The sequence below is a fragment of the Anas acuta genome, chromosome 3 (genome assembly GCF_963932015.1).
Source record: "Anas acuta chromosome 3, bAnaAcu1.1, whole genome shotgun sequence".
In the NCBI taxonomy this organism is placed as follows: Eukaryota; Metazoa; Chordata; class Aves; order Anseriformes; family Anatidae; genus Anas; species Anas acuta.
Window position 1 is genome coordinate 42,373,242 of NC_088981.1, and position 55,076 is coordinate 42,428,317.

General features: G+C 43.5%; 2 protein-coding genes and 1 long non-coding RNA gene across 5 annotated transcripts; 2 read left to right on the forward strand and 1 right to left on the reverse strand.

The window, feature by feature from the left end:
* The first annotated feature begins 9,669 nt into the window (after positions 1-9,669).
* On the forward strand, positions 9,670-14,740 carry LOC137853930 (uncharacterized). Its single transcript, XR_011094839.1, has 3 exons — positions 9,670-9,902; positions 10,004-10,069; positions 13,372-14,740. It is a non-coding gene; the product is annotated as an uncharacterized lncRNA (long non-coding RNA).
* A 4,255-nt stretch (positions 14,741-18,995) lies between these two features.
* Positions 18,996-38,244, forward strand: RAB4A (RAB4A, member RAS oncogene family). Its single transcript, XM_068676800.1, has 8 exons — positions 18,996-19,147; positions 26,972-27,052; positions 27,675-27,789; positions 28,689-28,751; positions 30,241-30,395; positions 31,345-31,440; positions 33,778-33,938; positions 34,904-38,244. The coding sequence occupies exons 1-7, from the start codon at positions 19,117-19,119 to the stop codon at positions 33,891-33,893; spliced, it is 657 nt and encodes a 218-aa protein (XP_068532901.1). The 5' UTR covers positions 18,996-19,116; the 3' UTR covers positions 33,894-33,938; positions 34,904-38,244.
* A 1,285-nt stretch (positions 38,245-39,529) lies between these two features.
* On the reverse strand, positions 39,530-53,317 carry CCSAP (centriole, cilia and spindle associated protein). 3 transcript variants are annotated; one of them, XM_068676796.1, is made up of 4 exons: positions 52,941-53,317; positions 45,847-46,130; positions 43,362-43,551; positions 39,530-41,352 (listed from the first exon to the last, which is right to left on the reverse strand). In XM_068676796.1, the coding sequence occupies exons 1-3, from the start codon at positions 53,233-53,235 to the stop codon at positions 43,378-43,380; spliced, it is 753 nt and encodes a 250-aa protein (XP_068532897.1). In that variant the 5' UTR covers positions 53,236-53,317; the 3' UTR covers positions 39,530-41,352; positions 43,362-43,377. The 3 variants fall into 3 exon arrangements, with proteins under 3 accessions (XP_068532897.1, XP_068532898.1, XP_068532896.1); XM_068676797.1 differs by having other exon boundaries at positions 39,530-43,551; positions 45,847-46,124; positions 52,941-53,316; XM_068676795.1 differs by having other exon boundaries at positions 39,530-43,551; positions 52,941-53,316.
* Positions 53,318-55,076: the final 1,759 nt, after the last annotated feature.

Here is a 55,076-nt window from a genome sequence, read left to right on the forward strand (position 1 = left end):
TGGTAAGTGTGGGTTTATACTAACACATATCCAAATCCAAATGCTTTTACCCAGGCAGAACTCCCAGGGGCCAAATTCTCATATACAAAAAAACCCTCTTTATACCAATCCAGCAGTTGGAAGAGACCCTGCAGTGGCAGCAGATATCTAAAGGGCACTTCCAGTGAAGGCTGTGAAGGGGCTGTGGTACACATCTTTTCCCTGTAATCCTCCAGGGGTGATTTTTGGTATGCAGGAAAGCATCGCCGGCATCTAGCTGGACCCTGGGATTTCAGGAACCACAGTTTCCCCAGCGGTCAAAAATCACCCTTCCCAGCAGGGGGGGAAGATAGTGGAGGTGCAGGGCTCTTGCTGCTGGCACACAGCACAGCCAGATGGGTAAACTGTATGGGAGTGCTTGTGTGTGCACACATTAACAGCATGCCTTCTCCAAGAGAAGGAAATATCCTTTCATTAACCACTGACCAAATCAAGCACAATTATTCTCTCTTTACCCTCCTCTTAAACATGTTTATGAGAAAACCTTTGCTGGAATTGAATTTTATAAAGGCTACTAACAACTTCTAACTGCAGTTTCCTGCAAAGTCCTGCTTATGCACTGGAGAGCAGCAGGGACTCAGGAACTTAAACCTTCAGTGACACAGCTCTAGGGGAATAAATAAATCTGATATGGTTTGTACTGTCAGCAAGGTCTGACATGACATAATATATTTAAGGTCTAGTCAAATCTAATGAATTAGGACATTAATTGGTCATGTGCAGGTGATGAGGCACACAGGTAGCAGTGTTTCATTAGATACACAACTTTTAAGGGAGCGTAAATGAGTGAAGAGGACTGCTGTTTTTTTACAGCACCATCCACTGTCCGTTCCTGGAGGCAGAAAATGAGAGGTGATGAGCCAGGAATCTGATCTGGGGTGGCAGATCCATCTTTGCCGTGGGAAAAACAGATACTTCTCTATGAAATGACATCATCTTTAATAGCGTGGGACCTGTCACAGGCTGTTCTGAGCACAGACTGATTTACAAGCCAAGCAGCCTTCTCAGGCAGCAATAGTGGTTCACACTTGTGATCCCAGACCTTTGTAGAAGAGATCTTCAAGGACCCTGACTCTAATATAAGTTGTCCTTTAGAGTTACATGGCAAGAATTTCTCCAGACTCAGCTCACCTGTCACCCTCTCACTTGTTAACTTTTATTTTTACAAGAGTTACTTGAGAAAATCTTCCTGATGCTTGGATGTTTAAAATGAAGGATCACATGCAGGTTGGGGCTAGTTTTGCAGCACCATTTCATGTCTTGCCATATGTAGGACTCTAGCATGCCCCTGTAAAACACTGTGACTAATTCTGGACTCTGAGCACAACTCCATGGGGCTGGGGCATGGCTCATACACTCACAGCCCTGCAACACACCTGGTCTCCCACTGAAGGGCTTCCCCTGTCAGGCTGTGCTGAGCATCCTCTGTCATTTGCCAACCCCTGATCTCCCTCACATATGGTCACAAAAGTGGAGAGAGACAGAGCTGCTGCCTTGCAATTGCAAGGGCAGGTAACCCCACAAGATTGCTGGGGGCAACCTGGATCCCTCGTCCTTTGAACTGGAGATTTCTGATGTATCCTCCTCCATGACACCCAGTACAGTGCTATCCCAAGAGCATATACAGCAGTGCTTGAGGCAAATGTGTTATAATTTATCTCTGCAAGTGTGTTTGTGTGCAGCTGTGAGAAAATTGTCACCATAAGACAAGTTACCCGTTGCGTCAATGCTTTATAGAGCCTTCCAGCTGAATGATTTTAACAGTTGAAGAGAGGCTTTATGTGGTTTAGCTTAAGTTACAAATTTAACAAAAGATAAAACGGCATAGGCCTTCTCATATTAAAACAGCTTACATTACTAGACTGGTATAAACTTATACCTGAAATTATAGCAAAAATGTTCATGTGCCAGTATCTTACTTCCAAACAGGACAGTTGCTCTTGAAAGAGAGACTCAAAATCATCTGTAAATTTTAGAGGCTGTTCCTGTAAGAGAACTAAATAAGTCCTTTACTAAATAAGCCCTAAGGACAAAGAAGCAGCAGGTGACCCTTTATGGGGTTACTGATGATCATACCCTGTTAGGAGTAAGATGGGAGAAAGTTTATATGCAATGCAGAACTGTAGTTGATTTTTGAAACACCACCACCCGATGTCAGCTAACAAGGCTCAGCCCACCCCGGCCTCCTAGGGCTCTCTGTGGCAGTTCCTCTGGTTTTTGCCTTGCAGCAAGCATATGGCACAGCAGCCTTGCTCCCAGAGGCATTGTTGTCCACATTATTGTTGTTATTTTTTAATTGGAAATCATTAATCATGTACATACTGCTTTGCAAGCACAGAATCAGTGCACACTCTCCCTTTGCAGGTTAAGCATCCAGAAAAAGCAAACTATAAAGCCTGATAGTGGTATTTGCTATTTCACATTGGTATCTACAGTACGTTAGACACATCATATTGCATTGGCATCTCCTGAGACATCAGAGTCTCATTCCTTCTCCTTTCTGATGCTGCAGAAAGGCTTCAGTGGAAAACAGGACATTGACAGGCACTGCCAGGGCCTGAGGCTGTGCTCCAAAGGAGATCCTCCCTCTGAGGATGTGTTTTCGTCAAGGAAGGGACATGGTGCAGGATCCCCTTTCAGGTAGACCCAGCTGTCTGTCTGGACAGCCACAGACAGACGGATGGACCCATTCTGCCAGGACAGTGCTGTTCCTGGGAGGCTGGTCAATGGGTCTGAGGCTCAAGACTCCATTTTCACAGCCTGCAACAGGGCTGGGATTGCCTTATTTTCCACTACTGAGCAGGACCTGAAGCACTCCAGGCTGCAACAAATTGGCACTGAGGGTCCTCACCTCAGAGAACAGGGCTGGGGCTGGGCTGAGTACCCTCTTTTTACATGATCCTGGCTGAAAACAAGAGTCCTCGTGCTCTTCGGACACTTAGCCTGCAGTCTGCAGCCAGACTTTCTGAGCCAGCTCACAGCACAATCGCTCTCATGACAACACTTTTTCCATCATCCGATACGGGTGGTACAATAAGCTCTCTGTTGTTTCTGTTTTGTTTTGTTTTCTTGTTTGCTGCCACTACTGTTTTTCTGTTTTCTTTAGATGAAGTACAAGCCCCAGTACTTCTACTTATTTTGGCATGGCAGCCAACAGAGTGAAAGTAAGATATCTAAGTGGTCCCTCTGCACAAGGAGAGGCTGCGGGTGCCAGCTGGGTCTGCCCTGTGGGTGGAGGATGGTGCACTGCCATGCAAGTGGACTGCAAGTGGGCTGGATGAGGAGGGCCTATGGAAAGGGCTAGAGCCCCCCAGCACCCTCTCCTGCCATCCTCTGGATGATTTGTTTCTGCTCAGTTATTTCTACGTGCATGTGTCTTACTCACATGCACAGGGGATGCAGAGTCGGCCCCTATTTAGATGTGGTGAGGTGCCCAGTTCTGCAAATCACGTAGATGTGTTTAACTTTATGCTCTCAACCCTAGGAGCAAAGCCAGCGTGTGCTCACTTCAGGAGGCACAACCCCCTCTTCACCCGCAGCAGTCACCTGCTCCATCCCCTCATCGAGACAGCCCGGCACCACGCAGGCCGTGCAGCGCGTGCCAGGCCTCAGCGTGCTCCTCGCCTCCTGCCAGCTCTTGGCAGGGACAACAAAGGAGGAGGGGAATACTAAGTGAAACAGTGCAAGAGTGGGCAAACACAGCTTGGAGGAGCCGTGAGGTGGCACTGGGGATGGCACAGCACACCGCGGAGCAGGCAGGATGGGGACTGAGCTGAAACAAACCCAGCCCCAGCAGGCCCAGTGAGGCATCGAGCCCAGGTTCAGGGTGTATATAAACAGGCTTGAAAGTTTTGTCAGCATCTGGAGGTGAAGATTAAACCTGAAGGCAAGGGCGAAGCAGCATCTCTGTGCTGAATAAAGAGTCATGCATCTGCCTTGAGTCATGAAGGTGCCTGCAGGCTTCCCAAGGCAGGGGCCAGGGGCAGTCCCATCTCCCAGCAGGTTGTGGTGTCCAGCTGCCACTCACCCTCATCAGAGGATCCTGGTGGTCAAATTTTGCTTACTTTCCATTCAACAGAGTCCTGCTTGTAAAGGTAGGAAAGGTTGAAGATGGGAGTCCATCACAGCCCTCCCCCAGGCCAGCTTAAGATGTCTAGGAGCCACATCCTCCTGTAGCAAATGTTTCAGTGCCAAGGACAAGAAATTCTGCCAAGGAAAGCTGAAGAATAATCTGCCCATCTACTCACAGGGAAAGTCTTTTCCAAGCCTTAATCTGTTACTACCTTCCTTAGGTCATGTTGCATGATGATTTATATCCCATGACCCTATCAAATGTATCATTTTTCATTATCTACTAAAATGGTTAATCCTTCTTGACATCAAGCCTGTATTGTGGGACAGATCCTGGCATGTTCCAGCTGCTTTGGGCCATTTTGTTAGTCTCCAATAACCAGAAATCTGGATTATCCTGCTAGATGCGGAATTTCCAGGTGGCATAGGTGCAACTGCCCTTCCCTGCATGCTAGCACTGTTTGTGCCCTCTGTACAGCCTTCAGGGATTTCTGCAAGAAATGAACTTGTCTGATGTCGTCATCCTCTGCTGCCTTTTTGACAGTAAGATGTCACAGAGAAAGTAGAACAGAAATGAAGGCTTAACTTCAAGAATGGTGTTTTTCAGATATCCATGCTTGAATTCATATGGCTTCATATGTATGTGTGGTTAACACCTTTGCCTGAACAGGCAGGCCACCCCCTGCAATGAGACAAGCCTCTCATGTGGGTATCTAAAAAGTTCCTTTTACACAGTGGAAACACCTGGTGGTAAGTGGATTAAATACGCCAGAAATTGAGCTGGTAGGAGTGGAAGAAGACAAGGATACGAAGGAAGCAAAGCCAGCAGTTAGGTGCAGAGACCTGTTTCTGTGGAAGCTGAAGAGGGAGGGGTGTGTGAAGTGTTTGTTTGGGTTGTCATGAAGACGAGAAAATAGAAGCCATGGCAAAGGGGGGAGAACAATAAATTTACATCAGTTCAAGTACTCTTTGAACCTACATAAGAGATTTGAGATTGAAAAAGTTCACTGATCTGATCAGGCTTTCTCTATCAACTCATCACAGTACCATCCTATTTTCCGAAGACAGAAGGGGAGCAATGATCCCCCTTTAAGGCAAGATGAGCCCTGGCACCACAGAGCCTCCCCAGCACAAACATGTGTACACACACGCACACACACGCATGCACACACATAATATGGACATGTGCACGGAGCAAGAGGAAAATGTTCAGAATTGCATTTAGCATCTCAGGAAACCTAGGGTTTTCAATGAACTGTGAAAATAAGTCTGTTCAGACTGCACTGGTATTGAAAATCTATGCCCAGCAGCCACTCGGTAGCCACCTGTCCTTGCCACTGAATACCAAGCAGGAGCACTCCACATATGCTCCCCCGATTTGCAATTCTGCTCACCTTGAGTTTGGAAGAAGCAGCAAACACCATCAGAATGACAAGCTGACAGGAACAATACTGCAACAATATGGTCTGGCAGCGGGAAAAAGAGAGAAAGGAAGGACAGCTCCAAATGAGATCAAGGCATGATGCTGATATTATCACACCCCAGGGAGGTGGCTGAACCATCCAGTTTATTTCATTTCAAATCTTTGGTTCATTCGGATTTCCATTCCCAAAGGTGAGCAGCCAATTTCCTTTCTCCATGAATAATTTATCCTTGCCGTGTATTTACTATTTCAGATGTCATCTCCATCTTAGCACACAACAGTTCATTTTGTACAATATGTCCTCAGTGTTCTGGAAAATATCTTTCATTTTCCTATTACAAAGCATTCACAAATTTCTTCAGTTTCTAGATCAAAGCTATTGGAGTCAGTCCAGGAAAAGTGGTGGGCTTTTTTTAGCCTGTGGCTGCATGTCTATCAGCAGGTCACCAGAGGTTTCAGGATCAAATGTTAACACTGCTTGGAAAGACATACATAAGTTACTGAACATTTCAGCACAGGAAAGAGGAAGCAAGGAGTGACTCAAATCAAATCCAGGATTTCTTGTTTTCGGTAAGACAGAATCAAATCTCTTCATAACTTTGCCAAAAACCATGATTGAAGGCACATGGAAACACATGCCATGGCTTAATGTAGCTGTTCCTGAAGTCCACGAAGACATCCCTGTAAGGTTTTTGTGGTCTTTGGCTTGGACACAAGATATACACAAAGTGCTGATCAGGAAAAGGACCATGTAGAACTCAGTGGAGAAATGAAATTGTATCAGGGCAGACTGAAAGGTTAGTTTTAGAGACCAAGCAAAGCTGGGTGTGAATTTCTCCAAAAGACAAGTTGGAGGAAAGTTTCCTATTCCAAGAGAAAAAGGCTCTGAAAATTATGGATCCAGGTCCAAATTAACTCAAAATTTGGGAGACATTTGGGTTTGGCATTTTGTACAACCCAAGTATAAAAAAGGGGAGCAGCAATAGAAGGTGCCCTCCCTGTAACCTAGTCACTGATGCTGAGCGTAAGCTAAAACAAACTGGAAATCTGAACCAGATCCCAAACTTTGTGCTCAAGCTTGAAATTAAATTTCTCCCTCTCTAAGTTCTAGCTCATCTGAGTGTGAAATAAACCACATCAACTGAGCCAAGAAGATAAAAGGCAGACACTGTTCTCATGCCAGGCTGGTGCTGATGGGATGAGAAACTGCTTGCACAGGGCGAGCTTGCTTTATGCTCTGTGCAAATAATAAAATAAAGGCCGAGCTATATTGGCATTTTAGGTGATAATGGAAGTATAATTAGCAAAGCTCTATTCTCAGGGTGTCTCTTTCTCTCTTCTCATACCATTACAATTACAGCCTTACAGAACTGAGCTGAAACTTGTCTGAACCTCCATCTACGGCCTGGACCAAAGTGCTTTCCCCCCACACCCAGTTCATAGAAGTTCAGATAAGGATCTGCTATTCCTGTCCGTAAACCTAGGGCTGACTGCCGTCAGTCTCATCAAATGTGCAACATGCTCGAGAGCTTGTCCAAGGCAAAATGTGGCCAGAGGGCAAAATTTGGCCAGTGCTATAAAAGCTCTAGATATCCAGGGTGGGGAAAAGCAGGCCTTGCAGTGAGGCATCCCTGAAAACAATAATAAAAAGGTAATCTTCCTTCCTTCCCATAAAGCAACAAATGGGATTTGCAGTGCTGACAGAACTTGCTGAGGCTGGGATATACCCACTGACTGCTCATCTGCTGCACATATCAGAGTAAAGGTCAATGCAGTATTTGTGCTACCCCTAAAATACACAGGAGTGTGTCAGCATATGGATGGTGGTTCGGTGTAGTGATCCTGCTTCGTGTTTTAGGGGCCCTCAGTCCTGGCACCCCAGAAGCAAGCATTCCTTGTTTTGATGTCTGGAGGGGTAAAGAACAGAGGTCAGGAGACACCAGGACACCCAGAGGGAGCTCCCAGGCACTGTCACAGGAAAAGGGCTGTTGGCCAACCAACGACCATGTCAGTACAGCATGCAAATACCCAGAAAGTACATTGTAAGAATCTATGGTTTCATAGTTGGGGAATGTCAGAAAGCAAACACAGAAACCCCCTCCACATAGTTTACCCAAATATGTGGCCCAGCATAGCCTGGGAGGGGAAAGGCAAGGGAAAGGAGGAGTTTGACGTGACTGGAAGAACTTTTTTCAGTGCAAGGCCATACTAAATATGAGAAACATGAATAAGAGCCATGGGAGAATGTGAAGAAATCCCTCTGGAGCAGCAAGAGGTCAGATCCTGTTTCCTTGGACATGGATCCAAATGCAGGGTATGCGCTAGTGGACCTGAGTGCGGACATGGTCCGGGGGCTCTGCACTGACCAGGATGGCCGTGGCTGGGCACCAATGCCAGTGCATCACTCGTGCCATTCTGAGAGAGTCCTCCTGGGCTCCTATGACGCATGGGTTATTTCTTCCTCACGTCACAGCAAAATCTTCCTGAGAATCACAACATTGAGCAGGACACTGAAACGAGCCTTTGTATTTATTTGATAACTGCCATAGTGCTCTGAGACCCCAGCTGCAGTTGTAGCACCACCATGCAAGGCTTCACACCACATGGAAAGAGCACCATTCCTGGCTTTTGGCAATGCTCCTTCCCCCGGGAACAGTCACCCTCAGGGGATGCTCCACAGTCCAGCACTCCCCCAGCTCAGGGTGAGAGCCTTCAGGTGGGCTCAGGACTCCAGCAGAAGCTCTGCTCCAGGAGCCATGTCTGTGAGCCTACCATCTGGCTTTGCCTCGCCTCTGTTCAGCATCTATGACTTCCCAGGCCAGGAGGTTGGAATGGGTGCATCCCACTGTTCTACCTCAGTAACACCTCTTGCAGGCACACATGACAGCACGGTATCGCCTGGAGCAGGAGGCAGTCCCTCCTGGAGCTCTGCCACAAACAGGTCCCTCATACAGCAGTGCAGAAAACAAGCCCCTAGAAAATCACGGCTTCTGCTTTTACCAATTGACACTTCTGGATTTAGCGGCTCCAAGACAATTGCTGAGTTATCTGTGGAGTCTTTTTTCCTCCTCCACTGTGACAGCTGTTACTTCTTTGCTTTTTCCAAGGCTGATTTCTGGCCACTGCTCGGCAGCCAGCTAGCTGGGAGGGGGGCAATGCTGTCAGAGTGTGTTACAGGCATTTTCCCACAGCCTGAGTTCTGGGGAATTACGAACAGTGACTACATACAAATGCACTGTGAATTTGACAGTCAGGTTGGGTATATGCTTTCACAAAGCTGGCTCCTGTGAGTTTTTCTCTTAACTAGTAAAGTTGCATGAAATAAGAGTTGGGTTTCATTTCAAACTTATTCTTTATTTGTGCATGAAGATATAATTTATTAGGTATAACCAAAATATCTTTAAAGCTGGTAAGTTTCTATAAGCTTTCAGAAAACAAGAGGTGGTAAATCTGTGAAGGACTTCCTGTTTGAGGCATTTATGTTTAGTAAGAAAGAGGTGCAGCAGCATTTTTGTTTTTAATAAATGTAATGTTATTAGAGGTCTTTCCGTTTACTAGGGTATTAGCGAGGGTTTATTTGAATGATAATATATTTACAATTCATATATTTGACAATCAGTTTGGAAAATGAAGTGTTGGTTAGAAAAGATGTATAATTATGTGCTGGGAGATCTGTATGTGTAAAACATGGATGAAGCCAGCCTTCCCTTTGAAAGAGCATCTAGCCCTAGCCAGGCCATAGTTAGAACCAAAGTTTGTGAGCATTTTTAGGAGCATTTTGGGAATCTTCCTTTAGGGGTGATGATTCCTGATTCCAGCCATAGCAGCCAGATGTCTGTAACTGCAGGAAGCCCGGTTTAAATTACCTGTTTTCTATGAGCTTCATTTTTTGGAAGGATGGATCAAATTAATCATATTATTAAAACAATGGCGAGGAAACCGATGGCTGCAAGCACAGGGCATTGGTCCAGGGAGAATTAGATAATTAATTGCAGTTGCTGTAAACTAACTTGGGCACACCTGCTAAACTGGGGAAGCCAAAGCAATATTTGCTTTGACACATTTTTGTGGGAGAATGCTTGGAAAACAGAGGATATAGTAATGTTACTAGTTGATGTAGCTTTAAGTCTGAATTGTCCACAAATGGATTGAATTTCCCTGAGCTGTTAATACACGAGACTTATGTGTATCCAATTAGGGCTATTAAAAGCAAGAACGTTGCGGATAATATTTCCAAAGTTAATTAATTGACATAGTATCACTTGGAGAATGCCTCCCCAGAAGCACTCTCAACTAGCCCCTACCAGCTATGATTTATAGCAACTTGGCCTGCTGGTGTGGAAATTTAAAAAAAAAATGAACTGCTGCTGTAAGCTTATTCTTTAGCAGTGAAATTAGACTATAATTCTACACAATTTGCTAGGAATGAAGTAACGAAATATTTCTCTTTAAATAATGGTGTTGTTTTAGACTCTTGTAAGGATTTTCAAGTCAAAGCCCAAAGGATGTCTGCGATGATTACTCAAATCACAAGCAGTGAGTAGCCTCTCTCAGCGTATTAATTTCAATGGTTACTGGGAAGAAATAAAAAGTCACAAAGAAAAAAAAAAAAGGCTCACAAATCTGCAATGTTTTTCAGCATGAAGGGGGTGAGGGTAGGGATCCTGTGCATCGTAAAATACCAAGAACATGTACTAAGAGACCATATATTGGGAAATACTTGAAAAAGCCTGAATCAGGAATGGTTGCTCATTATAGTGTGGTGGGGTGAGGAACAAGGCTCTTTTTAACCCAACAAGAGGCCTGAGAGAAAGCCACCAAGATATCCAGGGGGTGTTCTGACCAGCAATGAGAACTTTACTCGTAGTTACAGCTTTGCGCTGTAAGATTTGCTTATTTTTAAAGATTTTTATGTAGCAGAACCTGTTGTATGCATTTATTTGGTTAAGAAGGACCTTTGCAGAATGTGCAGATGAAAACTATTAGGCAAAATAGAACCTGGTCTAGTGGGAGGTGTCCCTGCCCGTGGCAGGGGGTTGGAACTAGATGACCTTCTATCAGTTCTATGATCTTTAAGGTCCCTTCCAACCCAAGCTGCTCCGTAATTCTATGAAAGCTCTGTGTGTAAAATGTATCAGCCACAAAAGACAGGCTTGTAATGGGTTCTGTACATAATATGTCATCTGAGTAATAAAGGGGATTAGAATACTTATTCAGACAAGTATAAAATGAAGAGGGAAATAAATCATTTACATAGTTGGTAGTAGCTGAGACAGCATGCTAAAGTTTTACAACTTCAGAACAGAAGATCACATCTACATTTATTACTCATTAAAATAATTCTAAAATGATTATAATCACACCATTCTATTATTTACCATGGTGTTGCAGTAGATAATTTACGTACTCTTAGCATTTTGGCAGCCCTCGTGCTTCATCCAAGCACAGTGACCAGCATCCACTAGACTGAGAATTAATTCAAGGCCTGCCTTTAAGCGTGTAGCAGGAAGATACAGACAGGGTTACACAGCTTCACTTTGTGCATAGCTGGGCTGGGTTTAGAGTGACAACTAAGAGGTGAGCAGGGTGAGCCAAGAGAAAAACAATCCTCAGAAAAATTAATTAGAAAAATTCCGGTCAGCTGTGTGTGTTACCTCATAAAACTGGCAAAGAAAAACACACAAGTAAAGGTGTAACTAACACAGTTATTTATTGTTTACAATACAACAAAGGCATGAACAGAAAGGTTCAGCAATTACTTTCATCTTTCATTAAAAAATTTAGTAAGCCCTAAGTGTATTCTAGGTGTATAGGTTATGATTTAATTTGCATTAACTACTGATTGAATAGAGACAATTTAACTAATAGAAATTAATCGTGATGTGACATTAACAAAATCTGACAACTGTTACAGGACCAAAGTTGTTACCAACAGAATTGAACACTGGAGTTGTAGTAAGTTTTCCTTCAAAGAAAGGTTGCTTATCGGTGCATAATATCGCTGCCAGCCCAGTAAGGAGGGTTTCTCCCAACCCTGATGGATGCAGAAATTCAGGTTGGTAATATTTAGAGGTGGGATGTTTGCCTAATGTCAGAGATATTCATTGTAAGAGGGTACATGTGTTACCCAGAAAGGCTATAGGAAAACTTCTTCCTGGATAGGAAGGAAAATGGAAATGTGCTGGTTTTGTAAGCTCACTGGAATTACTTTTATCTAGTCTTGAAGACAAGGTAACATGAAAAGATAGGGGTGTTATAGGTTTTGTGGAAAACATTTCTAGAGCAACAAGACATTAGTTGCTTTGACAAAGAGTTAATTACAAAGGGAAGAGGCAAAATAGAGACAGCAAGACCTAAATAGCATGCTTAGGAGGACGGTTCTTTTAAACCCTCCTAAGGGTGACACTTCCAGACTGCCCACCACAGCACTGCTGCCTGGCTGCGTTGGGGTAACCCAAGTAAAAAACTGCTTAGCTTATAGCAATAAAGAAAATTACCCCCATATTTCAGTTTTAATTACCCCCATGTTTCTGTCATGATTTTTACATGATGGGTCAAAAACAAAGCTGGCAAAGGCACGAGGTGTTAATTGGCCCCTGTTTTATCTATGCATCTACTAAAAGAAGGTCACAACTGGAAGCCCTAGCCCGAGAGCTTAAATCTGGTTACTAGTCTCCTAACACAATTTTAGTGTTGACAGTCTGTAGGAAGATCTCCAAAAAATCTCATTTTACAACCTCAGAAAGAGGTGCACGGTATGGTATGCCTGCACCCTAGTGACACTTCTGTTACTACTAGCAAAAACGTTCTTTGTGCAGAGGGCACACATACAAACACACACAAGGTGTGGAAGCAGGAAGGAGGTCAAAGTGTAAAGGATCCTGGGGAGTTTTGTCCCATGAGAAACAAGAGCAGGCTTGCACTATGTACCCTCAGAGCACGATGAAGGCTGTTCTTGAGTGCCTGCAGCAGAAACTACCTGGAAGATCTTCCAAAGCAACCTTGTACGTAACCACTCCTCCCAAGAAGGGAGTGGAAGCAGTCTTCTTCTGTCTTAGTGTGAATCTCATCGATGTATAAGGTACTTAATCATGGCTGCAAAAGGTGTGTTAAACATCTAACACAGAATTAAGCATGCTGTATCGATCATAGCTTCTGCACAAATAACTCTTGCTACTGCTTCAGGAAGTAAATCCACTGGATTTACACTTTTATAGGATTCCCATTAAGTCCTGTGCTGTTTACATTGGCTTTATATTTAAGGACCTTATGTAGGCCTAAATCAGATTTCTGGAATTTAGAGAGGGATTGCATGTCTCCGCTGTAGTGAAATTTAACCCTGAGCCAAAACTTTGAGTGCTGTCAGTGATCAGTGGAGCATGGGCTTCACCCCATTAGCTAAGTGGTGTCAGAAAATTGCCCCTGCCCTTCTCCCAGAAGAAGCTGTCCAAGCTGCTTCTGTTGCATTGAATTGCTTTAATTGATTTTGCTCATCTAGACAATGTTGGAATCAACACACACGCACGGCTTTCATGGTTTAATTGGCAAAAGCCTGAGAATACGTCTGTAGTGTTTTAATGATTATGAGTTGTTCCTGTAGAGAATCAATTGCATCCGATATTTTCAGCTGTGACTAGGATGCTCAGTTCCATTTCTTTTTCACTTTACTTCCCAGCAGAGAAAATCTTTTCTGCTCTTTTGTTTAGACAGAAGAGCATCCTACCTTCTCTGTCAATACTTCATCCGCTCAGCAAGGGAAGTGCTAAATTTGCGCTTTCAGCTCAGCAGGCTTTTCTACTTTAAAAAAAAAATAAATCATTTTCTTCTTATTTCCACAGACTGACATTGTCATGACCTTAGATGCAGCAGCCCAAGATCTTTGCTGGTGTACTCTACCTGGTACGTAAAACAAGAAGAGATGTGAGAGCATCCAAGCTGCCTGCGCAGGACAAGCCCTGCATCTGGCAAACACTCCTGAGTCCTCATTCCTCCTTTGCTTCAGCTGAGGCCAACAAGTGCGTTCAAGGTTAAAAAAAATAAAAAGCTGTTTGAGAACATATGTGCCCGCTGCGTGGGGAGGCCACCATGCCGTCAGGAGGTGACTCGCCAGGTTACAGAGGTCAGCTACCAAACACCACGCCTGGCACAGCACCAGTGCCCGGGAGGGGGATCCGACCGGCCCGGGCACGGTGCCACCCTAACAGATGGGCACGTGTGCAAGTATCCGAGCAGTTGAAGGCAGGGTACCTGTTTGGGGATGCAGCTGCAGGAAAGCTATGAGCTGAATTCTGCACTCTCATTTATGCCTGCTTTGGGGACGCTTGCAATGTCAGAGTTCTCCAAAAATGCTTCCTCTGCACAAGGCCTTCCCATGGGAGAGGACTGCAGGACAGCAAGAGCCAGGAAACCAGATAAGACCATCAAACATACTTTATATAAGCCATCGATAACAATATTCTGTCACTAATAACCAAAGCCAGATTCATGCTCATTCATTTCAATCACCATGTCACTTTGATGATGCAAAGTTTTCTTCTTTGGCTGTAATTAAAAAAGAAAAAAAAAAAAAAAAAAGAAAAAAAGAAAAAAAAAAAAAGGAAGGAAGCTTCTTCATAAACCAGAAGTATTTTCAAACTTTTTCTTTTCCAAACAATATTATGGAAAAGAATAACTAGAAGGTGAAAATAGCTCCAGGGTTATCTACAAGTGAAAGCAAAACAGGCAGGAACACAGACAGTAAAAATGATGTGCATGGCCACAGACAGAATTGCGTTTTGGGAATTGAGACTCACATGCTACACAGATATTATCATATTTAGGTTTGGGTTCTTCCTTCAGACACTCTTGAACAGTTTCCTATGAAGTGCAAAGACTATGCTTGTGTTTGTATCTGTGGGTAAAAATAAGATGTGACTTGATCCTTAAGTTTATCATCATAGACTTTTCTTACTTTAAACTCACTTTCAAAAATCTGCATATGCAGCTTCATCACCTGGCAAAAAGGATGTGATCTTAAATCTGTGTATCATCAGCATAGGCTCATGCAAGTGGCTTACCAGCTGGCTGGGTCTGCCCATCAGTTGTAGAGAATGTCTAGCCTTCTTTACAGCACACGGGCATCATGTGGAGCAGCTCAATCCCCTCCATCCCAGGAAACTTCAAGGTGAATGCATTTTATAGCAAAAATATTGTCTATAAAAAGCCACTTTAGACCTCAGATGTTCTGATTTTCAAGAGTGTCTAAATATGATAAGATCCAAAGTCTGATCCCTTAATATAGGTAATCAGTTACTAAGAGATTTTCTGTCACAAAATGCTTCACAAGGTGAAAAATTCTAGCCTTGTGGCTTTTAAGACAGAAATATTCTGTGGCTTCAGGGAAATGTAGCACATCCTTAGCAGTTAAAGGCTTAACACTGCACTGCAGACCAGTCTTCTCAAACCAGCTTGGCACAGATCCCATCTCCAGGTTCATGCAAAGCCATAGCAAGAAATTAGCACTAGAGACAGCCCCGTGCACAGATGTCTTCTCTTCTCCCAGGCCTCCTCCAGCTGCTGAGATGTCCTTGCTGCCACGACAGATGTGCAGCGTGCCCTTCTTTGGCCTCTTTACTTACCCAGCTTCCACCACTGCATGATACCACCACGTTCAGAGGGACAGCAATACTGGGAAAGAGTTAAATGCAGTTGCAGCTGCTTGTAGCAACACTGCAGCTGAAAACTGCAGCACCTCATGACCAGAGGGCTCCTCAGCAGGTCAGGGAGCCTCCTCACTGAGCACAGCTTGCTGATACCAGCCTGTGTCCCACCAGGTACCCCCCAGCCACATCCAACACACAACAGAACAAACATAAGCCGGGAGCTTCACGGCCTTGTTGGATTACCAAATGAAAGCAGCTTTCCGAGGCACGGTTATCATTGCAGAATGGATGTTTCAAGGTGCATAACAGCTTAGAGAGGAAGAGAGCACAGCAAAATGTGCCTTTAGGTATCCAGAAGTTAGTTTTTCCAAGTGTAAATTGTGCTCCCTCTGTAACAGAATGCAGAGAAGATGATCCTTTCGGTCCTCAGATGGCTGATGAAGATGCCTGTGCTGAGACACTCTCTGGAGGTGTCTCTCAATGTGCACTCATGATGAATGGTCCCAACTGACTGGTGTGTGCTTAGGCTGCATCTGAAGAGAGGAGTGGGAGCACCTCCATGGACCAGGGTCCAGCTCCACAGCTACTTGCAGCAGGTGCGGGCATCGTGGTACATTTTGGACAGGTCCCTGACGCAGCTGGCTGGGAGACGAGGAGTCCGCGAGCATGAGATCATGCACCCATAACTTGGTTATCTGTAACATGGGACATGGCAAATTCCTCCTCAAGCATGCAGCTCACACTGACCTAGACTTGCTAAGCCATCCAGGTGAACCATGCAGGTGACAGATCACACCCGTGTCCAAAATCAGCCTCGATGGCTTCCTGGTGCTTCATTCAAAGCACCTGAGGCTGCATAATGGAATCAAGACTGTTGTACTGCATCTTTGAGGACATCCCCCTGAGAACCAGGACCCAAATAAGCAACCTTTACACTTCAAGTGAGTTCTCCCAAGCACACAGTACCCCTTTGGGCTGGAGAGGTGGAATACTTGGGTGGCCTCAAGTCCTCCTGAGCAATCTCTTAACAAACCTTCTGCTTCAAGTACGTGATGTTAAAAATATCAAGCCCCTCAGCAAGTTCCTCTTGTTAAAAGTGGACAAATGCGGCCAGTTACATCCCATTGTACGGAATCCCCACCGTGTTTCACCAACAGAGCAGTTGACTAGTGACACCTTCAGGCTGACCATAAAATAGTTGAGTTTCGCACAAAACTGTGCTCTAGACGCTTTAAACACATAATGCATTTCAATAAAATGTCCCAAACTTCTGTTGTCTTCATTTTACCATGTCTCTGTTGAATTCTTAAAGTATTTAAGACTTGAATACTTTTTTATTATTATTAAATTAAATTAAATACTTGAAGAGTCTTGCAAAATTAAATCACAAACTGTTTTTGAAATCCATCATCTAGATCCTGATTTCATTTTTTTTCCCCTCTCTACTGTGCATTTCTCTTTTTAATACAGGGCTTCTATGTGCCTTTATGCTAGTGAAAGTACATTAGTATGTTTCTCTATACAAAACACCTAAAAATGTTTTACAGGTCTCTGCCAGACAAAATGATACTCAATCCCCCATTAGGGCATATTTGAACTTAATATATATGCATTATAGCATATATATTAATCTGAAATTGAGCTTATCCCAGCTTCTGGGGATTGTTCATGAATCCCAAATCTCCCTAGGCTGCTCCATGTGGCTCCAGTGGTGATAAGAGCCCAATAAAAGGAAAAAGATAGTGGCTAGCATACAGCGTGCTGGACTCCAACTTCACCAGCTGCTAGTTCAGTGGTATAGCTTGAGGGCATCATATTTGGTCTGGGGAAGGTCCAAATGGGACAGTCCATGGGCCAAGATAAAGGTATTTGATCACAGCACCAGCCTACCTTCACAGTCACCTTTTTTTTTTACCACCTCCCACTGCCCCTGGTTAACAGCTGAGGGGCTGGCCCATGACTTTAGAAGCACTCAGCCCATAAATTTCCATGACTGACTGCAATTACATTATTAATTGACAAACACGTTCATAGGTTGAGGGCGGCTTCTGTGGAAGCTGAAGATGACAGCATTTAGATGATGTCAGTTGCTTTCAGATGAAGTCAGCTGGCCAGCAACACTGACTACAAGGAGGTCACGCAAATCTCAGAGGTTTCTCAGTGCATCAATCTTTGTATTTCATTTCGGTTGCTGGAGCCAAATTCACTGCTGTTTCATGTCCAGCTGAAGCCTGCAGCTTCCCCAAGCACTGGGATGTTTTCCATACCCAGCACACAAGGAGCAGAACAGCGAGGCAGAGCGCCCTGTTCCCCATTTTACCTGAACCTCTCAGGTGGGACCGCATGCTGTGCAGCCCCAAATGACGGAGAAAACACACATGCAGCGTCACGTTACTGCAGTGCCTTTCTCAGATGGCCTTGTAGTGCCACCTTCAGACTAAACCAAGACACATCCTATCACTCTCACAACTAACAGTCCGTCCCACCTCTGGCTGCACTCCAGGCCCAACCAGCAGCCCTCAGCCTGCAGTGAAGGGGAAACCAAAACGCAGCTTAGCTTCAGATCCAGACTGAAATTTGTTTGGACAGGGCAAAAAGAAAAAGGGGAGGATCTGGCCAATTTCAATATTAGGTCATTAAAGCCCTGTCTAAATCCACAAAATCCCAGAAGTCAGGTTGTTTTCATTTGGAAGAAGGAGCTTTTGCAGAATCCTCCATCCGGAGTCTGCCTCTGAGGAGACCTTGTGGTCTTTCTCCATTCCTAAGGTATCAGACACTGATATTGTAGGAATCTGGTTTGTAAAAACTAGTAAAACAAATGAGATTAGCATTTTTAGAGAAACCTCAGCATGACCTTTACGACCATAACCAAGTATATAGGTACAATAACTGTGGTGAAACTAATTTGAGGAACAAATGATAGTATTTAAATGTCTGATCTGCAGACACAGTTTGACATGACACATCCGCTTTTTATGTGAGAAGGAACTTTCTAGCAGGTGTAAGCAACAGAAACCATAAACCAGAAGACAAATTAAACATTTGGCTTTTGGTTTTCTTCACCCTTATACTACAGATGGACAACAGTGAGGTCACTTCTTGCTATTTACTTTTTGCTTACTCAAAAACAATGTTTTAATTGAAATACAGTAGCCTATATTTGCAAATTGTGGAGATATCAGCATTGTATTTTCCAACCTAGTTCACGCTTTCTTCGTTATTTCTGAATATTACTTTGTTTTCATTTCCTCATCAAAACAGAAATACTGAAACACCTGATCCTATTTGTGTTTCCCTTTTTTTTTTTTCCCCCAATCTTTCTTTTTCTGTCCATCCACCCCCCGTCTTTCTCTTCAATACTACTAAAAGGTTTTATAGAAAGCTTTCAATTTTTCATGTATTTTACGGGCATGTGCACATTAACTAATTGGGAGTGGCTGGAGGCAGAGGAGCATGGCATTAGTACAACATTTACCAAACATCACCTCCATAGAGGCAAGCTCAGTTTGATCAGACAAGACCGGTCTAAGGTCTTTGATCAGACAAGACTGAAGTAAGGTCTTTTAACCTCAAATCCTGTTTGTACAGAGCAAGGTGTCCAGACCCCCCTGTTCCCATACTGACATAGCATGACTTTTTTAGCAATTAACAAATTCTGTTTATTTCGGTAATCATTAGGGGTTTGTGGACGGCGTGAGATTAAGCACCCCAAAAGGGGAGAGGCTGTGGGGGGGCTGAGGTGTTTGGGTTCTCATCACTGAGGCGGCGCCCGCCCGCCATGGCGCGGGGCTGAGGGCGCGTGCGCAGCGGGGCCGTTGCGGCCGTTGCGGGCGGAGCTGAGGCGAGGCGGGGCGAGGCGGGGCGCGGCGGGGCCCGGCCGCGTCCCTCCCGGCCCGGCGGCAGCGCCCTGCCCGGGCCCGGCGGGGGACGGGGCGCTCCGGCATGTCGCAGGCCGCCATGTCCGAGACCTACGGTAGGAGCCGGGGGGGATGCGAGGGGGCTGCGGGCCGCCGGGGCCCGAGCCTAGCGGTGGGTAGGGCAGGGGCAGGGGCACGGTCAGGAACCGGTGGGCTCGGTGGGAGCCGTGTGGGGCTCGGCCAGCTGTGAGGGGCAGCAGGAGGGCTCGTTAGGGGGGCACCGGCCCCGTTGTCCCTGCTGTGTGCTTTCAGGGGCCGGTGGTTTCTGTGTTTTCAGAAACCAGAGCAGCGAGTTGTGCCTCGCTGGTTTAGGTAAAGAGTTGGAACCGGTTGTTGGTGGTCTGAACTGTGAGCAGGAACTGGGATCGCTCCTGTGCTCTTCTGGTGGTCTCTGAACAGGCAGATGGGCGGGCAGCCAGAGAGGACAGAGAGCCAGCAGTGCTCCTCTTCAGCCTGCCTGCTTTGCAAGCCCATATTTTCACCCTGTATCTTAACAAGTACATTTCAACACTTTTTGTATTGTTCCAGTGATGCAAAATAGCAATTGTAAGCCCGCTGTGACTCTTGGTGCTTTCCCATTGTTTTGGTGTTCTAGAAAATGCGACCTTAAACTTGAAGGTCTGCAGCTGTTGTGGGTTGTTTATTTCATTTATTACTTTTTTTGTGTGTGTGTTTTTTTCTTCTGAGTTTCAGTGTTTGTTCTGTGTGTACATAAATAAGCTACAGACATTCAGAACTAGAATATGTGAGTGCCAAGATTTAGAGCAGATGGAGTAGTAAAAACTAAGTTATGGCATAACATAGAACTTACCAGTGCCTATGCTATGATAGTAACTAGATAGTTAGATAGTAACTAGACCATGATAGTAACTAGTATCTATTTTTGCAGTGTCCTGTTGATGCTTTGAAAAGAGGCTAAGAGCAGGGCAAGTACATGTGATCATTTCCCTGATGTTCTCCAGCTATTTTCAACTTGAAATTTCCACGAGCTGAGTATGGTTTCTGTTGAGAAGCCCTCGGTGGCTCTTTCTTCAATGAACTTGCGCAGTCTTTTCTTGAACTCCGGCAAATTTGCATTCACAGCATCCTTTGGCAGGGAGCTCCCCACATAGGCCATCTGTTCTGCAGAAGGCTCTCTCCTTGTCTTCTGAGGAGTTCTGCTTGATGGCCGGTTTTATTTGATGACCCTCATCCCTTCTGATGGGATGGAGTGTAATGTTTATCTCTGTCTCCCCTCTTAATGATTTCACTCGTCATTTCCTAGACCTGAACAAAGGAAAGGTAAATCAGGTTTGTGTAAAACAACAGTTTAAATTGCCTTCATTCTTACATTAAAAGGTCTAGAAGCTTTTAAAGGCTAGTTGCCACATCTCGACTAAGGGTCAGTTTTAGTTTTAACAGCTTTGGTTGGGTTGCCATTATTTTGGGGACTGTGCGTTGTCTGTTCAGCATCATGAGAGAGTGCGGTCCGTGTGCTAACTACATGTAAATGTTGTATTTCCCCTTTCTTTTTTGTAATTCTCCGGAACAGTTGGGATAGTTTACTGCAGAATAGCTATATATAGCACTTCATAATTAGAAGAATCTAAGTAAATGTTTTGGCTTGCTGAGAAAGCAGTACAGACGGTATTTTTCCAAAAGTTATTTAGAAGAAATTTGCTTAACCCTCTTCCTTTCCAGGATATATCGGGTATCAGAATCATTTGGCAAGCCTCTGAGGTTGCTCAGAATTACTCTTGAAATTCTAATTTTACAGTGGTTGTTTTTTCCCAAAGATTTTTTTTTTCCTGCCTAATAAAACTGCTTTACATAGCCAATTCTGTTGTTTTACTCTCAGCTTTGATTTGAAAACTGTAATTGCTTTGCTCAATTCCATTGCTTCTGGAAGATCTTTGCAGGACTTCTGCTTTAATATCAGTATTGTAAATTACCTGCGATTGAAGTACCAGCAGTTGAAGCAATGGTCCCACAATTAACGATGCTTCTTCTTTCTTACTGTTGCTAGTTGCCTTTAAGAGACAGCCTTCTCCATATCAATTTCACCATTTTATTTCATTAATCTCTTTCTGAGCCTTTGGACGTGATGCTGTCCAGGCTCCTTGGACTGTCTTCATGAATGCAAATGATCTTTAAGCATACGCTCAGGGTATTGGGGGTGGTGGAAACAAACCTTGCATGGCAGCGGACCTGTTGCCCGCGAATTGTCATGTTAGTAGCAGTGGGGAATGAAGAGTTGTAACTGAATTAAATTTGAGAGTGAATTTAATACTGTCTGCAACGCTTTGCTAGCTTGATATCACTACCTGTGGGGCCCTGAAGGCTGGAGACCTGTAGAACTTGAGTGCCAGGTTCTGGAACAGATTGTGAAATAGACAGATACTGCTTATCTGCTTATGATTTTTTGAATCTTTTGCTTGCATGTTTCTTCTACTGGGAGAAAGTAGACTTTATGGTACTTCTAAGTCAAATAAGGTTTAATTGGACAAACATCCAACTGTGGTTTATTGCAAATATATCACCAAAATAGAGCTCTCTCACCTTTCTATGGTGTTTTAGCATGGGAATATAATGGCTCGAAGTTTGCTCTGGGAAGCAGAGTACAATAAAATGAATAATTAATAAAGATTATATTTGAGATTTTGCTCTTTCAGTGTGTGCTGTTCCATCCTCCCCCAGCTTTCAGCTCTGTTTGGAGTGGTAAAAGGAGACTGGCAGGATACTCGGTTGAGGTATATATTGGAACAAGTTGGGATTTCCTTCCACTGCTGTAGTATGATCCTACACAATCAATTTCTTTCCCTTACAAGGTGCCAGGAACAAAACCAAAGTAATTGTGAAGAGAAAACTCCATGAATTTTGAGACTAAATTTAGGAAGAACTTTTTACTGCTTCTTTTGGGAGAGGAGGGTCACTGTAAAATGTGCGTCTGCTGTAACAGTGGAAACAAATCTCTTATGAACATAATTTTCCTTTGAATAACTCATGCTTTCTGAGATGCAGTGGCCTCTGCACAGATAGTAACTATGAACGCATGCAGGCTTCCTCCTGCTTCCCAGCGCAAAACTTAAGCGTTTTCACATGGTGATAAATATGGACTGATTTTTAAATGGCTTATCCTTCACAGGTAAATAAAAGGGACCCTTGGATTTTAAATGGTAGAGGGCTAGAGGAAAAGTTGTACTACCTTTGAGAGAATGTGTTGTGTTAGATTCCACTCAAATCTCTTCAGTTCCTACTTCCTTCTGTTTTCTCCATGAATATCTACAGCTGCCAGTCTGGTCATGAGTTTTTCAATCTGTCACTGTCAGAGATGTTTCTGTTCATCCAAAAGTGTTTCTTCTTGGTCTAGGCAACTTGATTCATGCTTTTCTCCTTGTCCTCCCTCCCTTCCCTTTCCACACACACTTCTCAGATGGTCTTTGCATTTGTCACCATGGTCTTCAGTTTATTTCAAAGCTTATTTTTTATTGCTCAGGTCACAAAGCAAAGCTGCCCTCTTCCAAGCAGTCTCTGTGCCAACTGGAACAGAGCCAAGTATATCGGTTCTACCTGTTTATCTTGGAAATCCTTACTGCTGGAGAAAAGGGTCAGCAGGGAGAATAGTTCCTCTTTCCCCTCGTGTGGAGAGAACAGCATATGCTAGTAGGAGCGCTTCAGAGCACTCTTTCCTTATGCAGACTGATGCAAAATCAAAGGTGTCTAACTATCAGGAAACTTTTTTAATTGGTGTGAATGTGAGTTTCCAAAGGGTCAGCATTAATGAATGTATGTTCTAGTCTTTCTCAGGCAGTTGGTAGAAGCCTGAGCTGTGACTGAAGATGTAAGTTGGTCTTTTTTCCCCTCCTATATTAGGAAGAGTATAGAAAACAATTCATTTCACATTACATTTTAAAGACTAGGCTGCAGTAGTTCAGAAGCAGCTCAATTATTCCTTCTGCTGGAGTAAGCTTCAGATGGAGAAGGAGGTTGGATGGCCTGGGGTGGTTTCCACATCGGCCTTCTGGTTTTGATCTGCCGTGGTGGTTGGGTCAAAGCCCACCATTGTCTCCCTTCTCCTTCCCCTGGCGTACAGCAGTTGGGCTGCTGGCGCTGCTTTGGGGTGGAGCCGTGGTTTTACTCAGTCCTTTTCACCTGTGCTAGGAAGCCAGGATCCGTCCAGCTGCTTTGCTCCCTGGCACTGTGTGCAGTGTGGGATCAGGTGGGGCATGTAGCTCACAGAGGGGAGTAAGTTGACTCCTTGTACTGCCTTGATTCCTTAAACAGCCAGGCTATGCTATCGTTCTTCATGCTTTCTCTAGTGAATGTCTTGTAACCCTTTTTCCTTCTGGCACAGAGTTAGTTTTCTTTCAAAATCCTTTCTACATAATGAAGACATTATTTACAGGCAGAATGCTTTAACTTTTCTAGATCGTTTTAGTAACCAGCATGATAGCAAGCGTTTTTAGCATGGGAATGATGTTTCTTTTCAGCTTCTCCATGAACGAGGAACAACAGAGCTAATAAGAAAAGCTTCTCTAGGGTGACAGCCTTGGCAGCTGACTGGAATGTCGGAGCTCAGAGCTTCTTTGTCAATCACAAAAATGAATAAATAAAAGCAAGCTGTAAATGAAATAACTGAATTCCTCTGGGAGAGGAGGCCAAAAAGAAAAGCTAGAACAATAAGCAATGGTACAAACACTAGGATATGAGTTGTGTTCAGTGAAATTGCATAGAATTAATATATGGAAGGTTTTCCTGAGTATGAGTTACGGTGTGGGCACATAGCTTCTTTAGCCTGTCTCATTCAGTTTCTGTTACTGAACAGTGCTGCATTTTCTGAGACATCCACACAGTTCAAAGAGAAGATGTTTCACATCCTAAATCAAACAGAGAAAGTTATAAACACGTTATTGATATGGTTGCTATTATCATGCAAGAAAGAAGTTCCACTACAACAAACTGAAAAAGCATTTTCCCTCTTCTTACCTGGTATTACCTTATTCATATTGATACTTTGGGCTCAGAACTTTAAAAAGCTCTGAACTCATTAAATATGGATATTTGTGACTTCTGTTATTGGCAAATGCTTTTTCTTGTCCTTCCTTGCTGGTGATTGCATGTACAAAGCATTCCAGATTTCCTGAAACGTATTATCCGGTGCTTGTGGGTAAGCTATTAACGTGAAGTCTGATACAGAGCCTTTTGCTCTTTTTGAACAATTGACATAAAATCATTTCAAGTGATAGAAGTACCCCTGTGAACATAACTGCAAAGCGTTACTTTCCTTACTGTACGAGTCTGTATATTGTGAAAGATTTTCTGGTATAAAATTTTTAATAGAGGGCTTGTCTTTTTCCACTCTGTAGGAGACTAAAACACTTCTCTTCTTTACAATTCACTTGATTACAGTATGAAACTGCACTTTCAAGTTCCACATTAGAAAACAGGTTTGCTGTTTGGCAGATGGAAACTTTTTTTTTTTTTTTCTCTACCAAGCAAGCAGGTATTGAATCATCATCTATCCAAATGATATTTCTGTAGGAGAAAATCCCTCTTAAAGTTGTCTGGCCTAATAGGATTTTGGTAGGAATTAGGAATCTATCCGTAAATTGCTGTTAATGTATGGTGTCCATTTGAGGAATTTAATATGAAATCTCCAATACCACTCTGCTTTCAGAACAAAATCTGAAGCACCTCAGGAAATATCCAGTGCTGTTCTGAGGCCCTTCCGTACCATCCCTGCCAGTGACGCCATTGGCTCTGAATTCCTCGCTGGCCTGCAGCCTGTCTGCGCAGAACAGAGCAGCTCCTCGATTGTGCCACTCAGCGGGGTTTTGTGCATCGCAAAATCTGGCTTTGGCAGCCACATCTAACAACAGAGGCTTAAAATGACAGGAAAAACTAGTGTAGGAACAGAGATTTTCTGTCATTCTTTTCCTCTTTCAGCTTGACAGTAGCCGTTAAGCTACTGTCCATGGTGTGAGTTGTCCATGGACAAAAGAAAGGTAGACGTGATTTTTATAGTTGCTTTTAACACAAAATTCTGACAAGCAGCATTTGCCAGATACATAGGAGAACCGGTTTTAACTGGATTTCAAATTTATATTTGGAAAAAACTGCGGAGACAAGAAACAGATTATATTCGTTGCAACTGTGTCTCAGAACATCGTGCATTTTGAGGAACTCTTTGAAAGTGGTAAAATCAGTGAGATTACACACACCCACAGTGGTCTAAATATATGGGAAGGTACACAAGGCAGCTAACTAGCACTGTGTGGTACTTAAAAAGAGACATTTGGCTTTCTTAGCCTAACACTTTGGGGCCGTTAATGATATAAATACGTCTCATACTAACAGTGAAGATTTGACGTAGTCTGGAGAACGAAGTATTCTGAGTTTGAGTGTGTTTTGCAGCTGAGGTGACACGAAGGGTCCTTCTTTACTGGAAGAACCAGTACACACTTTCACAGGCTGAACCAAAATCCCTTTTCTTACTTTCTTTTTCATCTACAAAGCATGAGCAGCTGGGTGGGGGCGTGAAGAATGAGAGGAGTTTGGAACAGAATGTCTAGAGTATGTAAACGGTCACAATACTTGTGAGCAAAAAAAGCAATCTCTTCTTTCTGAGACAGGCAGAATACAGAGTCCATAACCAAAGCCTGTTACAACATTTGGAACAGGAAAATCATGCAGAGGTAGAGTGAAAAACAGCAGAAACCTTTGGTAAAACAATACCTCATTTTAAAGATAACAAAATTTGGAAAACAACTGAAGACAAAGAATGGTGGGCTTTGCCAGGATTCATAGCCACTTGCTTTTTGCTTTTGGCATTGCTAGATGTTTATGATGCACCATAACAAATAATTCCGGCTTGAAACAGAATGAGCAGGTAGACTTCTTTGTGCATGTTAAATTTGACCTGTAAAGCTAAAGGTTCAAACAAGGTTCTGAAAGATTCATGTATCGGTGCTTTGGCTTGCTTGGTATAGTCAAAACTAACACTATTGCAAGCTTAATTCTCTTCATTGCATGCTTATTGGATGTCTTACTATGTTTATAAGAAACTGCACAATAAAGCTAAGAGGACTATAAAAAGAATGCTGCTGGTGGAAAAATAAATAGTGAATCATGCAAGAAATTTAACAGTTGTCCTGATGACTCGGTACTAGGGAAGTAATTGTAAACCTCCTAATCACAGTTTATCAGTGTAAATGTTTGAGAGTGATAAGACAAGGAGGCTTTCTTCAGTCTTCAGCCAACCTGAGAGTAGACCTGGAGAGGTAGTATCAAACTGAATAGATAACAATACAAATGACATCTTGAATACTTGCCTTGCTACATGAACACTGATGTAAATGGTTCATAAGTAGGCAAAGTGCCAGAAGTAACTGTATCATCATTTACCATACAGAGGAGACATGAAAGCAGCCATGCCTGAATAAAAAATACTTCTTGCCTCTGAATACATAGGAAAATCATTCTAGTTGTTCGTACAAGTATTAAAGGTGGAAAATAATCTTTTTTTAATCTAGATGTTTTTGTACTTTTTTCTTAGGAGTAAATGTCATTATACAGGGCATTTGTACTGACTCTAGCTAATAGCTTATATACCTTAAAACAGGTTGCTGGTATACAAGCCAATCACATGCCTTATAATTCAGCCATTTTCATCTCCTCTGTCGTTCTTGTATCTCCATGAGCAAATAGCATTCTTAGCTCTTACTTTCTAACCATCACTGTTGAATAAACTGGGTTACTCTTCAGATTTATCGTTATCTTGCCCTCTCTTCTCCATGAAATAAGAGCTACTGGAGTAGATGATCTGGGTACTTGGTCTTACAACAAAAATGTGAGTTCTTACCAGAAGTTAACAATTTTTTTTTGTTTGTTTTAATCTTCAGATTTCCTGTTTAAGTTCTTGGTCATAGGAAATGCTGGAACTGGAAAATCCTGTTTGCTACACCAATTTATTGAAAAGAAGTGTAAGTATACATGAGCACAGTAAGAGTTCTCCAAAGATTTATCTTTCTCAACTGAATTATAATTATTTTGAGAAACACCTCTAGGATGATAATGCGTAATTACCAAGGAACAGTGCATGATTCTATGAACTTAAACTATGATCTCGCGTCTGATATGGACAGTTACATACTGCTAAGAATCTGTGGTATCAACGGTCTACGTAGATCAAGTGCCTTAACTTCAAGCTCGAAAGAAAAAATGTATCTTATTCATTGGCAAGAGTGGCAGTTTGTGTTTGGCTTTTCCTTTAATTTTAAATTGTGTCAAGGTATTAGAAAACAGATGAAGAAAATGTAACAGACGTTGTCTTGCCATTCATTAATGGGAACCAGGAATTATTTGATTAAGGCAGGTCATCCTAGTAATTTTGAATTCAATAAGATGCTCAACAATCGTAATAAATGCTTTATTTTCTGCATGGTGGCAGTAGGCTTGTGGGTGGCACTGATTTTTGCTTGCTCAAAAAGTAGTTGATAATTTGAACACTGAAGAGTTTGGATTTTGTGACAACTAATCGTTTACCCTAAGTACTCTCTAAATAACAACTGTTTTTGTGTGTGTGTGTTTTTTTTTTTTTTTTAGTCAAAGATGATTCAAATCATACAATAGGAGTGGAATTTGGTTCAAAGATCATAAACGTTGGTGGTAAATACGTGAAGTTGCAGATATGGGACACAGCAGGACAAGAGAGATTCAGGTGCCCTTTTCAGCCATTTCATTAAATGTTATTTCTTCAATTATTACTTTTGATGATAGGTGTTTTTTTTTATCCCTGCTTATAAGGAGGGAAAATGGACTTTGAGAATCCCTGTGTGGCTACATTCATTGAAAACGCTTTGTCAAAAGCCTAGTTATAAATAGTCTGCTGCTGCGTAGCTTACTGTGTTTAAAATCATGTTTTATTTAAATTAATAAATGTTTCATAGTGTTGATTGCATTATATTAACCCAGATCTGAAACAACAGAGATGTAACAGCGTGGTGATTTGCACCAATGGTCAACTAAACTCCTCTCTCGCTCATCAAAGGAAAGGGATGGGGGTTGAGAAACTATTTTGGGGAAAAAAAAGTCTCACAGTTTGAGATAAGGCTAATTAAAGAGAAAAGAAAGAGGAAAAAAATACACAAAGGTCATGTGGAAGCAAAGAGAAAGAAAAACAATCTCTGCTTTCCATCAATGAGCAATGTTTGGCCACAGCTTGGGAAACAGGGTCTCACTGCATTTAGTGGTTGTTTGAGAAGACAGGCATTTTTATAGCAAGAGCCTCCCTTCTGTGTCCCCTTGTCCACCTTTTATTGCTGAGTGTGACTCCATACCATATGGAATATCCTTCTGTTTGGTTTGGGTCAGCTGCCCTTGTGATGTCCCCTCCCCACCTCTTGCCCACTGCCAGCCTGCTGGCTTTGGGGTGGTTTGGAGGGAGTCCTGCTGCTGTGCCAGCACTGCTCAGCAAGAGAGAGAACACCGGTGTGATACCAGGGCTGTTCTAGCCGCAAGTGCAGAGCACAGCACTGTGTGGGCTGCTGCAGGGAAAGTTAACTCCATCCCAGCCTGACCTGGTACAAATAGAAATGGATATTTGTAATTCTGTTTCAGGTCTGTAACAAGAAGTTACTATAGAGGTGCTGCAGGTGCTTTGCTTGTCTATGACATAACCAGGTAAGAAAACTATAGCGTTTTGTTTATTGGCTAAATCAGGGAAGGATCACTGTGCATGTCTCATTGTTCTGTTCCTGAAAACTTTTACATTCATGGTTTTACAAAGCTAAAACAAACCTCTGGCCTGATCTGTGTTGCTTTATTTCTAGCCTTCAAAACAAATAACCTGGCATTGGCAGGGTGCAACATTAGAGCAGACTTGAGCCACTTTTAACCAAGGCAGTACACCCCTATTTGTGGAAATTGCTTGTTAGTGTTCCGGTATAACAGGTCATCTTCTGGAAAAGCTAGCTCTACCTATGCATTCCTTAACCATAGCCTCCCCAAAAAACTGTTCATCTGTACTTTATTTTTCTGGCCACCATTGACTGATACTTGTCGGCTAAGTTTCATGTTGGTTCATAATGACTTGGCTAGGTCTGTTGCTTTTTGTCCTGTGAGTGTACTGTTCTCCTCTGGGCAATCTTTGAAATCAGTGTTTTGTGCTTAAGGTCAGCTGGACTCATTTGTCAGTCCTGTTTCTTGAAGGCTTTAGCATTGACCACTACTACAGTGACTAATGGTGTGTGCATAACTGCCTGCACTGTAATTGGTCTTAAAACAAATGTGAAACTTCAGGTCAGCAAGTCTCTGTAAGTGTAAGTTAATTATTATAATCCCATCCAAAACTTAAGAATCGGTTGAATTCCATGTTAAACAATAACTCATTCTGTTATCCCTACATTTCGTGTACAGAAGGCTGAAACTAGATTAGGACTAAAAATTCTAGCCTTTCATTTTAACAGAGTATTTTATTATTTATTTTGACTTACTTCAACATGTGGGTTTTTTTGAGTGAGTAACAAGCAAACTTTCAGAGCCTTGCAGAGGCTACAAGTAGTCTAACTCATCCTGAGCTATGGATTTTTTTTGTTTGCTTTTTTGTTTCATCATCTGTTCCCCTTCCATCCAGGGTTGTCACTCCAAACCGTATTAGTGGTGTTTTACAAGAGGTCCTACTTTCACAGAGCTTTAGAGCCGCAACTGGGATATCTGTATGTGTTTTAGCAAAACATAGTTCGTAGGACCTGGTGTCTAATTAGAATTTATTAATCGGAATGACTATCTAATGAAAGGAGGTACGGCAGTGGAACAGAATATTCATAAACGCAAGGCGAAGTAAGCTGAGAGGTATTGCTCTCTAAAGGATCCAACAGCACATGTACACAGCTAACATGTTTCTTGACTTTGAATATATAAAATACTGCTGAAAAGAAATTGGCTGTGTTTGTGATTAATTGAACTTCTGTGTTTTAAAAGCTTTAAGCCTTTAAATAGTTTCATGAAAGAACTTGATACACTTCACAGTTCATTGCTGCATAGGTGACTTGCCTGACTAGCAGCAGTTTGTGGCTTGCCACAAATACAGACTTGCCTTCTAAGTTTTATCTCAGTGATCTGTTCACTAGAAACAAGTATATTCTAATATGAGATGTTATTTTCTTCGCAGCCGAGAAACCTACAATGCACTTACTAATTGGCTGACAGATGCAAGAATGTTAGCAAGTCAAAATATTGTAATAATACTGTGTGGAAACAAAAAGGATCTTGATGCAGATCGTGAAGTTACTTTTTTAGAAGCATCCCGGTTTGCACAAGAAAATGGTAAGTAGTACAAAATCATCATGTAATGATGAAAGATGTCTTACATTTAAAACAATTTATTTTTTGTGCAGACAGGGAATACTTTGTTGGCCCACTGTAACTTGTCAAGTATCTGTGGAAGAGAGAATCCTGTTAGTACACGAGGCAGAGGGAAAGGACAGTGTCTGTAACAAGAACTGCACGTACTATTTAAGTCCCATTACCACTGATTCTTCCAGTCATAGCTGCTACTTGAAGTGTGGCAATATAGTCTGTAGGGAGTGCAATACAACCTCAGGTGTTACCTTGCCACCAGTGGGCTGGAGAGAGAGAATAGAGAGTAATATTTCCTGGTTTTCAGCTTCTTGTAGATATTATACATTATAGATAAGGTTGGATGGTGTTGACTCCAGATGAAAGCAATACGTTTAATTCATGAGAAACAGTTCAATATATGGCATGGATCCAGAGGACTATTACCTGGTCTGTAGTATCCAGAATTTTCAGTCTTTCAAGACATATTTCAGTGGCAGCTAAAGCCAGTCTCATTCTGAGCTTCTGCGCTACAGTCCTGCTAACAGTAACATCTGTTTTCAGTTTGCAAATTGATGATGAAGTCATTTTCTACCATGTATCTTACTATGGTTGCTGGCTGTCCTCTTACATATAGTTTTCTATTAACAGGAAACTATATGAAGCTCTTCAGCTTCATATGCTATTTTGCATGTGCAGCCTAGGCTATTGTGTTTAGATTCCGACTTTCTAGGTTTGTATAAATTTCAGAGGAAGTTTTTTTGGTTTTTAGTTTTGTTTTCAAAAATTGATTTCTTTCAGGACCATCTATTCATAGTATGATAGCTCTCCTCTTGTTTAAGAAAAAAATATTGTTCCTATCAATTTTTATGTTTGAATTACTATATCAGATATTTCAGACTTGCCTTGAGATTGTTTTTTCTGGTGTCAAATACAGAGCTGATGTTCTTGGAAACAAGTGCACTAACAGGGGAAAATGTTGAAGAGGCCTTTGTACAGTGTGCAAGAAAAATACTCAATAAAATTGAATCAGGTAAATAGAGATTAATATTATTAATATTATATTAATTCTATTATATTTTTTAGAAAAAATAATATTATTAAAAGTATACATGTAAGTATAATCATCTAAAGTGAATTAATTGTAATAAAATAACCCGTTTGATTTATAGCCATATGTTTTAATAGAAATTAACATTCAAGTCAGATCTGTATATCTGGAAGGAGGAGAGGGGTGGATTATGGATGTTTTGACATGGCATTTACCTTAATTGTCAGCTCAGAGTATGGGCAATGCATTCTGTGGGTTGCTATGTCCATATGGACATGAAGCATGACATTAGTTTTAGCAATGCAGAATAAAAACCTAACATGGGGGCAGGCGTACCTTTTATTTCTGCTTCTCTTATATAGCAGGAAATGTGGTCAGGAGAATTTAAACACGAACACAGAAGATGCCAGGGATGTTTCCTAGCAACTGTATTCCCTGAAGTGACCTCCCTAGCTCTCAGTTGAAATCATTTTTTCTTTTGCAGATCTAGAAATATACCAGAAGCTTCTCAATGCAAGTGGGCAGGTTTCTATCAGAAACAGACTCCCAAGTGTTGTGTCATTAGAGCTAATCTGTTGTTCTGACTTTTGTCTGTCATCAGCTGTCCAATGTCTCCCAAGTTTTAAGAATGGGCTATATTGAAAAGTATCTCAGACTCTAATTACACATTTTGTATGCCAAATTTATATGAAAAGAATGCAGTATTTTCACAGGAGTTTCCTGGTTACTGCATTAAATAAATGCCAAATAGCAACCTTCATTAAAAAAAAAAATGAAGAAAAGCAGAGTATGGCTAGCTAGTCATGATACTGGATTTCCATGACTGATTTAGGCATTAATATGACAAAAACGAGTCCTGCTTTCTGTGAGCTGCTTGTCCTTCCCCTTGTGTCATCACACATGCATTGAATCATGAAAAAAATGAGCCTGGAGAGGGCCTCTGGCGATCTCTAGTCCACCCTCCTGTTCCAAATAGGGTCAACTTCAAAGTGAGAGCAGGTTGCCCAGAGCACACCGAGGCATATTTTGAAATGCTCCAAGACATACAGTTCTCCTTGTGCTTCCTGTGTCTGTTGCCTTTTGTCCTTCTATTGTGCATTTCTGAGTGCAGTCTGACCCCAGCCTTTAGACCCTTTTAAGATCCTGTAGTCCTGTATTTAGATTTTCTCTTAGCCTTCTCTTCTTCAGGCTGAAGAAACACAGCTTCCTTAGCCTCTGCCTGAGCTTCAGCCTGCAACTGAAGTTGGTCTCAGTGGCCTGAAGAGGTCTCAGTGGCTCTCTCCTGTACTCTCTCCAGTTTGTTCTTTTGCATTTGTGGAATGCAGAACTGGACGTACAGCTCTCAGTGTGGCTTTGCAAGTGCCAAGCAGAGTGAAATAATCACTTGTCATCCTGCTGGCTACACTCCTGCTATCACAGCCCTGTGCATTGTTTACCTCCTTTGTCATGCGTGCATGCTGTGTCTCATGGTCAGCTTGTCCATCGGGACCCCCAGGTCTTTTTTGGCAGGGCTGCTCTGTAGCAACTGGTCAGTCCCCACCCTGTACCAGTGCTTGGGGTTGTTCTGTCACAGATACAGTACTCTGCACACGTAGGCACTGAATGTCACGAGGTTCCTGCTGCAATGGTTCCTCTAGTTTGGTCAAGGTGCTTTCTGAATGGTAGCCCTACCTTCAGGCTCTGCTCAACGTGGTGTTGTCTGCCGACTCACACGGGGAGCAGATATGTGCAATGAGCCTGAATAAATTATCTGAATTATTTAGAGGGATTTTTTTTTTACCTATATGTTTCTAATCTTGGCCAGTTCCCCATGGAGTAAGAAATGGAAGAGCATTTCTGAAGGCACTGGGTGTGAAGTAAACCAGCCACACAAATGGATTAGCAGTAACCAGGAAGGCTGAAGCCATTTCCTCCGGGAGCAGTGCTGTGCAGAATCTTACTGTCAGATTGATCCATTTCTGTTTGGCTTAGTATTAACAGTGCTTGCTTGTTAGTCTCTGAAAGCAGGTGTCTTTTAACATGAAACAGTGTTTGCAGAACACATTTTAGGTATTTCCTTTGTTAGAAGTAGTGCAAAAACACTTCTGCTGCAGCCTAGCTCAGAGACAAACTGCTTTGTCGTTATGATTAAGGGCACACAGTTGTAATTACAGGAGAAAATAGTATGGTTTTAGAGTTGCCTAAGAATAAACAGAATTGCAATAGATCTCTCCGTAACTAGAGCAGAACAGCATTTTATGTTTGTATCTGATGTCGTTTAAAGTGGAATGTATTATTTGTAAGTGATCCATCCTCTGTGACCATTTTGTTTCTCCTCAGGAGAACTAGATCCGGAAAGAATGGGCTCAGGTATTCAGTATGGAGACGCTGCCTTGAGACAGCTGAGATCACCACGTAGAGCACAAGCACAAAGTGCTCAAGAATGTGGGTGTTAAAGAAGCAAAGCACAAAATTCCAAATACTCGCTTTAGATACAGAAGGTAAGTTACAAAAATCTCATGGTGTTTGGTAAACTACTATATTTCATAAATGGGCTACACTAACTGCTTAGCATCTTCAGTTTCACAACCTGTAAAGGCAGCAGCATGGAATCTAATGAAATAATGCACAGTAGAGGTTTATACAAGAGTAGTATTCCTACTGCTGTATTTGAGGTTTTTACTCTGAGGAATTCTGCGGAAAACATTTGAAAATTCTGTGTATCTGAAATGCATTGTTCTTCTGATACTTACCTAGTGCCCTGTAGAAAAAGTGAATCATTTCCATGATATTGTGAATAAATATTACTAGGCATGAGAATTTACAAAATGCATGGGGGCAGTATCTTGTCCAAAACTATTAGATAGTATTTTCTGAAAAATTATGGAATTTAAAGACTGACACTTGGAAATGAAAGGTAGTACTGGATTTCAAGCTTCCACTGACTGTTTTTTTCCCACTTTCCCCCTTAGTCACTGAGGGTAATTAAAGAATTGCTGTGTATAAGTTGTTCCAGCCTCATTAAGCCTTAGCTCTCTGACATGAGGGCAGTGATATCAAATTAAGCTATTACTGGAAGCATAGTTACTACGTCACTCTTACTGTATTCATTTTTATCAATTTGGGCAGTGCATGGCAGCATTACTCAAACTGCCAGCAGAAGCTTTACAGAACGTTAAATAAGGCCACATTCAATTATGTGTTCTCATATTTTGTTCTATATTCCAGGAGCTTAGCTCCCAATTAAAGCCCAGAATTTTAAATAATGCATGAGAATCCTTTAACTGCTTTCCTCCCTTCTTTTTCCTCCTACAAATATCTTCCTTCAACTAAGACTGCTAAAAGGGGTATTCATCTAGTCCAGCTCTGTATGGCTGCACAGCAGTGCCTATTTATTGATCTTATTTCAGCTCTTGAGATTTCACATTGATCAGTGTAAGTGATGGAGTTCTTATGTATTTTTCAGCTGTCCATGTAAATGACGTTTGAAGAAACAAGGTTTGAGAGCTATGCAGTTTTTAAACACGCCTTTCCACTATATCTAGACAGAGCAGATGACTGCTGACAGAAAGGTGCGCTGTGTGCTATGGGTGGAAGAACGTCCATGTGACACAAAGCCTGTAAAGGGAAGCTGATAATTCACTGGACAATGTTAAGGTGGTACCTGTATGTAAACATTTTGTTGCCTAGTTTTGTTCTTTCATCTTTAGTTGAAAGCATTGCTATATACTGTAAATAATGTAACAGTAAATTTACAAAGCATGGTATACTTCTATGATGATAGAATGTTGCACTACGAGCAGTTTAATATTTTATTTTTTTATCATATAAACTGAAATATAACTGAGGTAGGCTTTGTCATGTTTGTCGCACAACAGTTTATATTTATGCCATATATTATAAAACCACTGGCAGTGTCAGTAAGAGGTGGCTGTTTGTTCTTCCTTCTTAGTTTGACGTGTTCTGACAAGGTGTTTACACAGGTGATTTTCAACGTAGGGTTAGACCCATACTTAACATTTTGTAGCACATCAAATTGGAGAAGTCATTTTTATTGAAGTTCACATTTCCTATTTTATCATAATTCTTAAATATCTTTTGAAGTTATTTTACCAGAAGTTCAGAAAAATGCTTTTAAATCTCTCAAATGGCTGTCAACTGACATGCATCTTGGATGTTTTTTGGTTCTGATGTTTTGTTTAGCACTGGTGTTATGTTTATAGTATGTATATGTGAACAGAGCTGTGCATCTTCTGTGTGTTTTGTAATTCCAGTGCAGGGGCTTATGGAAAACCATCACAGTAGGAGTTCTATTTAACCTCTTACTTCTGACTAAGAAATTAACTGGCAAAAATGATTTCTGGTGAACCATACCTGGTAAAGTACAACCTGAACCCAAGTGTTTTTTTCTAGACTATCCTGAACATTTGAAAGTTAGAGTAGTATTATCTTGTTCTTAAACACCTATAAAGTACAATTAAGAACTTGAATTGTAACATTAGACTTTTAGGAACTTGGATTCTGCCTTTCTGGAGCTCTACATTTTAACTTTTGTTTAGATACTATATAATGCTATCCACATTGCTTCCAGAAGACTTGCATGATAGAAGAAAAAAATGCATACTACTGATGTAGGTCTTTCTTCCTGTGAAGCTCATCAATGAAATCTTCAGCCTTGGTGCTGATTTTTATATGTTAGAAGAATTCATTCTTCCCTTCTGCTGTTTTTGTATGGTGGGGAAGAGGTATGGAACAAGAGATTAGGAATCCTGTTGTCATTGCTTAGCTGGAGACAGAAGAGACTTGCAGAGGGTTCAAGAGGGAGGAGAGAACCACAAGTAGTGCGTACCATTTTGTCAGTGTCATGACAACTGATCAGGTAAGAGATGGTGCTCCTGTGGAGCTGCAGAAATAAGTTCATGTTTCTTAAGGTAGCCAAACTCAAACTGTTGGGGGGAGTGACATTTCAGTTGCACTGATGCACAAGTAAAAATATCACCAGTGATTTCTAACTAGAAAGGGGATGTTATCCTGGAAGTACAAATTAACACAAAATAGCTCAGTGTTCAAATTCCAAGGGTAAAAATGCTTTATTTTTCTATATGTAAATCTTCCCTATTTAAGGGACATCAGTCAAATGCCCATTTAAAAACTAAATCAGAAAACTAAACTGAGGCTCTAGTTCAGAGGGCAGTTAATGCACGAGAGCAAACCAAAAGTGCTACGGAGAAGAGCAGTATACTGTTTTCCATGGAATTAAAATTGCATGTAAAAAAAAAAATGTCCAGACACTTTCGGTTCAAATAGATGCTCATTGTGAAGTTATATACCCTTGGCTCATCTCTGAATTCAAAGTACAAAATAATTAAAGTTTGCTACGTACTAGAAAAGTCTAGGCTTAATTTTAAAAAGGTTGGAAGATCAAAAGCTTTTCGTGTTACAGCTCTCTATGTATGTCTTAAGATTTGGATTTTTATATAACTGGTGAGAATTTATTCCAAGGCATTTTTTTTGTTGATAAACTGTCTCAAAATATACTTTTTAATAATAATCCTGCATTTACAAGAAGAACTCCAAGTAACCTTACCTGTCTTAGTCATGACATTTTGGCTTCCATTACTCAAAAAGCAAGTTCCCTGAAGTAGATGGTGAATGCAGTTACCTCCTCCAGCATGTCCAAATGGCAGATTGTTCAACTGAGGTGTGTTGCATTTTTGCCACAGTTCTTGAGGTTGGGGCTAAAGCTGTCAGTTCTGAAACCCCAAACCAATACTGAAATACTGGAAAAGTGATAGAGGAATGTGTTCCCCATGATCTAATCAGATTTCTTGGTACACAAAAATAAAAGCTGTGCACCTGCCTGCCATGACAGCACAGATAAAGCCAAAGGTCTCCCTTCCAGCACTGTTAAAATGGTTGAAGAGGGGTTGGTACTTGATCACAACTTGTTATTACAGTAACAGTTGAAATGGGGGGAAGTGTTGTTACTTCTGTTGCTTTGTAGTAGTACACTGCTGAAAGAAAGCGCTCTACAGGGTGTTTCTTATTTTAAAAATATTTTCCTGTCCTTTTCCCTTTATATACAAGAGTGGCCCTTCATTTATACTAGCTCATGTGATCATTTTGGTAATGTGTCTGTGGTTAAGCAGCAGTAAACACAGTTTTATTTTTTAACAAATTGTCTTATGCTGTCCCCTTCCCATGAGGAAGGAAATAATACCTTCATTATAATCAGGCTTGCCAGGTTTTTACCATTTTCTTATACTTAGACCATTACTACATTAGCACATATCTGGTTAATATACATGTTTTGTGAAGTGTTGCACCCTTAGGCTGTATCTCACTGACATTTAAAAAAGATACTTTCTAAAATGGCAGCTTCTGAGGAGAATACTGTTGGAAGCAGTAGCTTTCTAAGCTTTGCTGTTTACTCTTTTCCTCTGAGTATTTTTATTTCTAAAAATAACCGTCATGCCCATAAGAGCTCTGGAATCAATTTTAAGCTTTAATATTATAGTTCACACAGCAAACCAAACCTAGCTCACATAATATTAAGTGATAAATGTTAAATTATGTATGTTTTTTAGTGTAAAGTTCTTACTTTACCAAAGCACGATGGCTTAGTTTTATACAAAATACTAGGCACCCAGATCCTAGGATTTACTGGATATGGAACTTTAACCATTCAGAGCTTTAGAAGATTTAAATGTCTTATCAAATCCTGTCTTGCCTTTTAATGAGGCTGCTGGCCTATACTATCTCATTTCATGCTTGTATTTAACCCCAAATAAAGAAACTTTGATTTTCTAGGTGTTGTACTGCAAATCCTGTTTATTTTCACTTCTGCCTGATAAGCTACATCCACAAGACAAATATTAGATGGCCTCAAAACCAAAAAGAACACTTTTGCTGAATTCATTGTGAAGCTGAGCTGGTAGAATATCAGCTAGGAGAACTGGAGCACAGTTTCAGCACATTTCCCAGCAGCAGGGACTGTTATACAGCAGTCACTGTATTTCTCCCTGGCAGCAGCTCCCCCAGCACCCCCACCGCACAAGGCGGCCCCCACCTTGGGGCTCTGCTGCTGCCACCCACTGTTAGAAAGGCAGCAGCTGCCAAGGCTGCCTTCCACAGAGAATCTCAGCTCCTGCATGTCTGAGCTGTGAGGCTGCATTCAGTTACTTGATTCTTAGCCTTGCTGGGTTTGCCTTTTTGCTCTAAGGATTCCAATACCAATTAATTTCTAGAGAAGATATCTGTCTAGAGCTCCTGGAGAACATGGTTTCAGAAGATACATTTTTAAAAAAAGCAAAGGGAAGATGTTTCTGTGCAACTTGAATCCTGTATATGCTCTTATAACTTCTACAACCTGCTTAGCAACACAGATTATCCCCTTTCTTTGTACTCGGTTAGATACATCTCCAATAGGAACTATGCCTCTTGAGCCTTAAAAAAAGAACACTGAGAAGTTATTTGTGTATATGGCTCATTTGCATTCACATTCAAGAATTCTGAAGGAATTAAGACTTAAGGGAAAAACACATCGCAATATCCCAGGAAAAACATACCTGGTAGTTTTAGTTGTATTCCTCATTCAGTATATATATATACACTCATAGAAGCATATAGAAACTCAGTGCAGCCATTCTCAAATAACTTATTTGAAAAGTTTTCCCAGTTGCAACACCATACTTGTTCTTAGTGATGCAGCTTCTTGCCTTTTCCCCGTACTACCATTTTTTACCCTTTTTCCAGCTATAAAGGAAGATTCACAAGGACTTCAGCCTGTATTTGAGACAGAGCCAAAACTGTAACAAACTTTTTCTTAAGTTTATGCTACATTAAATGAGTCATCTAAGGAAAGGAAATTTTAAAAATCATGGGAGAGTTTTAGGAACAACGTAGGAAAAACTCATCTCCCAGGATGACTTGGTTCCGTAAAGAGTGGTGTTAGTTACCTTTGTCACTTACTCTCCATAAGGGGAGAGGATATGGGAGAAGCAGAGGCTGTATATAGTCTGCATGCAGTCTGCAAGAGCCCTGTAGCAAAACTGAGACCCAAAGAACACCACAGCATAAGCACTCCAGGATCCTGTGTCACTCATTTTATTCACATATACAAGTTGACACTACACTATTAAATATAGACAATACAGAAGCATTAAAAACATATACTATTAAAAACTTTAAAAAACACATATTGCTTCAAGCTTAGATGGTATCTCCCTAGAATTTTTAAAGTGATTTAAAGTGAATCCAGTGCTAACAATAGCTGAGGCAGCTTCCCATTCACTTCTACCCCTAATTTTATAGGTGCTATTGTCAAGGTGTTGAGTCAGGCTCTACATATGGCTTTGCTGCTGAGTGCACTAACTGAGCTAGAAAATAAACTGGCACATGCAGGTTTTTGGACATCAGTCCTCAGATTGCTAGATTTTGGTCCTTATCAGTAAAAAAAAATAAATCAGAGGCCTTTATAGTTCAGTTATACTGCATTTATACCATAAAAATTAGAAGGGCAGTATGCACTTCCCTAGATGTTAAAATTTGATTAATATGCATTGAGTACCTTGATAGAATTCGTTACCACACATTCAGGTCTGTCCCTCACAGTTAAGTTTGGCTCTAAAATTAGGAATCACTTTGACTATCTCAGCTTCCAGTAAAGACCACCATAGTTCGTAGCTGCAGAGATGTGACAGCAGTGACTGAACAGGCATGCTACTGTACTTCACAGGGACATTCATATGCAGTTTTCATTGCAACATTTCACATTGTAAACACAAGTCTTTACAACACTATAGTTAAATTGCAGCATTACACTGTGAAAGTCTTATTTCACTTGGCTGAGTGCTTTCAAAAACTGAAAGGAATAAACAGTTACTTTACTGAAGACTGGACAACTGAGTATTGACTGTGTTCTTACAAGGTTTTACTGGTAAAACAGGAGTGAGAAGCATTCATAACTTGGCTCAATTCTAAAGTCTATGGCAAGACAAGTCTGAACTTTCTTCATTGATAGGGTAAACATTATCTGGAATGGAAAGCAAAGTCAAACTTGATGCAAAGCAACCTGCTCCTTTATCTGTGGAATGTAGTTAAAGCTTTGACACTTGAAAGTTCTGTTTTCCAAGTCATTTGTCTGTTCATCAAAATTCATGTTAGAATACTAGAAGAGTTTTCCAGACCTCAGCCTGGCACACTAAACATTTTGCATATACAACTTGCAGTTATCAGGACTATACTAGTTCACAGAGCCTGAGCAAATCTACTAACCACCTTTTTTAAAAAGTCAAATAATGCCCAAATATAAGAAAGCTACCTGATCAGCAGAATAATTTGCCCCTCACTTCAGGCATTACTCAGACTAAAGTTGTACCAACATAGCACCCAAGATTTTTAGCTACAGACCATTTAAAAAAAACACAAGTGACTCACGTGATCCAGTTCTGTCACTACTATCTTCTAACTTACTTTTGGTGGGGAACTGCTCTTGTCCAGACTAGGATAAGAACTAGAATATTTCCTTAGTACACAGCAGCCCGGATGCTGCTGAAAGTTTCTCATGTTCTACAGAACACCTGAACGATCCTGTTTTGAGACTTTCCAGGTTTGGTACCCAGTATCCAAGGCAGAAGACATTTAAAGCCCCTAGTCCAACATCTAACAGGCGATCCATCTTATCCAAGAATGGGTACTTAAGGCAGGCACAGTCATCTTGGCTCCTCCATTCTCAGCAGGAAGAGAACTCTGGAAGCTGCCTTGGAAAGTGTGGCAAGTCCGTGACCAAGAAAACTGCTTAATGTGGGCACACGCTGAGGGCACATAGTCCATCTGCTAGGGTCACATGAGGTCTACAAAGCCAGAGGTGTACATAGCATCCCGGGTGACAGGAACAGGCTGTATTGAGTAAGGCTGGTAAATAGTACTGAGTTAGTGCTGTGATACTGTTGTTCAAAACTAGGGTGGATTTCTGAATTCAAAGTGTCAAAGCAACTTGAGTATCTTTACAAAAGCTATTTAAATAAGAAAAACAGCATGCAAAAAAAGTAAAAATCCCATGTGGAATAAAAAGCATTTTGTCAAATAGTTTGTCTCAGTTTTGAACAGAGTTTTGAAGTTCTAGAAAGTTCTAAACTGTGGCCTACTAAGAAGTTGGAATACAGTCATTTTGCCATGTATAAACATACCTAATCATGCTCTGCTTCCCCAGCTTTAGAAGCTGTAAGATCTCTGGTCAGTAGCCTGAACAAGAGTTATTAGGACTTGTAAAGCTTTATACTTGAAAATCAGGTTATAACTTCATGGGGTCCAAGACACCTTAGTAAGACTGAAATTAATGAAGCCTTTACTGATGTAACAGTTAATACTAGAAGGCAGCAGTGTTTGGTCCCTCCACATTTCAAAAACATCCACAACCAAACTCAACTACGCATCTGTCCCTTGTTGCAGCAGCAATTCTAGTCCTGCTTACTCACTGAGATGGTGCAGTGAAGCGAAGACAGGCACAGGCTTCTGCTGCAGAAGTGCAAGTGTGCTTACTGTGAGAAGTTGTCTAGTCTGTAAAAAGCGAGCTGCAAAGGTGTTAAAGGTAACCAACGCACATAACTAACACACAGCACATCTGAACAAAATCTTGAAGCTCACAACTACAGGAATAGTCTGCCTAAAGCTTAGTTATCAAACTGAACAAGTCATACACAGCAGCCTGAGGAGAAAAAACACTAAGAATTTGACAAACGATGACTCTTAATACATAACAGACCTACAAACTGAAAGCGTTCAAGCTCCTTTATATATATTTATTCTTTACTAAAAGGCTTCTTTACTAAAAAGTACCTCTCCTTCCTTCTGTAGCCCTCACCCCACTAGCAAGGAGTTCTGCACCAATTTGGGGACAGAAAGCTTCTCAACTTCACCTACAAGCATCATCAAAAATAATTTAAGTTTTAAACCCCTAAAAGCACACTCATACAATACCACCACATGGAATGCATGTTGCAGTCTAACCCCACTGAGCGCAGATATTCCTAAGTGTTAAAAATAGACTTCACTAGACAGAAGCCAGCCCACTGATAAACCGGCATTTACATGATTAAAAGTAGAATAAGTTGACCACAAGCTTAATACAGTGGTGCCAAGTTGATCCTGGTACAACAAGCAACTGCCTATCGAGCAGCAGCTGTGAGATGATTGTCTACATCAGTTATTTGGTACAATAGGCACAGCAACAGCAAAATGATCCTGTAGCTGTTACCTGCTCTGATAATTAGTAGTTTATTACAATGACCTTTGTAACAGCAGTGAGAATTAGAAAGTATCACCAGATTCACCGATTCAGCAAGTTTTTTGAAAGCCTCTATATACAGACAACACTTGGCATTTGCCTAAAAAGCATCTATGTTTATTAGTGCTGCTTACCAGACCTACTGGCTTCCCTGTTGCCTGTCTTAATACACTTATTTTGGTAGAAATATTGACTCAATAGTACTATAAATACAAAGGCACCTCCATCACACCTTTAAAGTTTCTCTCCCCTAATATAATACCACCTCCCCGTGATTTGGAGGACTTAACTTTGAAGTAAGGGACAGCAGATTACTCATAACCAAGATCAAAAAATGTTTGCCTTGATTGCCAGTATGCCAGGCTTCCCCCTCCATTCCCCCCACCCCCAAAACAAGTCAACTGAAACGCATTACAAAGATTCCCAAAAGGGGAATTGTTTAAAAATTTGGGTAGCTATATCTAAAAGCCGCTTCAAATGTTATGGCTCCAACTATACACCCCACTGTGAGGTAGGTAGCCAAGATAAAAATACTGTAACAAATATTTTAACAGCTGGGAACTCCCTATAAAAACCTTGCATAAGTAGTTTGGTTCCTTGCACCAGTGTCCTGATAGGCAAAACTTTATCATGATACCTAATGGAATCCAATTTCACCGAGCTCTTGCCGAGTAGCATCTCATATACTCTGTCATCCACGGGTTGTCTGGCGGGGGAGGTTTTATCCGGCAAGGTTTCTCTGTTTCTGCAGATCGTACTCGCCTCTGAGAAAGCTTCCTTTTCTCCACTTGTCTCCTGTTCTTTGCTCGTAGAGCAGATTCATGAATCTGGAAGACCAGAGTTAGTGTTACAAGCAGGAAAACAGGCTAGGAACCCCCCAGGAAAGCCAAGGGGCACTTGCTATTTATCCCAACCCCCATTCTGAAGAAACACAGTTTGCTAGGAAGATCACATTTTCTCATGTAATTTGCACCACTAATAAAAAAAGCACAAAACTTTTCCATAGAGATGCCTCAAATTCTACTCTGCAATATTTCCCCCACCTCATGGTGGGAAAGACTGCAAAAAATCTTTAATGTTTCTCTCAATTTTAACTGACATTTTAAAAGCCTTGTTTCTCCTATTTCTACCATAGGAGATTCTTAATTATCCCTCAGTATGTATCCCTTAAAATCTAGGCATAGTAGTAACATCAATCCTTAGAGACTGCTCACTAGATACCAAAGAACTTCTTGATGTTTAAATATAAAAACCTGTGTCCTGATGCATATTCAAGTTATCATTTTCACCAAATTTGGTCTTAATAGCCAGCTTGTGTTTGCTTGCCTCTATTTCCAGACTTAAAGATCTCATCTCAAGAGGATAGTAACAGAGTAACAACTTTGAAACATTCAAGAAAAGTGACCTAGGCAGGCAGTAAGCAGTTCCTCCTTACAGAGCCACCCCTACTGACAGGGCACTACCATGGCTTTCAACTACGTAAGTGTTCAAGAGGAATCCAGCCACTCACTACAAATCAGAGACCCTTAAGGGTTCTTTAACTTTTTTTCTAGCATGAGCAATGTTAGAAGTCTTCCACAGTATCTCTCTCCACTCAAGTTTGGCATTCACATCTATTGGACTTCAACAAGGCACCAGTCAGCACCTTCCACTGCTGATCCAAGTTTATCAACCCAGTAACAGCGTCCCTTATCAGGACAGGCAGCTTCTTCCAAAAGCTGCAGGTCCTGTTCCTCATTTCCTTAAGAGTTCAGCTGGACTCTCCCAGGAAGGAGAAAATGCTTCAAACCCTTTCCAAAACAGCCTGCTGGAAGTCAGCTGCACCTCACACATCAAGAGCACATCCACCACATTAATCCTCAGGTATCTTGGCTCAGGGATTCAGACTCAGAGATTCAGATCCCAGCTTTGGGATGCCTGGTGCTAACCACCTGCTGCTTTTCATGAAGTTCAGAATGCAGCAATACACTTACAAGAGCCAGTTTTGCTGGTAGCACTATTACAGCCAGAAACGAGATAGCCAGGCATTAATCAGAACTTCCAAGTATTGCTCAAAACAGGTTAACAGTTCACAGCTACTGCAGTGAGATATGTCAAACATCTTGAAGTTTACTGCTGTAACTTTTCCTTTATTATTAATGACAATACTGTACTGACAGTACATAACTACAGTTAGGTAGATCTCTGAACTTTCCTCTGCTTCTCCCCTCCACACCTAACCCAAGTTAACACATAGAAGTGTTAACTCTAGTGAGGAAAGCATTAGCAGGAACCACAGGTGACAGCTCTATCCACAAGCACACCCAACAGAAAATGTAGATACTTGGCTGTGACCGGTATGGAGATGCATATCCAGCATTCAGTATAGAATTGGCTTCAATCATAGCTTGTCATACTCACCTTTATTCATCTGATGCCTGTCATTTTTCCTGTGACACTGGTCATCAGTGTAGGCAGATAGGTTCCTGTCTGATGAGAACTGAGTTTCCTGTAGGGTAGGAGGGCTCTAAGCCTCCTGAAAGGTTTGTGCATTCAGGTCTCCACTGTATGCTTGCCACACTAGAGGCCTGCAGGTACAACCACTGCTGCATTTTGATGGAGAAAGTACCAAAACCACTTTTTAAAAAAGTGGGTTTTGGTATCACCAAAGCTAGACTCTGCAAACTCAAACGGATAATGTAGAAAACTGGCTGTCCTTATAAAACAGGATTTAGCAACACACAAAGACTCTGCAGCAAGCAGAGCTCGGCATCCAAACATGTTTTTGTTCTTTGACACTTTGAAAACCTTTTCACAGAAATACCGTACTGCGCAGAAGGACTAACCTGACCAAACTCTGCTCATACACAACTGCAATCACAGCCAAACCTGGAGGGATGACACCAGCTCTCAAAGGAAACAAAGCAAGCCCCTAACTCCACTCCTGCATGACATAGCATAGCCACAGCAGGACAGTACTTACAGGACAGTTCCACCCACAACAGAACAGGTTGTTGAAGCCCTCAGTTTCCCAAGCAATGACAAATAAAAGCATCCTTGGAAGTTTTACCTAGATATTAGCCATGTGTCTTTTCTAGGCACTAAGTCATCAGTTCTCACTTAAATCGGAACTTTTTACTTACTTCATTCACTGAAGCAGAAGCACAAACGTTGTGAGTTTTCTGGCTTCCAGTATCTGTCTGTTTCTCTCCCCACCCATACAGAGCAAATGGATGCTTATTCTCCTTTGGTGCATCTGTCTTTTGAGGACTTTTGGCTGATCTTCGATCGTTACGACTGGACAAGGCACTTCGGCTTGGACGTCGTCCTGTACGGCTGGTTTTATCTGCTTCCTTTGTGGAAGTCTGTTCAACAGTTTTTTCTTGCTCTTCCTTCTGATGCTTTTCTTGATCTTCTCTTTCTTTTTCTGAAAAAAGAAAGGTCTGCTTTGAGCTCCCAAGAACAATCATGCCTATCTGCACAGCCTCTTGATATGTCACTGAAGCTGCACTTTTTTTTAAGCAAGTGAAGACATCACTAATTCCACCGCAGCAAAGGCATAGCTCACTCAAACGCCTTCACTCCTTAGTGACTGATATTTCCAAGCCCATCCCTCTGCACATCAGCTTCCACACATTTAAATGTGCCTTTCGCTAGTGAGGCTACAGAAGCCTAATAGCTCCAGGCAGCACTGTAAATGCACTAAGAATGTTTCCAGTGATCTTCCATCTTCGCCGTTTCATCCTTTCATCTTTCAGACAGCGAACAGATGGACTGCTGAACGGCATGTAGATGCTGCCAGCCAGAGAACAAGCCTGATAAAGCTATGTAAAATAAATCCCTCATATTACAGACATCCACTGAAAGAAGAGTGCATTTTCAAGCTCCCTGATTATTCATGCATACATCTTGGTTATGGTTTGCTGTTTACATCAGAGAGGGAAGTATGAACCAAAGATTTATAAAGCAATCAACATCACACTTGCTATCTATTCAGTGAAGAATGCCTTGTGTTTAAAGCATCACACCGCAGGCAGTGCTGCCCTAGACTAGCTTCCCCACCTTCCCTAACAGCATGTCACCACCCCCAGCTCCTGACACCACACAACAGGGCTGATATAACCAATGCCATTTTATACAGCAGTTACCTACAAGCAGGGTGATCAGCACTGAGAAAAGCACGCTTACGCTTACCCACCAGCACGATGAAAGCCCCCATGGCTGGGCTGCCAGGATGCAGTGACCCCACCACCGAAGGAAGTACAACAGCACATGAGATGTTACCCATAAAAATCAGCATCTGCAGCTTCCAATTGGGCCTTGTACCAGAACTGCTGCTGGATGGCAAACGATACCACCATGGTCATCATCCTCCAAGGACCAACGGACTTGAGTGATTTTGTGTATTCCAAGTCTACGTCATGACTATTGTGTTCCATGCGGATTACTCAGTACTTGACCCGCACTGCAAAGGGCCCAGGTGATTAAAAATTAGGTAATAATAAAGCTATGCTAATTGCTAAAAATTCTCTATGAGGATAAAGCTCTAATTATACTAACAGCTTTCTGGCCAGTTCCCTACCCAAGGTCCCTAAAGGCCCTGCCTGTTCCCATAGCACCAGGTGGCAAAGGGGTGCAACATTTGGTTTACAGAACCAGACATTAAGGATTACAGAACCTAATATGCATCATTTAAATCTGCACATTTAGACTGATACTGAAGGCCAGATCAGCATTATACAAGACAATGTAATATACAATATAAGACATTATACAAACCGACATCATGACCCAGTCTTCCCATGACTTTTAGGCCAACCATGCCTTTTGTTTAAAGGCAACCAAAGCCTTTTATTAACCTAGCAGCACAGCAGTCTGCTAAGAGCTCTCCCTTCAAGGGGCTATCTTTGAGCTTGAGCTGCAGCCTTGCCCTGGACACACAGCAGTGCCCTCAAGCTGCTCGCAGAGCAAGCTGAACACGCAGGACTCCTGCCACACCAGCTGCAAGCTGCCCACACGCCAAGTCGTGTGCTTCCAGCAACCACCAGCACACACTGGTGTGTATGGAAACAATTCCTCCACTGATATAGAATGAATTCGTCTTGCTTTCATATTGAGAGGTTGACCACAAACAACTAGAACAAACTTCACAGCAGTACCTTCATTAAGAGCAGAAGGATTTGCCCATCCCATGACACAACAGCAACCGCTCATACTAATCGCTGTGATTTAGCTAATCAAGCTCATGCATGCCCGATCTGACACCGCTTTCATTTCATTCTAGCATCCACCCAGCTCCACCAGAATAGAAGTTACCTGCCTGTTCTTCACTCATACCCTCGCTCTGCCCCAGCAGGGTACAGGATGATCCGCTGCACGCCCCAGCACTGCCCTGAGGTGGGCTGCTTCAGCTGCTCATCTTGTTCATTCACTGCCAAACCAGCACAGCACCTGGTGCTGGGCACTCCAGGCTGTGCAGGTGCAGCATTCAGAAGCAGATGCCACTGCAGCATGGCCAAGTAGCTGTTAGAAGTAGCCAGCAACACAGCAGCATCCAGAGTCCGATTGAGTGCCCCTAGAGAACAGCCAAGGAAAGCAGCCGGTGCCAGCGGAGTGACAGAACGAGAGCAACGAGTGGCCACATACTGAAATATCAGACACAAGGTTTCGGTCACAGCCAAGGCTGGATAAATGTGAAAAGCAATGACCCCAGTGTGGTAAAACACCAGCTTTGCGTGGCATCCTGGGCTCTAGGGCACAGCTTCACCGCTGACAAGGCAGCACATGCAGCCCAGCTGCAACAGGCAGCACAGAGACATCCCCTTGTAGCCTGTTACCTACAAGTTTCTCTGTACTGCCCGCTCTTAAAGAGGAACCAGCTTGGTCCTCTTCCGCATACAAGAGGCCATATCAGGAGGAGGCACTGTTTTGAGCATGTCAGTGACATTTCAAAGAATAACACAGTGAAGGGAGGACATGTTGCTGTCAAATATGCAGTGAGTCATTTGGGGCAGGATGGAATGGCTTCCTTCACAGGAGAGCTGCACCTTCCTTCTCCACAGGAGAGCACAACAACACGGGAGTTCACAAGCCACAGAAGATGGCATTTAGAGCCTCCAAAATACAGGAAAGCGGGGTCTCCGCAATCACATCGGTAGCCTTACTTCAAAGCAAAGACGAGCCTGGATGCTGCTCACTCGGATCCAGTCCCAGCTGGTGCAGAAATGACGAAGCCAGCCTGTCCCAAAATAGCTATAAAAGCATATGAGTAAATGGCACACAGAATCCTGCTCAGCCTTGCAGTAAACGCTGTATGCTGGAGCATACTATGGCACCCTGTGTGCACTTGCTATTAGAGCAGATACTGTAATGAGTGCACTCCTACAGCTCATTTATATGAACTCAGTGAAGGTACAAGGCTGATGTCTTCACCAGACATTTATTGAAATCTTATTTGAAACTTCAGCACATATCCCAGCAATTTCGTGAGGCACCCCTGTTGCAGGAAGGCAGCAGCTGACAGCAGAGAAGAAGCAGACCCAGGCACCAGCACCAGCAGCCATCTCCTGCCCCTGCAGCACGGCAGCTCCGGCAGGCACTGCTGAACGCCTGCTGCAAATAGAACAGGAAACCCAGAACCGACTGGCTGCAGCATTGCAGGGATTAGCCACAATAGGGAAAAAGCTGGGAACATTTCAGAACTGCATCGCAGATGCTAAGCAGAGCACACTGGACAGGAGGGGATTAAGTGCTTAGCAGCAAAACAAGGCTGCCAGGCCCACCCAACAGGGCAGTTGAAGGCTCCAGCCCAGAAGAGGTCACCTAAGTCCTCCTGCATCGCCCAACTTACGTAACAGCTCCCCTCCACTGCCCCAACATGAGTTGGTGGAGCTTTTCTCCCTCCCACAGCACTGTGTGCTCTACCAGGCTGAGAAGAATCCCATTTCAAAGGTACTTCCAGCAAGTCAGCAGAGCCAACAGCCTTCCTATTAGACCCACAAGTCCCCAGGGATCAACGCTACCATCTACGTGGGACGTCCGCCCCACATGGGGCTACCTCAGGTTCAGAAACATTTCATACCAAAGCAGGGTTCTGCCCCCAAGTCACCTTCAGAGCTCCCCTGTCCAGATACAGCACTGAAGCCAGGGCTTGAGAGGTGCCTGCTCTGGGAAGCCTCCTGCACACCAGTCCCCTAAGTGCCAACACCCCCAAGCAAGGCAGGTCTCCAAGGCCTCTTGAGGGGGTACATATGCAGTTGTGGCTATGAATAACTCCCACAGCTGGGCAGAAATCTGACTTGACTTGATGGCAAAGCTTGTTTCCACCCAAAAGACACTCAAGTGACTGGATCACAGTACTGTAACCCCTAAGCTGACACCATTACCTTCCTCCCCCACCACCAGTTGCTCCTCCCCATGCACATAAGCCAGCAAATACACCTGCAGCATCATGACAGACAAGATCAGGGAAGAAGTTTGAAATTGGATCTTCTACTGAGCTGCACAAATCCAGATCCATCAGACTCTTGTGTGGCAACTGCTTTGACACCAGCTTGTCACCGCTGTCATTCCAGACCTCTGTACAGAAGTGCTGAAGGCAAAAATCACAATAAGGATGGAAAGATGGCTTAATCCTGGATGTGTGCGCAGCAGTATCATCTCACAAACATGTTTGCCTGCCGTGCAGCTGCCAAGAGCTCCTGTCTTTCACTCACCAGCCCACAGGGTTCCGTTGACAGGTCCGAGGATGCGTCAACTGAACCAGCTGATTTAGGTCAAGATTTCTTTGGATTATGTTTACCACACACCCATGCCTGGACATGTTCTGCAGAGCAGTCCCACCAACAGTGTCGCAAGCGAAGAGCCAGAAGGAATTATGCCAAATTTGCCACTCAGTGCACCTTGGTATCACTCAGCTGCCACTTCAGCATGAGATATATTGACAAAATGCACTTGCCCTAGTTGTCGCCTCAGAGTTTGATGCTGGCAGTACTTTAGACCAACACCACTAAACCTTGAAGTCAGGCAGTGCTGATTTTTGCAGCTTTCTGTGCTCCCTCATGGGTTGGAGCTGAGTGAGGAGCAGGTAATTCTGTTTCTTCTACAAAAACAAAACACTGCGTGTGGTAGTATTTGGACATTCAGCAACATTACTGATGGCCAAACATACTTTGCCACAGCCACTTTAGATACCATGTAGCCAGAAATCCGGCTCCCCCCAGCACAGAGGGAAGCAGCAGTAGCCAGGTAACAACCAGGATGCTGCAGCGCGTGGGTGGATGCCAGATACAGAAGACAAAAGATGTCACTGGCATGAGCACACTCAGCTGCCCCCACAGCACTTCAGCATAATTAAGCTCCTCCAGAAAAAAAAAAGGCAGTTGAATAATGCAAGATTCATAGGGTGGCAGTTTGTGTTTTATCTTCTCTGCACTTTTTAATTAGCCAGTCACTAAAAAGAAAAACACATCTTTAATTGCCTAATATTGAATGAGTCACTTGCTTTCTGATTACACACTAAGCTATACACTGATATAAATTTCCACTTAATCCAGCTGCCTAAGCGGGGTTGTTCTCAGGCCTTTTACTAAGGCTCTTAAATGCCTGCAAGAAAATATGTTTATACTAAGTTGCTTTACAGAGAAGCAAAGATCAGCTGCAGATTTTTCTCCCATCGTAAACGGGAAGAACCTAAGCGAAGATGAGGTGTTCTCTTTGAGCAGCCACAGCAGAGTTCCACCAGCTACAGGTACAGCTGCCCAAAAGCTCAGAGCTGGGCAGGCTGGCATTGCTCTGCAGCCCCTTTGCCACTGAGGTGAGGGGACAGCCATGCACACACACAGGACAGACACACCCTCACTAGCCACAGAAAACACCTGTATGAGCAGCTCATCTGCAGCTAGCAAGTTTTTACCTGCTGCCAGAGCAGATCCAACTGGAATCAAGCCACGGTCTCTTCCAGAGACAGCCACGGAGCGCAGCAGGAAGGCCAAGAAGTGCCCAGCATCCCCACATGCAGCCTCAAGCCTCACCAGCTGCAAGTCAGCCTGGGTCACAGCAAGCTACCTGCTGTGCCCCGCTGCTTTGATATGCAGAAGAATGAGATCCTGGCTCCCACCACATCCACCCAGGATCAGCATGTGATCAGACTGCATCAGAAGAGGCAGGAACCCCAAGGTCTGAGCCCCAACTGCTTCTATCACTTCCCTCACTAGAAACCAAGCCTTTAGCCCACCCTAACAGAGCACATCTTTTCCCACATTGCCATTCCCTGCTCCTTCAGCAGAGATTTCTCAGTGCTGCTTCTCAGTGCTGCTACATACTTGCTTCTTCCACACATACTCTGCAATACCACTTTCCTCAAGGCACTACAAAATACTACTTGAGGAAAGCAAGATCAGACCCACTAACAGTGTTACATTCTGGTTACCTGGGGTGCTTTCATCACTGCATGGCTGTGAGATGGAGAGCTGTGGTGGGGCAGCCAGCAGCAGAGCACACCTCCAGCTCCTTCCATAACTATTCCTGATGCCTTGCCATCTTCCCCCAACATAGATGTTACAAAGTGCTATACCACCAGCAGGCACTGAAACACCGGTCCTCCTGAGGAGGAAACAGCTAACAGAGCTAAAGCTAACGTGGTATTTTTAAGGGTAGTGACTGCAGCAGAGCTGTGAATATCAGGGTACAGACCGCTCTGGTAAGCTCAGGCCCCAGGGAACATCACACCAGACGATGTGATCTCCCCAGGCCAAAGCAGCACATCTAACCCCAGCACTAATCCCCAGCAGCATGCGGCTTAACTCCCCGCTCCCTGGGCATGCAGCTGGCCCTGAGCAGGCTGCACAACACCCATCAGCGGCTGCCGGATCAAGCCTCATTTCAGCATAGGTGAGGCAAGGCATTTTAGGGGATGAGAAGTTAACGGTGTTGAGAGCTCGGTGGCAGCGCTACCTGCCTGCCCATGATTTTGGGGGGCCAGAAGGTGCCATAAGCTACCAAAAACCACAACAGGGCCGGTTCTGCCCCGGCTGCAGCCGCTGCGCCTTACATAAGCGGCAGCTCCATGGCAACGCTTTCCATAAGCGGCCGTGCGGCAGGGCGCCGCTCCCCACAGCCCCCGCTGCCGGCACCCACGCCACAGCCGCCCGCGGCCGTTGGGGGCGACCGTTAACGGCCGGTGCCGCGCGCCCCCCCTCACATTCCCCCCCCTCACCCCCGCCGCCCCCGCTCCTACCGGGTCCGGGTGCGGGTGCGGGTCCGTCCCGCCCCGCCTCGCCGCCCGCCTCCTCCTCGTCGTGCGCAGCCGGGGGCGGCGAGGGGGACGCTGCGGTGCTGCTGCTGTTGCCGCTGCTGCTGCCGCCGCCCTGCTGCCAGCCGTCCCACAGCCAGGGCCGGTGCGCCTGCTCCAGCAGCCGGCGGCTGAGGCGGTAGCGCAGCAGCTCCAGGTAGCAGGCGCCGCACGCGTCCCACTGCGGCTCCCTGAAGCGCTTCATGTACTCCGTCTGCACGCGCCGCGCCGGCACCACCATGGCGGGGCCGCACCGGGACCCGAGGAGCCGCCACCCGCAGCCACCGCCCGCCGCCACCGGCCGGGCCCCGCCCCGCCCCGCTGCCGCGTTTAAACCCAAACGGCGCCGCACGGGCCCGCCCCCCGCCCGCGGGCAGCCAATCGCGGCGCGGGGATCCCCCCGCTGCGTGACGTCACGGGGGTGGCAACGGCCCCTCCCCCGCCCCCTCAGGTCCCGTCGCTGTCCCCAGAGCGCAGAGCCCAGCGCCTGCCCCCCCCCCCCCCTCCCCTCCCCTCCCCTGTGAGGGAGCCGCAGCCGCCATGAGGCCTCCCCGCAGCCGCTCCTCGGGCAGAGCCCGGCCGCAGGGGGGCACTGGCGGCCTTCCGCAAGCCCGTGTGGGCGCCAGGGGTCAGCTCCGAGCAACGTTTGTGCACTGAATTTTCCCTTATTCCTCCCCAAAAAGGCTCTGTCCCCAGTTGAGGCAAGCGCAGCTGCGTCAGAGCCGAGCTCCCCACAAGGCTGCCCCCAGCCATTAACACAATGCCTCAGCCCTCCTACACGAAACACCAGAACTCAAGCTCCCATCTTCTGCGTTTTCTCCCCAAACTGCACCCTCCAGAGCAGGCTGCTCCCCATACCGGCCCACGGGATGTTAGCTCATCATAAGCATGCAGGGTTGTTGTCAGCTGCCCCCGCCCCTCCCTCCATTGTACCAGCCTTGTTCTGGGGCCATTTGCCCTTGCTGGCATGAAAACAAGACCCAGCCACATGTGTGCCATGAGGTAAGCTGTGTCCTCACGCTCCCACCCCGCTTTCAGCACATCCCTTTCATTCCTCGCACACACACCCCGCAGTGATGGGCAGATTGGCCGCAGCCAGACCTGGGGAAATAACCCGGGACGATTTGTATCAAAAGACCTGTAACAGAAGCTTGTGGAGACACCCAACAACACCGAAGCCAAAAGCCACACCTTACCCAAGGCACATTCTGCACGGCTTGCCACTATCAATCTTCAGGCCTTAGCACTGCAGAAGCCACCAGGCAATAGGGCCCGGTGTCCCTCCAGGCAGCCCCCATCCGAAACCAGCCCCCATCCGAAACCAGCCCCGGAGCACATCCAGTGGCTCTGGGGGAGGATGCTGGGCCTGTGCTGGGTGAAGGAGGCGAAGGACAGCTCATCCTAGAGCTGGAGCCGAACAGCTCCATGTGCCCCAGCCAGGGATCGCTCCCAGTCCTCAGCACAGCAGCTCTGGATGATCTCAGCGTAGCTATATAAACATTTACTTTTTTAATCCTAATGAGTTTTGGCTTCAGCACGTCAGGGCAGAGACCTCCGTGGGCTGAGAGTAGCCAGTCATTAAGCAACTGCAGCTCCACAGACGCCTGAATGAAGAACTACAATATTTACGAGCCTGAGAATTTCCTCCCTTACAAACTTTGCTGTTTTTTTTTTCCTTCATTAAAAAAAAAAAAAAGTAAAGACACCATTCAAACCAAAACAGAAATTTGAATCCTGCTTTTAAATCCCTTTTCCCCCAAGGATCTTATTTCTGCCTCTTAATCCTTATTATTGTTCTCCTGCAGGTAGCACGCCAGGTGGCCAGGTAAGTCAGGAGTTTCACACCAGATCGATGGCAGAGCTGGAACCAAGCCCCAGAGCCCTGATTTCTTCCACCTCTCCGTGGCAGTGGGCACCAGGGGAGGAGAGGTGGAAGCAGGGCTGGAAAATTACATGTCAACATTGCTTTCACATCAGCAGGCTGACTCCCAGCCGAAACAGGAGCAGTCATCATCTGAAATGGGGCTGCTGAGAGACCTCTTGGGTAAAGTCTGAGGGAGGGAGGAAACAGGGAAAAGAAAG

What these genes read in the sequence shown, in the direction of transcription:
- CCSAP (XM_068676796.1), bottom strand. Translation starts at nt 53,235, where the DNA reads ATGGTGGTGCCGGCGCGGCGCGTGCAGACGGAGTACATGAAGCGCTTC. An exon ending in CGCACCCGCACCCGGACCCG is followed by an intron (nt 46,131 to 52,940) that starts GTAGGAGCGGGG and finishes TTCTTTTTTCAG; the next exon opens with AAAAAGAAAGAGAAGATCAA. An exon ending in CTTCTGCTTCAGTGAATGAA is followed by an intron (nt 43,552 to 45,846) that starts GTAAGTAAAAAG and finishes CTGGTCTTCCAG; the next exon opens with ATTCATGAATCTGCTCTACG.
- RAB4A (XM_068676800.1), top strand. Translation starts at nt 19,117, where the DNA reads ATGTCGCAGGCCGCCATGTCCGAGACCTACG. An exon ending in GCAGGACAAGAGAGATTCAG is followed by an intron (nt 27,790 to 28,688) that starts GTGCCCTTTTCA and finishes ATTCTGTTTCAG; the next exon opens with GTCTGTAACAAGAAGTTACT. An exon ending in ACTCAATAAAATTGAATCAG is followed by an intron (nt 31,441 to 33,777) that starts GTAAATAGAGAT and finishes GTTTCTCCTCAG; the next exon opens with GAGAACTAGATCCGGAAAGA.